We start from the raw sequence: 72089 nt of genomic DNA on the forward strand, positions 1-72089 counted from the left end.
CAACAGAGACCCACCTACCTCATCCTAAAATGACAGGTGTATTTGCTATGGCAGAAATATTAAGCTACCTATGTTTAATACTCTGAGCAATGTTAATGACAGAAATTAGGCACAATCATCTTTTTAAACTGATTCAAGCCAAACAAACACTGAAGCTGCCATATGTTTTGTTACAGTTACAAGACTACATACAAAGACCTACTTTTATAGAAGTTCACGTTAGTATAAAGGTACATAGAGCCGGTCTTGTCAGAAACCAACATGAACAGCAGCTGAAGGCAGGGAGGGGTCGGTTTCGGAGACAGGACGCTTCCTCCCATGAGGCCAGGACTCCGTGCGGGCACGAAATTTGGATGCTTCATTGCTGCCACCTTGACTTTGCCCCACAAATTTTAATGCCAAATTCTGATTTATCATCTCTATTCAAGCCTTCAAGCTATGTGAATGTTCTGCGCACAGAAAACCTCTTATCACCACTGACTTGGCGGACAGTGTGGCTCCCGTGCCGTCAAAGCCCAAGGGAGGGAGGGACTCAGGGGGCTCAGGGCAAGTGAGAACAGAATGCTAGCAAAGCAGGCACGTCAAGAACAGAGCTTCTCCAGCAAAGTCTCCCTTCAAATGGACTGCTAGGCCGAGAAAGACAATTCTCCTAACTCCCTTTTTCAATGAGTATTTCAGGAATGTCAAATTAAGTTTGCTTTTTATGGAGAGAGCTTTTCTTTCTTTGGAAAAACATAATACTGAGTTTTAATATCAGAAACTTTAGAGATCATGGATATCAAACCCATTACTTAAAAACAAAGTAGTATTAAAAAGTAGCTAACACTTACAGTTGTGTTCTGTTGTAAGAACTTTCTAATGAAGTTTAAGCTAAGAAATACCAGCGGGGGAGTGGAGATTCGGGGGGGTGGGGGGACGGGACGGAGGTGGCCACCAATCTACCTGATGTAAACTGCTAGACACTTACAGGAGAGACTCAAGAACTCTTCATGTAGCTTACTTCTGGGAAACAACAGTTCTCAGAAGACATCCTTTTAGAATCTAGAGTCTCTTTTCAGATGTGTGTATTAATTAGACTTAGCCATTTACTGTGAAATTCCTGAAAGTTTCCCTCCAGGTATCTTCTGGTTAAACCAGTATTTTTCTTATAATCAAATTACAGTTGTTGGGTGTTTTTTTTCCCCCCAAATCAACGAACTTTTTCTTTTTTGAAAGGATAACATTAAAACGTACTATTTTTCAAGTCACTAAAGATGGTTTGGATTAGAAAGTAATTGGAAAGGGGATTCTACTTATCTAATTTCGTATTCTGCTGTGGCATCTGACACCTGGCATCTGGTATTTTAGGAATGAAAGGAACTATAAAAAAAAAAGAGAGAGAGAAAAATGGGACTATGTACAGATTAAGCCAGTCTTATTAGATGTTTCTGAAAAGAAACAACTTTTATTCTGAATCAGTGATAAGCTACATATTCATCTGCCACTATTTCAAGTCACAGTTATACTGGTATCTCTCCTTTGAAGCGCTGAATGGTTTTTTCTAAATACTTTGCAAACGTCATTTGAAAGCAAGTAATAATTCTAAAGATAAAGCATCAGAAACAAATTCTGTCCGCCCAAGCTGACTTTAATGTTTAGATCACAACATTTTAGAGAGGTTCCATTTAATTTTTCCCTATTTTTACTTCCTCTTGGCAGTTTTTCAAAACTCTGTGAAAACTTAAACTATGACAAGAAAAGCATTCAAAACATAATACAAATATATACAAGAATACAAGAAAAGTTTAAAACAAAAAACACCATATTACAATATCTCCAAATACGATGTGTTCATGATACGGCCAAAAACTACAGGGTTACAGGTCCTCAACACTCCCACTATCCTACGCAGATCTACATTCATACCTTTTCACATATGTATATTTTTGTTTTGTTTTGGCTTTTTGGTGCCTAAAGTAACTGAGCATCAAGAAAATAACTAATATGACATGAAAAACATGGTACCTATGATTTTTTTACATCCTAAACACATCTTAATTGGTGCAACATTACTCTTAATAATAGCCAAACAACAACAGACAAGCAATACAAATGAAAAGATGTACTATATATAATACAGTATTTTTAGAATCACAAATAATTTCCACACTGACATTAAAAACCTGCAAATTAAATCTTAACTCACCTCATTATAAAGTTAAATTCTCATCTATCTCATAGTAAGAATGCTATTACTAGCAGCATTCTAAATGATTTCATTTTCTAATGTAGAAAGGTTATCATAGAAAAAATAAGGTGCTTTTTTAATAAGCTGCCAACAGACACTGACAGTGGCTGACACACATACCCAGTGCAAACTATCCAAGAAAATAATCCTAATTTGGAAATGAGATATATCATTAAACAGCTAGACTAAAAGTAGAGTGGGATAGAATAATTATCCGTGACTAATATGTCATAAACACAGACAACTCAATGTACATGTAGTCAATGAAATAAAGAATAACTTTCCTTTTTTTTTTTTTTAATTCTACCTTAACTTTTAAAATTGTTCCCAATTCTAAAAGTTTAGTTTCCTAGTTTCCACAGCTAACTAGAAGACTCTGGATATTCTGATGGTAAGCTACTAGAGATTAATGATCCATTGGTGCTACCCTTGCTGTGTTTTCTTCTTTACTATGAAACCATAACCCTCTATTGCTATTTTGTTTCATGCAGGACCAACCAAACTTAATTTTTTTTCTAAGAAAAAATAAATATATATAGAAGACACTGTCAGGCATATATTCACAAGGTCTCAATTTCTTAAAACATAAGTATGGGTATATTTATTTCTCTCAAATGCATACAAGACAATAATTACACAGCAACAAATCTTTTGTTCAACAATGATTTGATTCATAAGTATTTGAATGAAATTTACATAATTTCACATCCATACCCTTGCATGTTTAAATACTGTAAGTAAAAAAGCCCCCCAAATAACCAATTCTTGTATTTCCTATTTATCCCTCTATACATCCAAACTTTAAAAAGTTACAAACTGAACATTATACAGAACATACAAATCATGTTTAAAAACTTGAGGTTTTAAAATCACTGTTCCCCCAAGATGATTCAAAAAAGTCCTCATGCTGACAAGTGCAGTCCTAGGTGGTAAAGTAACTTGGAGGAAGGGAAGAAAGAAGAGACAGACACCAGTTTGCTGTCTTAATATTTTACTAATCCTGTTAGTTAAAAATGGTGATGTCATGAGAAATAACAGTTTAGGTTTAATATGAGGAATGGAGTCTGCCTCACAGTCTGAGACATGCATTTCAAGTATTTTCCTATTTGATCTGAGCTCCCTGCAGCAAACTGATGCTGAAAGAGAATAATTATTTTCTTCCATACATTCGCTCAATGTCCGCCTGGTAATGTGTTTTAAGCTCTTTGCGTTTCAGCTTGAAGGCATCTGTCACCAGACCAGTTTCAGGGGTCCACGGTTCAGGGCTCAAACGAATTTTTACTGGAATTTCAAACTTTTCCAGACTTGCTGAGATGGTGAAAAGAAATGTAAATGCAAAGTCATGAAAAATATACAATTAAAATTCTTGGCAAATAATTTAACTTCCTCAGTCTTTGAGCACTCATCAAAATGCAAAGCCAACAGCTCATAAATCTCACTTCTAAACAATCTATCCCTCAGAAATACGAGAAGTAAGAAACAGATTATGTATGAGAATTACAAAAGCAAAAAACTGCTGAGAAAATCTACATGTCCATCAATAGAAGGAGCTGGATAAATTATGATACAGGCATAAAACGTACACAATTCAGTCACTAAAAATGAGTTATATCTATCTGGTATGGGTATATAAAGATACCTGCGATATATTGTTAGGTTTAAAAGAAGTTTTGCTTTTGTTTTGTTTTTTAACACTAGATAAACTTATATGCAACTAGATGTGTACGACAAGGATACACACCAAAAGAAACCGCATACTTCTAGGGGGCTAGGATCCAGGATTAAGGAAAAGGCAATGTCATTTTTTACCTTACACCTATTTGTTTTCTTTGAATTTATTTTAAAAAATCACTTTAGAAACTAAGAAATAATAAAGTTTAAACAGAATCTTGTCACTGAGCCACGATATTCGCCATGAGCTCTGAGGAAGAACGTCTGCTCACTACTGTGCTTCTCCCACAGTGCTTGATACCAAGTAGGTCCTCAACAGTGGAAAACTGAAAGGGGGCGGGGGGAGGGGAAGACAGGGAAAAGAGATGTAGTTTTGAAGAAACACCTTTCCTTAAAAAGACTGATTTACTTTTCCAGCATTCATTTAACAAATATTTACCAGGAAAAAAATACTGTATAAAAGCGCTTTACTAAACATTCTTTTAAAATACAAAAATGAATAGTTTCTGCTCTCAACTGGTATACTATCGGGAAACAGGTAAACACCTAGCCATAATAATGTATATACCTCAAAAGAATTTAATTAAAAGGTATAAGTGGGAGCCGGAGGAAGATGGCGGAAGAGTAAGACGCGGAGATCACCTTCCTCCCCACAGATACATCAGAAATTCATCTACACGTGGAACAACTCCAACAGAACACCTACTGAACGCTGACAGAAGACCTCAGACCCCCCAAAAGGCAAGAAACTCCCCACATACCTGGGTAGGTCAAAAGAAAAAAAGAATAAACAGAGACAATAGGATATGGACGGGACCTGCACCAGTGGGAGGGAGCCGTGAAGGAGGGAAGGTTTCTACACACTACAAGCCCCTTCGAGGGCGGAGACTGCAGGTGGCGGAGGGGGAAAGCTTCGGAGTAGCGGAGGAGAGCACAGCAACAGGGGTGTGGAGGGCAAAGCAGAGAGACTTTGGCACAGAGGATCGGTGCCCTCAGGCACACACCAGCCCGAGAGACTTGTCTGCTCGGCCGCCAGAGCGGGCGGGGCTGGGAGCTGAGGCTCGGGTATCGGCTTTCAGTCGGAGCGCAGGGAGAGGTCTGGGGCTGGCGGCAGGAAGAGACCCTGAAGGGGTTAGTGCTAGCCCGGAGGGAGTCCGGGGAAAGGGTCTGGAGCTACCGGAGAGGCAAGAGACTTTTTTCCCTTTTGTTGCCTGGTGCGTGAGGAGAGGGCATTCCCCTCCCTCCCCTCTGCCTGAGTGAGCCAGAGCCCCCGAATCAGCGGCTCCTTTAAACCCGTCCTGTCTGAGCGAAGAACGGACGCCCTCCGGCGACCTACGCGCAGAGGCGGGGCCAGGTCCAAGGCTGAGACCCGGGAGCTGTGAGTGCAGAGACAGGGAAATCTCTCTGTGCAGCCTCCGAGGCAGCGGATTAAAGCTCCACGGTCCATTTGATGTGCCCTGCGTCTGTGGAGTGCATGAATGGACAGCGAATCATCCCAAATTGAGGAAGTGGACCTTGAGGACAAGATTTAAGACTTTCCCCCCTTTTTTTTCCTCTTTTTACAACGAATTATCTCAAATTAAGGAGGTGGACTTAGCAAGATTTCAGACTTTTCGCCCTTTTCCTCTTTTTACAACGAATTATCCCAAATCGAGGAGGTGGACTTGGAGAGCAAGATTTTTGATTTTTCCCCCTGCTCTCTTTTTGTGAATGTGTATGTGTAATCTTCTGTGTAAGATTCTCTCTGTATAGCTTTGCTTCCACCATATGTCCCAGGGTTCTTTCGGTCCGTGTTTTTTTTCAATAATTACTTTTTAATTTTAATAACGCTACTATATTTCATACTTTATTCTATTTTACTTTACCTGCTCTTTCTTTTTTTCCTCCCTTCCCTTCCTCCCTCCCTCCCTCCGCTCCTCCTTTCCTTCTTTTTCTTTCCTCCATCCCTCCCTCCCTCCCACCCTTCTTCTTTCCACTTTCTTTTTTCCTTCCTCCCTCCCTCCCTCCCGTCTTTCTTTCTTTCTTTCCTTCCTCCCTCCCTCCCTCTCTTCTTCCATTCACTCTTCCTTTTGCTTTCATTCCTCCCTCCCTCCCTCCTTTCTTTCCTTTCTTTCCATCCTTCCTCCCTCCCTCCTTTCTTTCTTTCTTCCTTCCTTCCTTACTTCCCTTCTTCCTTTCGTTCAATCTCTCTTTCTTTCTTCTACTAATTATTTCTTTCTACTTTTTCTCACTGTTATTCTGAGCCGGGTGGATGAAAGGCTCTTGGTGCTGCAGCCAGGAGTTAGTGCTGTGCCTCTGAAGTGGGAGAGCCAACTTCGGGACACGGGTCCACAAGAGACCTCCCAGCTCCACATAATATCAAGCAGCGAAAATCTCCCAGGGATCTCCATCTCAACACCAGCACCCAGCTTCAGTCAACGACCAGCAAGCTACAGTGCTGGTCACCCTATGCCAAGCAACTAGCAAGGCAGGAACACAACCCCACCCATTAGCAGAGAGGATACCTAAAAACATAATAAGGCCACAGGCACCCCAAAACACACCACCAGACGTGGACCTGCCCACCAGAAAGACAAGATCGAGCTTCAACCACCAGAACACAGGCATTAGTCCCCCCCACCAGGAAGCCTACACAACCTACTGAAACAACCTTAGCCACGGGGGACAGACACCAAAAACAACGGGAACTACGAATCTGCAGCCTGCAAAAAGGAGACCCCAAACACAGTAACATAAGCAAAATGAGAAAGCAGAAAAACACACAGCAGGTGAAGGAGCAAGATAAAAACCTACCAGACCTAACAAATGAAGAGGTAATAGGCAGTCTACCTGAAAAAGAATTCAGAATAATGATAGTAAAGCTGATCCAAGATTCTATTTCCCAGATCCAAAATCTTGGAAATAGAATAGACAATATGCAAGAAACAGTTAACAAGGACCTAGAAGAACTAAAGATGAATCAAGCATCGATTAAAAACACAATAAATGAAATGAAAAATACTCTAGATGGGATCAATAGCAGAATAACTGAGGCAGAAGAACGGATAAGTGAGGTGGAAGATAAAATAGTGGAAATAACTGATGCAGAGAAAAATAAAGAAAAAAGAATGAAAAGAACAGAGGACAGTCTCAGAGACCTCTGGGACAACATTAAACGCACCAACATTCGAATTATAGGGGTTCCAGAAGAAGAAGAGAAAAAGAAAGGGACTGAGAAAATATTTGAAGAGATTATAGTTGAAAACTTCCCTAATATGGGAAAGGAAATAGTTAATCAAGTCCAGGAGGCACAGAGAGTCCCATACAGAATAAATCCAAGAAGAAATACGCCAAGACACATATTAATCAAACTGTCAAAAATTAAACACAAAGAAATCATATTAAAAGCAGCAAGGGAAAAACAACAAATAACACACAAGGGAATCCCCATCAGGTTAACAGCTGATCTCTCAGCAGAAACTCTACAAGCCAGAAGGGAGTGGCAGGACATAATTAAAGTGATGAAGGAGAGAAACCTGCAACCAAGATTACTCTACCCAGCAAGGATCTCATTCAGATTTGATGGAGAAATTAAAACCTTTACAGACAAGCAAAAGCTGAGAGAGTTCAGCACCACCAAACCAGCTTTACAACAAATGCTAAAGGAACTTCTCTAGGCAAGAAACACAACAGAAGGACTATACCTACAATAACGAACCCAAAGCCATTAAGGAAATGGGAATAGGAACATACATATCAATAATTACCTTAAATGTAAATGGACTAAATGCTCCCACCAAAAGACACAGAGTGGCTGAATGGATACAAAAACAAGACCCATATATATGCTGTCTACAAGAGACCCACTTCAGACCTACAGACACATACAGACTGAAAGTGAGGGGATGGAAAAAGATATTCCATGCAAATGGAAATCAAAAGAAAGCTGGAGTAGCAATTCTTATATCAGACAAAATAGACTTTAAAATAAAGACTATTAGAAGAGACAAAGAAGGACACTACATAACGATAAAGGGATCGATCCAAGAAGAAGATATAACAATTGTAAATATTTATGCACCCAACATAGGAGCACCTCAATACATAAGGCAAATACTAACAGCCATAAAAGGGGAAATCAACAGTAACACAATCATAGTAGGGGACTTTAACACCCCACTTTCACCAATGGACAGATCATCCAAAATGAAAATAAATAAGGAAACACAAGCTTTAAATGATACCTTAAACAAGATGGACTTAATTGATATTTATAGGACATTCCACCCAAAAACAACAGAATACACATTTTTCTCAAGTGCTCATGGAACATTCTCCAGGATAGATCATATCTTGGGTCACAAATCAAGCCTTGGTAAATTTAAGAAAATTGAAATTGTATCAAGTATCTTTTCTGACCACAATGCTATGAGACTAGACATCAATTACAGGAAAAGATCTGTAAAAAATACAAACACATGGAGGCTAAACAATACACTACTCAATAATGAAGTGATCACTGAAGAAATCAAAGAGGAAATTAAGAAATACTTAGAAACAAATGACAATGGAGACACGACGACCCAAAACCTATGGGACGCAGCAAAAGCAGTTCTAAGGGGGAAGTTTATAGCAATACAATCCCACCTTAAGAAACAGGAAACATTTCGAGTAAACAACCTGACCCTGCACCTAAAGCAATTAGAGAAAGAAGAACAAAAAACCCCCAAAGTTAGCAGAAGGAAAGAAATCATAAAGATCAGATCAGAAATAAATGAAAAAGAAATGAAGGAAACGATAGCAAAGATCAACCAAACTAAAAGCTGGTTCTTTGAGAAGATAAACAAAATTGACAAACCATTAGCCAGACTCATCAAGAAAAGAAGGGAGAAGACTCAAATCAGTAGAATTAGAAATGAAAAAGGAGAAGTAACAACTGACACTGCAGAAATACAAAAGATCATGAGAGATTACTATAAGCAACTCTATGCCAATAAAATGGACAACCTGGAAGAAATGGACAAATTCTTAGAAATGCACAACCTACCAAGACTGACTCAGGAAGAAATAGAAAATATGAATAGACCAATCACAAGCACTGAAATTGAAACTGTGATTAAAAATCTTCCATCAAACAAAAGCCCAGGACCAGATGGCTTCACAGGCGAATTCTATCAAACATTTAGAGAAGAGCTAACACCCATCCTTCTCAAACTCTTCCAAACAATATCAGAGGAAGGAACACTCCCAAACTCATTCTACGAGGCCACCATCACCTTGATACCAAAACCAGGCAAGGATGTCACAAAGAAAGAAAACTACAGGCCAATATCACTGATGAACATAGATGCAAAAATCCTCAACAAAATACTAGCAAACAGAATCCAACAGCACATTAAAAGGATCATACACCATGATCAAGTGGGGTTTATTCCAGGAATGCAAGGATTCTTCAATATACGCAAATCAATCAATGTGATACACCATATTAACAAGTTGAAGGAGAAAAACCATATGATCATCTCAATAGATGCAGAGAAAGCTTTCGACAAAATTCAACACCCATTTATGATAAAAACCCTGCAGAAAGTAGGCATAGAGGGAACTTTCCTCAACATAATAAAGGCCATATATGACAAACCCACAGCCAACATTGTCCTCAACGGTGAAAAACTGAAACCATTTCCACTAAGATCAGGAACAAGACAAGGCTGCCCACTCTCACCACTCTTATTCAACCTAGTTTTGGAAGTTTTAGCCACAGCAATCAGAGAAGAAAAGGAAATAAAAGGAATCCAAATTGGAAAAGAAGAAGTAAAGCTGTCACTGTTTGCAGATGACATGATACTATACATAGAGAATCCTAAAGATGCTACCGAAAAACTACTAGAGCTAATCAATGAATTTGGTAAAGTAGCAGGATACAAAATTAATGCACAGAAATCTCTGGCATTCCTGTACACTAATGATGAAAAATCTGAAAATGAAATCAAGGAAACACTCCCATTTACCATTGCAACAAAAAGAATAAAATATCTAGGAATAAACCTACCTAAGGAGACAAAAGACCTGTATGCAGAAAATTATAAGACACTGATGAAAGAAATTAAAGATGATATAAATAGATGGAGAGATATACCATGCTCCTGGATTGGAAGAATCAATATTGTGAAAATGACTCTACTACCCAAAGCAATCTGCAGATTCAATGCAATCCGTATCAAACTACCGCTGGCATTTTTCACAGAACTAGAACAAAAAATTTCAAAATTTGTTTGGAAAAACAAAAGACCCCGAATAGCCAAAGCAATCTTGAGAACGAAAAACGGAGCTGGAGGAATCAGGCTGCCTGACTTCAGACTATACTACAAAGCTACAGTAATTAAGACAGTGTGGTACTGGCATAAAAACAGAAAGATAGATCAGTGGATCAGGATAGAAAGCCCAGAGATAAACCCACGCACATATGGCCAACTTATCTTTGATAAAGGAGGCAGGAATGTACAGTGGAGAAAGGACAGCCTCTTCAATAAGTGGTGCTGGGAAAACTGGACAGGGACATGTAAAAGTATGAGATTAGATCATTCCCTAACACCATACACAAAAATAAGCTCAAAATGGATTAAAGACCTAAATGTAAGGCCAGAAACTATCAAACTCTTAGAGGAAAACATAGGTAGAACACTCTATGACATAAATCACAGCAAGATCCTTTTGGACCCACCTCCTAGAGAAATGGAAATAAAAACAAAGATAAACAAATGGGACCTAATGAAACTTCAAAGCTTTTGCACAGCAAAGGAAACCATAAACAAGACCAAAAGACAACCCTCAGAATGGGAGAAAATATTTGCAAATGAAGCAACTGACAAAGGATTAATCTCCAAAATTTATAAACAGCTCATGCAGCTCAATAGCAAAAAAACAAACAACCCAATCCAAAAATGGGCAGAAGACTTAAATAGGCATTTCTCCAAAGAAGATATACAGACTGCCAACAAACACATGAAAGAATGCTCAACATCATTAATCATTAGAGAAATGCAAATCAAAACTACAATGAGATATCATCTCACACCAGTCAGAATGGCCATCATCAAGAAATCTAGAAACAATAAATGCTGGAGAGGGTGTGGAGAAAAGGGAACACTCTTGCACTGCTGGTGGGAATGTGAATTGGTACAGCCACTATGGAGAACAGTATGGAGGTTGCTTAAAAAACTAAAAATAGAACTACCATATGACCCAGCAATCCCACTACTAGGCATATACCCTGAGAAAACCATAATTCAAAAAGAGACATGTACCAAAATGTTCATTGCAGCTCTATTCACAATAGCCCAGAGCTGGAAACAACCTAAGTGTCCATCATCGGATGAATGGATAAAGAAGATGTGGCACATATATACAATGGAATATTACTCAGCCATAAAAAGAAACGAAACTGAGCTATTTGTAATGAGGTGGATAGACCTAGAGTCTGTCATACAGAGTGAAGTAAGTCAGAAAGAGAAAGACAAATACCGTATGCTAACACATATATATGGAATTTAAAAAAAAAAAATGTCATGAAGAACCTAGGGGTAAAACGGGAATAAAGACACAGACCTACTTGAGAATGGACTTGAGGATATGGGGAAGGGGAAGGGTAAGCTGTGACAAAGGGAAAGAGAGGCATGGACATATATACACTACCAAACGTAAGGTAGATAGATAGTGGGAAGCAGCCGCAGAGCACAGGGAGATCAGCTCGGTGCTTTGTGACCGCCTGGAGGGGTGGGATGGGGAGGGTGGGAGGGAGGGAGATGCATGAGGGAGGGGATGTGGGAACAGATGTATATGTATGACTGATTCACTTTGTTATAAAGCAGAAACTAATAAAAAAAAAAAAGAAAAAAAAAAAAAAAAGAACCTGCCTGCCAATGCAGGGGACACGGGTTCGAGCCCTGGTCCGGGAAGATCCCATATGCCGTGGAGCAACTAAGCCTGTGTGCCACAGCTACTGAGCCTGTGCTCTAGCCCACAAGCCACAACTACTGAGCCTGTGTGCCACAACTACTGAAGCCCAAGCTCTGCAACAAGAGAAGCCACCACAATGAGAAGCCCACACACCACAACAAAGAGTAGCCCCGCTCACTGCACACAGCAACAAAGAACCAAAGCAGCCAAAAATAAATAAATTAAATAAATAAATTTAAAAAAAAGAACCTGCCTGCCAATGCAGGGGACACGGGTTCGAGCCCTGGTCCAGGAAGATCCCACATGCCCCAGAGCAATGAAGCCCGAGTGCCACAGCTACTGATCCTGTGCTCTAGAGCCCATGAGCCACAACTACTGAGCCCACGTGCTGCAACTACTGAAGCCCACGCGCCTAGAGCCTGTGGTCCGCAACAAGAAGCCACCGCAATGAGAAGCCTGCACACCGCAACGAAGAGTAGCCCCCGCTCACCACAACTAGAGAAAGCCCGCGCGCAGCAACGAAGACCCAACGCAGCCAAAAATAAATAACTTAATTAATTAATTTAATTTAATTTTAAAATGGTGAAAATGGTAAATTTTGTGTTATGTGTATTTTACCGCAAAAGAAAAATAGCTTTGAATTCATAGGATGAGTGTGAGGATGTGGTGAGATAATCTATGTGGAGTTTAGAATATTGCCTGGCACTGCTGCAGTGCTGATTGTACACAAGCTATCAGTATCATAGCCCTTTCCCTGTTTGATTCTGGGGTTCTGACCCCTGGCTGTCTCCCTGACCATGGCCTCCCTGATAGGAAATCTGTTAAGAGTCACAGGCTTAACATGGATGGACCTGAGATTATCATACTAAGTGGAGTAAACCAGACAAAGAAAGACAAATATCATATGATATCACTTATACGTGGAATCTAAAAAAAAATGATACAAATGAATTTATTTACAAAACAGAAACAGACTCACAGACTTAGAAAGCAAACTTACGGTTACCAAAGGGGAAACATTGGGGGGAGGGATAAATTGGGAGTTTGATATTAACATATACACACACGAGTATATATAAAATAGATAACCAACAAGGACCTACTGTATGGCACAGGGAACTCTGCTCAATATTTTGTAATAACTTAAATGGGAAAAGAATTTGAAAAAGAATGAATATATATGTATATGTATAAATGAATCACTTTGCTATACACCTGAAACTAACAACATTGTTAATCAATTATACTCTGATATAAAATAAAAAAAATTTTTTAAAAAGAAAAAGAAAAAAAAAAAATAGAAGGTATAAGTGCCTTGGGAACAAAAATTATATATTAACTCTAACCTGTAAAAAGAAACAAAAATAACAAAGTTTTATTCTTCAAAGATGAAAAATATGTCAGGAGTGGTTTCTAAGAGGAAAAACCACTATGAGAAAAAGCAGTAAGGCAGGGACGACAGTTCTTAAGGGACAGGAGTCTGACACTACGGAGATGTGGGGAGACTCACAGGCAAGCACTGGAAGCCCACGTTCAGCTGTTAAGTGCTCAGTCGGCACCGCACTCTACGACCTGACTCAACATGACGTTAGTTAGGTACAGTGATATCATCTAGACCAGGTTTTAGAAAAATGAACACAGCTACAACCAAATGACCAGGTGAAGAAATGGGGACTCTAAGTATAATTATGAGTATTTCTTCCCTATTTTGTTGTGAATATGCTTGTATATATGTTAAGCAAATATTTTTGTTTTCTTCCCTCCTATTCTCTTATCACAATATATTAATAAGTTCACTTTATATCACAGTATTTAAGTTACAGGATATCAAAGGAGAAGAGTAAAAAACATCAGTCAAGGGGTCTGCATCCACTTCTGGGGAAAAGGTTAATGTATCTTCAGTTGCACGCAGAACAGGTGTATAATGTTAGGTGATAGTCTGACTTCGTTACTGTCTTTACTTGGAAATTAACTATGGTGTAAGGAAATGTATCTGGGTGCCAAGCTGACAATGGGTGGGCTATGATAGTTTTAGGCATCATTTGGGCTAGGCTAGAGTTCCCAGTTATTCAATTAAACACTATCTAGGTGTTGCTTTGAAAGTGGTTTTGTAGATACGACTAAGTCAGTTGAAAGGCCTTGAGAGCAGAGCTGAGGCACCCCAAACAAGAAGCAATTCTGCCTGTGGACAGGGGCTTTGGCTCGTACCTAGGAGTTCCAGTCCACCTTTTTTTTTTTTTTTTTAACAGTCTGCCCTACATATTTCCAAGTTTGTCTAGCCAGCCCCCAATAATCATGTAAACCAATTCCCTACAATAAGTTTCTTAATATATTTAACTTACTGATTCTGTTTCTCTGGTGTAAACCTAATATAGATTTTGCTTAAAAATGAAGTTGGATCCCTTCTTTACATCATATATAAAAATTAACCCAAAATGGATTAAGGACCCAAATATAAGGGCTAAAACTATAATACTCTTAGAAGAAAACAAAGCGCTACTTCTTTGTAACTTGGATTAGGCAACGGTTTCTCAGATGTGACATCAAAAGCACAAGCAACAAAAGCAAAAAATAAACTGTATCTTATAAAAATTAAAACTGTTGGGCTTCCCTGGTGGCGCAGTGGTTGAGAGTCCGCCTGCCGATGCAGAGCACACAGGTTCGTGCCCCGGTTCGGGAAGATCCCACATGCCGCGAAGCGGCTAGGCCCGTGAGCCATGCCGCTGAGCCTGCGCGTCCGGAGCCTGTGCTCCGCAACGGGAGAGGCCACAACAGTGAGAGGCCCGCGTACCGCAAAAAAAAAAAAAAAAAAAATTAAAACTGTTGTGCTTCAAAGGATACCATCAAGAAAAGTAAAAACACAACCCACAGGATGGGAGAAGATACATCTGATAATGGATTTGCATCTAGAATATATAAAGACTCATACAACTCAATAATAAAAAGACAACCTCACTTAAAAAACGGGCAAAGAATCAGAACAGCCATTTCTCCAGAGAAGACATACAATGGCCACTAAGTACATGAATATATGCTCAACATCATAAACCACCATCTGAAATACAAATCAGAGCCACAATGAGAGGCCACTTCACACCAACCAGGATGGCTAAAATTGGAAGGATGAACAATAATGATTGCTGGGAAGGATGTGGGGAAACTGGAACCCTCATACAACATTCATGGGAATGTAAAATGGTGCCACCATTTTTAAAAATAGTCTGGAAAATATTTAGAAAAATATGTTCTGGAAAATAGCCTGGTAGTTCCTCAGAAGGTTCAACATAAAGTTAGCAGAGGCCCAGCAATTCTCCTCCTAGTTATCTACACAACAGAAATAAATAAGTATACCCACACAAAAGCTTGCGTACAAATGGTCACAGCAACATTATTCATTAACAGCCAAAAGTGGAAACCACCCAGGTGTCAACTGATGAATGGATAACCAAATATCACTTGGCAATAAAAGGGAACGAAGTATTGATACATGCTATGACAAGAAAACATGGATGAACACTACATGCTAAGTGAAAGAAACCAGTCACAAAACCCTAAATATTATATGGTATTACTTATACAAAATCTTCAGAACAGGAAAATCTATAGAAACAGGAAGATCAGTGGTCCCCAAGGACTAGGAGGTCTGAGGTGCGGTGGGGAGTGGCTGCTAACAGACACGCTATTTCTTTCTGAGGCGATGACAATGCTCTCAAACTGATTGTGGTAACTGTACAACTCTGTGAATACACTAAAAACTATGTAATTGTATATACTAAATGGGCAAGTTGTTTGGTATGTCAATTATAATATATCTCAGAGCTGTTAACATATATATAAAATTTAAAAATAAAGCAAGAAGGCATATAAATTTTAAATTATGCTTAATTATTGTTTCAGTATTCTACCTTACTTAGAAATTATGTAGGTTTCTAATTTCATATCCATTAAATAACTCAATTTAGCATCAGACCAAGGATTTCAAATTACCTAGAAAAGTTGGAAACTATTTTCAAGCTGACATACTACAAAACACAATTACTGTTGAAATAAAGGGTCAAAATGATTTCGTCTGGTTAAATGCAATTTACATTTTTCATAATCTTGAATAACATATCTAAGGAGAATAAAAATGCATACTCGTATTACCCATGACACTGATGACTCAGAAGGTGCAGCTGTTTTTATGAAACCAACAACATTAAACAAAGTCTCTCTGCACTCACCCCTCAACACACACACACACACACACACAAGGGGTGGAGGACACATGAGTTCAACCGACTACCAGCACACGAACAGGGTAGCAAAGAGTCCTGGACGGTTCACTGCGGGCTGGGGTGTCCAGGAAGCTAAGCAGGGCCTTGGAAACAGCTGAGAAGAGTGGAGAAAGGGCCAACCCAGAAAACAGAAGCTGCCGAGAAGAGGACATTCTGAGACATGTCCATCAGTGGTGGGCGTGGATGATTTGTGTGTCCCTAAAGGGGCTTCAGTGGGGGACTGACAAGTACGTTTTTCTCCCTACTAATGGTGAGAAAATATGATTGGTTTCTGAGCAGGAAATGTAACTAAGCCCTTGCAGCAAAAACAGGATAAGCAAGCTTAAGTAGCCTCTTCCCATCTCAGTTCTCGGAATCAGCTGAACACTCTCTCACCTGAAACAGCAGCTTCAGAGAGCACTTTGAGCACCTCATTCTCCATTTCGCAGCTGTTACACAGCTCCTCCCAGGTCCCTCGAAGTCCCCTCTTTCGTGCTAGTTCCGTTAGCTCCTTTTGATTCGGCACAACAAATCCAATGACGTAAGAATGATAACTGAAATAAAGGGCAACTTGGTTAAGGCACCACACGGCGTACACCGTGTTAACGGCGGTTAACTGGCTACGCTGACATTTAGCGATCAGGTCTTCACCATCCCAAGCGACACGCATGAGGACGTATCTGGTACCGCCACGTTTGTTGTCTGATTCATAACGCGCTGTGGTGCCCTGGCAGAATTCACTGCTAAAGAAACCTGAACCTGACATTTCATGATAAATTTCAACTATGTATACAACTGCTATGAATTATGCTTTTAAAAAAGAAAATTACAAAATCAGACAATTCATCCATAAAAAATCAGTAATTCACATCAACAGATTAAACAAAACTGAAAGCTAATGTACATATGAAACTGTTTCTAAAAAACTTTGGCAACAAATCAAAGTAATGTGATTATACATATTTTTTCCTTTGTTATCATGGGAATTTGTGTTCTAGGGAAACTCTGAGTATGCCCGCTGAAGGCAGCAACCTGAAGAAATGGCAGCAGCATCAGGAGAAGGTCAGTTCTGGTTAATATCACATATGAAAATCCAGACCTGTAGCATCACTAAAGAAAACACTTCATGACTAACAAAGGGCAGAATCATTTATAAACCAATGTAGTAAATCTTTAAAGTGGGCTGTACCTCAAAGCCTCTTTCTAAATTGGTTCTCCTAACACCAGATTTTATCTTTTCATAATAAGCATTACGTCAACTTCTGTAGTAAGGGTCCCAGGCTGGCCACAAAATATCCGGTCATTAACTCTGGAGAATGATTGCCACATGCAATACTGTTATGAAAAAATGTAATCAGAGTGCCAATCTGAAATTCCAACACATTTCCCAAGAGTGCATTTCTGGGATTTTAACTTTAAACTCTCCTTCCCAGCTGCCTCTATATCATCATGGGCTCGAGATGCTATGTATGAAGCCACAGCTTAACACGGCTTAAGGGGGAATGGAAGCCCACACATGGCTAGGGTCCCAGGCAGGCTCAAACTGACAGGGGGTAGTAAGAACAGAGCAGGGCACTGCTCTCTGACCCCACCCCCAACTTCCTTCTTTACTCGCCTCTCTTCTGGACTGCTTGTGGGAAGCTTCCCTGTGCAGAGTGACAGGTAGCAAGGCAGCAGGAAGGAGGATTTTATTTCCTTCCCCTCCTGTCACACAGAACACTGCACTGAGATGTAAAACAGAAAACAGGGACAGAGGAAGGTAAGGAGAGGAGCATCACAAGGGAAGAATCAGCTAACGGCTGTAATGAGAACAGGCCGTTCCCAGAGACAATGGATAAGAAGGAAGAGTTCTTGGTATAATTTTACAAAGAAGGCCGGCATAGAAAGGAAATGCCAACAGCACACCAAATGTTTTAAGTAAAAAAAAAGTAGCATAAATTCTACTTTCTTACCTGTTTGCATATGCACAAATGTTATCTATTAGTGAGAGATTCTTCAAAGCTGCCTCTACTTTCCCAAGAGAAACATATTCTCCTGCCTGTAGTTTTACAAGGTCCTTTTTACGATCTGCGCAAAAACAAGGCCGGGAGGGGGGCACATTGGAAGACAATATTATTATACCTTCAATGCACAGAAATATTTGCCATTCCCTAAGTAAGTTGCTATCAATTAAGTTCACTATAGTAGTTATGCTAAAATTAAAAACACATATAAAATTAGGCCCTTACTTTGGTACTACTAAATATGTTCTTTTAAAGAATTAGCTTCTGATTAAGGGACCCCATCATCAGGGCTTCAGGCATGTTCTGCTGAACAGATTCTGTTCCTGGTATACATTAATACCAGAAAGGTCAAGAATATACTCAATGCCATCTGAAAGCTCACGTTCTATCTGAAGAGAAGCAGGACGAAAAAATGTATCACTTTAATACGATACGGTAGTACTAGGTGTTAGGACTCTCCAACCTGCTGATTTTCAAAGAATTCCCGCAAGGGGGGCCTGAGCTGAGTCTTGAGGGAAGACTGAGCAGTGGCCAAGTGGAAGAACACTGGCAAAGGAGAGAGGCATGCCAGCTTGAATTACTGCAGCATATAGGAGGAGGGAAGGTTTTCAGCAGGAAAGCAGCCAGTGAGATGGGGGTTTAGTAATCACGTGGTGGCAGCGAGAGGGTGCATTCAGCAGGGGTAAGCATAGCAACAGAAAGGAATTTCTTGCAATAGGGTGACAGAAGGTGCAGGCCTGACCTACGATCACAGAAAAAGGGACAGACAGAAAAGAATGATCTCGAGGCATATCTTATAAGGTAAAGCAGTGGGATATGGATTAGATATGGGGAGCTGACTGAAGAGGTTCTCATCTCCTGCCAGTGTCTAGATGGCACGACTGGGATAGAAGTGCCATTAACTGAGAGAAAGAACCTAAGAGGAGAAGCAGGGAAGGTATTTTTCACCCACAGGTCCTAGTACTGAGCTGCCAGGCCTTCCTTAGCTCTCACAGGCAAGGGAAGGACAAGGTTCTGACAGGAAAAGAGCCCTAGTAACCTCTAGATAGCAAAGAATTCACAAGAATGAATATTCCCTATTAAGAACTGGACTCTTTAAGGATTATCTAGTAGTACTTAAAAATACCACTGCTGTTGAACAGACCTTGAGACCTCATAATATGTCAAGCCTTATAAATTCCACACAGTCCCTATTGTACATTTTTATATTCCAGGGATAATGCAGAGACCATACCAACACTACATAAAGATGAATTCTTACACTATTAAACAGCTTCTCTAAATATATAGTCTCTCTTTTGAAAAGCTATTTTGGAAACATCCACTTAAAGAAAAAAAGTATTACTTCGCTTACCAATAATCTTCAAACAACCATCAGGGTCAAACTCTCCAATATCTCCAGTACAGAGCCACCTCTGTCCATTTTCATCTTCAAAAAAATCAGCTTTTGTTTTTGCTTCATTTTTGTAGTATCCCATTGTCACATTTTGGCCACCAATAATAATTTCACCCCTAGGATGTGGCTTATCAGTATTAAAGTATCCACCTAACAAACATAGAATAATTTAGAGTTAATTCAACATTTTTATCCCTGCGTGCATCGTGTGAATATTTGAAACTATTAGTTTCTAAATAGGGACATCTGATTTTGATCCAATCAGGGTTTCCTAAAGGAAATAAGGCAGGCACTACGAACAAAATTCATCAACATAAAACTAGTCGCAAATTTTCAGCTGCTTAACCCTAAGCACTTCTGCTTTCAAACTACTATTCCGAGGAAAAAATTAAACTCAAAAATCCAACATCTACTGTATAAAATAATTACATATGGACGACACTGGTCAATTCCTTTAAGGATTCTGTAGAGATTCTTAAATATCATACTAGTAACTGATAAAAGTGTTAAATCGTGCATTTTGAGAATAAATCTCTGTATAAAATCAAATTACTATATATTTAGAAGATTTATTCCTTACAGATAATTTCAGAATGGTTCCATGTTTAAGCTTATTAAACATTTTCACTAGTTCTGCTAAAAGATAGCTGAAAAATGACACCCAAGCCTTAGAATCTCTTTGCATAAAAGAAAAGTGCACCCAAACAAATCACAGATAATATGTACATGTTAATAGGGTCATATAAAATTTTTAAGAAGTGACTAGTATTTAAATGGCATGAGCAATAGATTTTCATGTAATTATAGTAAAAATTTCCTTCTGATAATTTTGGGTTGAAGCCCTCGGAGAAGAGAAAGCAAAAAGAAAAAACAGGTAAAAATCTTCAGTTTCATAGAATGAATTATATGATATTGTTTCTACAAAATATGTTCATTTGTAATTTATGGGCATTATTTATTTAGCACATTTCTAAAGTTTTTCCCATAATTCTTATTTGCATTTATGTAACAAAATAAGCAAATAAGAACAATTACAATTCTTTGAAATCATCTTTGAAATAAGCAAAATAAATGCATTCATATAGCTCTAGATAAAATATTTCTATTATAAAGGACAAAAGTGAGCACTTGTGGGTGATTTTACACTCTAAAGTAAGGAAGGAAATGAAGCACAATTCTAAAGTTTAATATTATATAATAAATTAATGCTCTGTGGTTAAAAGAGGTTATTACCTTCCTCCCAGTTCTTTAATTTGATTTCACAGCAAACTAATGGTGCTCCCACTCTGCCAGTATTGTAGTCCCACACTAAAATGCAAATTAAAAAAAGCATTTGATTATAGTAGTTAATAAATTGCTTCATTTTTTTAAACTACAAAAAACCAGTGATTTATCCCAAACCTTAGATATCCCCAGAGAACCCTTAAATGCAGAAGTAGCACATTGGTGAAGCAAGCTGTGTAGCCCACACTGAAGTGTTTTGGGTATTTTTTTTAATCCGGATTGGTTATAGACATTTAAAAATCAAGACATTTTACAAAAGAGTATGGAATCTCCAAGAACCATGGGCCCACATTTCCAGCACAGCAACAACTGTAGCCCCTATCAGACGGTGCAGGCCTGCTCCAGTTTCCCCAGATCCCTTACCATCACATTTTCTTACACCAGGGCCCACTTCACTCATTTAAGTAGCTGCCTGGTTCATGAGTTTGTCTTCTCTATCTTAAAGGATAAAGGAACACAATGGTTTACACCTATTCCACTTTCTTACTAGACCTAACAGCTCTGCAGTACAAACAACCTCTCCAATCTTCTCCCATGTACCACTATTTCAAACTGAGATCTCTGAAGCTTCCCTCACATCAGCTTATATATCACACCCTATTTTTTCATAAATTCATATAATAAGAGTTCAGAGATCACGCTGGAGGTTAAGACTGTTAACTTTCAAGGATCTGGGAAAGAACCCACCACTATTACGAACTACTACTGCATTATGTTTCCTCTTTAAAGAGCATTCAAATATCAGAAATGAAAGGTTGATATTTAATACTTTACAGACTTATTTACACCATAAACCGTAACTGATTAATCACACATCCAATGGAAACCTTAAAAATGGAAGAAATTAAGGCTCTTCAGGAACCGTATATGCATGTTTTTAAGACTGCTTGTCTATTTTGTGCAAAACAAGACTTAGAAGCAGCTTCCAAAAATATATAAAATATAGAGAACATAACTGAAAACTGGAAAATACAGAAGTAATGCAGGATAAACCTGGCATAAGAATGGTGCACAAAAGCGCTTAAGGTAAATAGGGGAAAATGAAAAGTTAAGAGGTTTAGTGTCTATCAGTATCTAGAAAATACAAAGGAGGAGCATAGTTTTATCTAGGGCTGGAGAACAAAGTAACCTTCTTCCATAAAAGGGCATGTGAGGCACTAGGGGAGTCATCTGGGAACCACTCAGGTAATGGACTGAGCCCCCTCAACCCCGTCACCATGGTAAACTCTGGAAATTAGATTCTCTAGACCGGAATCTAGTTTCTCGTTGCACTTAACACAGACCACCCACCCCAATAAACATTTCTGAATTTGAGCCTTAATAAACATACCTAAACAACTAGAAAATACACATTAATTTTTCTATATAAAAAGAAATTTAAAAACTGATATAAGATGATAAATGTACACAATACAGCCAGTGCTTGTGACAAAAACTTCTTTTCTATAAAGCTAAGTAGTTTTTACTACTACATATCATAGTTTTAATTTGAAAACTCCTCTAGATGAATTATTGACAATTAGATACACCTAGTACATTCTAAAAACATATCAATAATCACACTACTTGGGATTTACACAAATATTTTAACTGCTCTTCTATATATCTGCAAAAAACAACCCATACTAAAAAGTGCCTGGAGTTGCACCCCAGCCTCTGTTGGACAGACCACTCTGAAGACAACACTAACCTTCTGTAATTGTTCCAGCCCCACAAGATTCAGTGAGTCCATATCCCTGACCGACAGGACAGCAAAAACAGATGTTCATGAATCTCTGTGTGGTTGCAGAAAGCGGAGCACCTCCACACAAGAGAAGCCGAATATTTCCACCTAGCAAGCCTCGAACTTTCCGGAAAATAAAGCTTAAAAAAAAAGAAAAATCAATCAGATAATCACAGAATTTTAAAGCTGAATGGGATTTTCCAAATCATTTAGACTAATCTTCCAATTCTGATACACAGGCACACCGTGAAGATATTTAGAGTTCAGTTCCAGAGCACCACAATAGAGTGAATATTGCAATAAAGCAAGTCACATGAATTTTTTGGTCTCCCGGTGCATACAAAAATTATGTTTATACTATACTATAGTCTATTAAGTGTACAATAGCATTACGTCTAAAAAGCAATGTACGTACCTTAATTAAAAAACACATTATGTTAACAAATGCTAACCATCTGACAATAGAGTTGCCACAAACCTTCCACTTGTAAAAACACAGTATCTGTGAAACGCAATAAAGCAAAGTACAATAAAACGAGGTACACCTATATGAGATGTTGAGATTAAGTATCTTATCCAAGGCCACAAAGCCAATTTAAGAGACTCTCTTGACCCATTACTTAAATCTAAATGTTTATTCAACCAAGTTTATTCAACCAAGAACATGTGATTTTCTCTTGAGAACTTCAAGTAATATTTAAATTCAAAATTGTCAGGTTTAATTTTATATAGTTGCTTATGGCCAGAGCAATTAGTTTTATGTCATTATATAATACATATTATATTAATACTGAATAATCCTATTGTATCTTCATAAAATTTAGTATGAAAAGTAAATTATTTTTTTTGCTTTCGCTTACTTCATTAGAAATGTATACAGCAATTTAACTCTTTAAAATTTCACTAATTCAAGTTGAAGTATCTGGTAAATTAAAAAAAGAAAACAATTCAAACATCTAATTGATATGTTTCTGAAAATACACTAATTAAAAAGATTGCTTACCACCTAGATGAAAAAGGGGGAAGCGTTTTGTTTTGTATTTTAATAACTGAAAAAAGACTGAGGCAATCATTAAAAAAAAAAATATATATATATATATATATATATGTAAATAGGCTTTACAAAGCAATTCTGCATCTCACTGGAGATATAAGTAAAAGGCAGGAAAAAAATTATTAAGTTTTAAATAATGTGAAACATATATGAAAACTACATTAACGTTCCCATAAAAAATAATTTGAATGTCATACTTTTATTTTCTAAACTATTTTATAGTTAAATCTACTTATTCTATTAGTGCCATGGCGGTGGGGGGGGATGACAGGTGTGTGGTAAAACTCATTTAACACTTTAAACACAAAACATTTAATCATATTTGGTTGCCATTTTATATCCATATTGAAATAAATATAAGAGCAAAGACAAACTACTTCTCAAAATAATTAAAATCATGTAAGTGTCCACAGAAGACATAAGCACACATTTAACACAGTAAAATTTTTAGTGAAATTTTTTTTCAAATAACATTGCAATCTTTTTAATTGCTCATATTCTTATGCAAGATGGATTTTTTTTAGAGTCCCTTTGACTTTTTAAGATAATTTTTCTTATAACTATCTCAATTAATTGGGCTATTAATGTGAATAAAATGATCAAGTTATCAAGGAGAGGGAGAGCCTTTACTTACCTATCACACAGCGGAGTACCATGTCCTTTTGAAATCTGTTCCATTTTGTAATTATAGGCGAGAATAAACAGAGTGCGTTGAAAATTACTCATTTCATTCACTTTATTCATGACATTTTTGTAGATCCGATCCATGATTTCCTAGATGTATAAAAATGAGTTAACAGTCAATAATGCTATCAGCTACCTTATTTAAAATCTTAACATCAGATTACTATTTCCATCAATAGAGGCATTTTAAAAGATACATTCTGTCAAGAATAAACTTTTAAAATAGAGCCACAATTTGTTTAAAAATGAGATTTCTGTAATTTTTAATAGATGCTCATGAGTAGTAAAAAAAGGGGGGGCAGGGAGATATTAAAAACCTTAGGGCAGTAATATGCCATTATTGATTCTTTATACTGTTTTGCTCTTATTTATTCTGAACTAAAAACTAAACTCACTAAATAAATGAACAACTATATAAAATTAAGAGAATTTTAAAAACCATTCTATCTTATAAAGATATAAAGTACTACATTCTTTGCTCACAAAAAGACCATGGGGTTATTTTGGGTGCTTGTTTGATTTTTTTTTTTTTTTTTTTTTTTTTGCGGTACGCGGGCCTCTCACTGCTGTGGCCTCTCCCACCGCGGAGCACAGGCTCCGGACGCGCAGGCTCAGCGGCCATGGCGCACAGGCCCAGCCGCTCCGCGGCACGTGGGATCCTCCCGGACCAGGGCACAAACCCGCGCCCCCTGCATCAGCAGGCAGACCCCCAACCACTGCGCCACCAGGGAAGCCCTGTATGTTTGATTTTTAATGCTGCATCCATGAAAAATTTCCTTGTCTGCACTGTGTTTTGCTTACTATGCCTATTCCTATGACATATACTTTAATAACTTGAAATAGTTTCTCTCTACAATTTTAAATTATATTTAATATTTATGTGAACCAAAACTTTAAAGAAAGATAGTACTAAGGAAACTACATACCTAATAAAACTCCAAAATTACTGGTCATTTATATTTGACTTTGGAATAACTAAGTAATTATGCTTGAATGTGAACACTCAGTATCCAATTATAATTCCCAACACTTTCAAAATCAGAGAGCCTCGTAAAATTTACATTAAGGGAGCAGAAAATCATTGCTATCCCATTTCTACTGATCTTATCCCCAGGCCCCTCCCTATGCCTGGTATTAAGTTAAGATGCACAGAGCTGCTAGGGTAATTCAAAGTTGCACCAACTTCTCTGTCCCTTTTTTTTGGTGTCTAGGCCAGACTTTCCCCAAGGACTCGGGAGATATGATTTGCTTAGAAGGAGGTGATCTCAAACCTTTTCTCCTATCTCCTGCTGGGCTTCAGGTTTCTACCAATAGCAAACAGCTATCACAAAAATGATTTGGGCAAGAAGCTATTTAGGGAAAGGCACTGATAATATCATATCGAAGCTGAAACTAAGGTGATTGCTTAATAAGCAAGAAAAAAAAAGATAAAACAAGATCAAATAAATACTGTAGAGCCCAAGATAACATAGATAATGAATAAGGAATAAATCCTACATAAACTACCTTGTCAACAATATCTTTTCCACTAGCATTTACTTTCTGTAGATGCTTTTTTAGCAGGCGATATTGATTAATGGTCAATTCTTACCGGGACAGCTGCCATCAGTGTTGGTTTCAATATGGATGTATCTCCTTTGCTTCCTTTTTTTATTTTTGAAGACTACAGAGAGAAAAAGTTATCTATATAAAGTGATCCTTATTTTAAAAATTCAATGAAACTCTTAAAAAACACATTACAAATTCATCATTTTAATTCACTTATATTCTAAATAGCACTTAAAAGGCAAGTTCCTTTAGAATGATTAACTGTCAGCCTTACAATATACTGTCATACTGAATGAAAATTGTGTTAAAGGTAATTATGATTTTTTAGTATCTCAAATCACAGAATTTAATTTACCTGATCTGCTAAAGTCTGTGGTGAAGAGTAGCCAATGCAGCATCCATGAGAAAGACAAACAAGCTCAGCACTTAATTCTAAAACATGGGCCAGAGGCAAATATCCGATGTAAATATCTTTCTCCCTAAAAGAAAAGGGAGATACAGGAAGCAACAGTCAGGTGCTGTTTCTGTGAAAACGGGAGCGAGCTTTACCCTCAGGGCTCAATCTGGGCTCTTTGTGTGTGCGTGCGTGTGCGTGTGTGTGTGAAGAGTGAGAGTCAGACAGAGACAGACACTGAGGGTGTCAGGGAAAAGAACTATAGTACAGCTCAACCTAAAGCTGAGGAGGCAGACACTCTAAGGAAGTGGCTCCTGTTTCCAGGTCCTCCTGGAAGGCACTCACTAACTGTGAGTGCTGCAGAAGCAAAGCGCCAGGAGAGAGGAAATATGGGCTTGGAGGGGGGGAAAAGAAAATGAGGGTTCTTTTGAAGGACAGAAGAAATTCCCCCAAGGAGGAAATGGTCTTTAAAGCTAATGGGCTATCAAACAGGAGAGTTCAAATAGGATCCACAACCGTCTGCCAGGAATCTCAGGATGAGATTCATGTTCTGAGAGTTAAATTATACCTTGTGTAATAAAATGTATATGTATACATATCCATATATTTCAAGAACTGCTCCCATTCCCAGAAGGAATTAGTTGCTCTTACTTTTTTTTCTGAAAGTTATGCACACACAAGAAAAATTTCTCTCTCCATCCCCAAGTTCAATTCCACAGTAACATGTGTGTGTATAATTTCTGTGCATCCAACCACTGCACTACATCAGTCATCACAATATTGATTCCATCTCTGGGAACGCTAGCTTTACCACCCCTAAAATTCACTCCCGTCTGGTTTCCTCCATTGGTCTCTTTCCCATCCCAGTATACCCACTCTCCCCCAAAACTACTGGAATGTGTCTTAAAAAGAAAAATCAGAGACTGAATACAGAAGCTCAATAAGCATCTATTGGATATATTATTTGTTCACTTGAAGTATAATATTTAGGTATAAAAATGACTATGAAGATAACAACACCAACTGATTAAAATAATTTAAGACATTTAAGTCAGTTAAAGTTTGCACTTTTAAAGTAACAAGTAAATATTAACAATGATGTCTATCCACTATACTTTAAAACCCCCAACTAGGGCTTCCCTGGTGGCGCAGTGGTTGAGAGTCCGCCTGCCAATGCAGGGGACACGGGTTCGTGCCCTGGTCCGGGAGGATCCCACATGCCGCAGAGTGGCTGGGCCCGTGAGCCATGGCCGCTGAGCCTGCGCGTCCGGAGCCTGTGCTCCGCAACAGGAGAGGCCACAACAGTGAGAGGCCCGTGTACCGCGAAAAAAAAAAACAAAAACCCCAATATAACTATTTTGTAATTTTAATGTCCTTTTCTTGAAGAAATACCTACTGTAAACAGACTCTGAAGGACTAATTTAACCGTATAATAATAAATGACACAAACATTAATGTAACAACAGACATAAATACTGGACTACCCCAAATGTATTTACTATGACATACCCCAGTTCTGGAATCCTTTCCGCCATCCCAGTTATACCAGCAATAAGGTTACTATGGGAAATCATGACCCCCTTTGGAAGTCCTGTGGATCCACTTGTGTACATGATTACTGCAATATCTGAGGGCACTGGTTTGCTATGAGGTTTGTTTTCTGTATTGGAGAAGAAAAGACACACATACTTCTGAGAAATTTAGCTGTATCACCAACTTTTTCATAATCATCTATTTGTCTAACTGAGTTAACAACTATTAATTGGGTTCATACAAGCTCAACAAAACAGATCAAGTCCCTGCACATAAGAGACATATGCTATTGGGAGAGACATAAACAAATCTATAATGTTGTAAGAGCTATGAAGAAAAATAAAGCAGGGCAAGGTGAGAAGATGTTAGGAAAAGTGGCAGGAAATGAAGGGTGAAGTAGCCGCCAGCACCATATCATGCAGTCTCAGAGGCCATACGAAGGACTTTGGATTTCACTCTGGGTGGAAAGCAATGTTACTTTGAACAGAGGCTTGTCATCACCTGTGACAAGGATCACTTTAGCTACTGTGTGGCTACCTAACTCAAAAAGGAAAGAAAGGAGGTATAGGGAGACAAAAGGCCATTCCAGCAACTCAACTAAGAAATAAGGGTGGTTAGACAAGGGTACCTAGACATTTGCTACAAAATGTTCTCTGCTTCAGAGTGGTGAAGTTAACATGGCTATACTCGGAATCCTGGATTAAAAGACACTGTCCCTCATTTGCGCAAGCCTAAGAACAGCAGCCAACATCCTACAGAGGTGACATAGTAAGAAAGACTAAGAGAAGTAGGTCATGGATAGCACTGGTGATCTGCCTGAATTAATCTTGGAACTACCCTAAATGTGGTCTTCTTAAATAAATGAGGAAAACATTTTAAACACGTTCCCAAGTGAACTCTTCCTCTCCTACCTGTCAAGATGTATTTCTTGACAATTGTTATTATTCAAGTTCTTGCTTCCTAATCCGCCATTCACTCCTTCATCCCATGGCACCATTCTCCTCTGCCACCAGCACTTAGAAGCTGCTCTCTCTGAAGTGACACTGGCTAAGTCCAATGGTGCTTTTGCAATCCCCGCATCACCGGACTCCTCCAGTGCACCTGGTCCTGCTGAAGACTCCTGCCTCACTGAGGGGCTCCTTTCACTTGGCTCCCATGAACCACATGCTGCGTGTCTTCTTCCTTCTTCTCTGACCAATTCTTGGTGGCCTTTGGAGGTACCATTCTCTGTGGGTGACCTCACCTACTCCCACAGCTTTAATTAAAATCTGTTTCTAGCTTCTAAATCTCTTAACTCCAAATTAAACGCCAGCGTACTAGACTTGTATAGGCCACTCCCCACTACAAAGCTACATTTGAGTGTCCCACCAGCACATAAATTCAACATGTCCAAAATTAACCTCAGCATAACCCCATTCCCAAGCTGAGTGAATGTTTACATCTAATTCATCATTATGTTTCCAACTATAAAGGAAGTACAGTCCCACCATCCTAACAGCTTTTGTGATATCCTTAAACATCAATGTATTCTCTAACATCTTCTGACACTTATTTGAGAGTGGGAATTTCCAGTTACCATGCCTGGGTGTGCTAGTTGGAGGACAGAAAGGTGTCCCCTCTGGAAACAACACAGTTGGAGCAGAAAGTAAAAGGAGGGATGCAGGTTTAGACATTTTACATATCTGTTAATACTGACAGATAATTCACATAGGGCAAGTTTAATGGCATTATTTGTTATTTGGTTTAAACACTAACTTTAAACCAAAGAGAAAAAGGGAAACGGGAAAACTGTATAATGTAAAAAGTATTTTAAATTAACTTCAAATAAATACTACTTTTAGAACATTTTAATAAATTAATGTTCATGTTTTCCTTAACCTTTTTTTTTAAAGGGTAGATGACAGTATACCTAGGGTGACCTTTCTTCCCAAAGTGATGGCCTAGGAAACTAGTTTGCCACTTGATCTAACTTTAGAATCAAATATCCGGAGCACTTCTGGAGAACACGGTCACTGCAGAACATACATGGGGAACTAGGAAACCGCCACATACCCACGCTGGCCTTGGCTCCCAGAGCCTGCACTGCTGCCATGGTGTGCACGATGACGCCCTTGGGGAACTCAGACCAGGTCGGTGGTTTACCGTCCACAGTGATGATGTGCCGCAGGCATGGGACTAGAGAAACTATATCCTGGAAAAACACAAGCATTCGTTGTATTCTTCATTACTCTTCATTAAATAGCTTGGCAAATAGTCCAGGACACAAGAAAAGCAGTTTACCATATTCAGCAAATTGTTAATTTCTTGCCTCAAAAAAGTAAGGGTGGGGTGTAGTGGTATGAATACCCCTTTTTTTCAGATGGAGAACTACTGGTCTGAAATATAAGTTACAGTTTTATTACATTAGATTTACTGTGTGTACCCTTGTTCTTTGGTAAAATCTTAATCAATAAAGTCAGTTCCTTACAAAAATGGCCAACAAAAATGGGCATGTAAACACACACTGGCTGAACTACAGGGTAGCCAAACATTCCTCATGCTTCTAAGAGGCAAATAAAGATACAGGGGGAGAGGAAGGGAATTCTCTTATAAACTTGTATTTAAAAAAAAAAAAATCAGATATTATTGTTTTCACAGAGTTGTCTGGAGACGAAAGAAACCCTTCTCCTGTAGTTTTGTAAAGTCTTTTTCTTCCCTTTAAAAAATTCTGAAACTTGTAATGACTCAAATGCTTCAGAACCAAGTGAATTACTAGTTTAAAAATAACCCTTAAAAATTACAAATTTATTGAAAATAGACTAGAAAACAGATGAGCACAATGAAGTTGTAATCCTTTCACCTTTGACATGGACACACTGACAATTAATTTGTAGCTCTCTGCGCTGCTTATACACAAATATATATGAAATCCACTTTTTCTTTTCTAAAGGAGAAGAATAAAGTATGATAGTCCCACAAAGTTTACAGATACATTAAGGATTTTAAAGATCATAAAAGAACTAAGTATCAAGAATGAGCTCATGACACTGACAATTCTAAAGTATGGGACAGTTATTAGAAAACTAGTTCTCACCTTCAGCTTTGTTTGTAAGAGTTCTTTACTAGTAATGATGTTGGTCACCTCTGTTTCATTTAATCCATGAACAACTGCTGGACCCCCTAGAGTAGCATACAACGTAACAACTACAGGGAAAAGAAGGGCAAGTCAAACATTTGGACATTTCATGGAAATACTAAAAGGAATTAAATAAAGCCTCTGACCATGGATGGAGCATACTAAACCCTAAACTGTTAGATCCACAGTTTGTGATCTAATCATGCTGTTTTTCTAAATTATTTTAATATATTAACTAACATTATGCCTGCTCACCCTTCTGTAACTTCCCCCCAAAATTGCAATATTTTAAAATTTAAAATTTTTTTATTTTATTTTGTTTTACCTATAGATGCTATTCTGAGACTGTCGCGTTCAAAGGAATTACATTTGACTTCTAAAATGTCACAGTCTTAGTTGTTAACTACTTGATACTAAAATATGAAAAATATACCAATAAGATAACACACTGAATGTCATATTTAAGATATTACTTGTTAAGAATATAGCATGAACAAGTGGTAATACTGCTTATACTAAAGTAGAAAAATCTAAAGAAAGACATTCTTAGAAATGTCAAAATTAAATAATAATGATGAGGAGGAAGAGAATTTTTATTTGCTTTCTCCCTAACTCAAAAAAGTTAGACTTAAAGTCACTGTAAGAGATGATTAAAGCTTCTTAAAAGAAACATACTGTAAACCCAAACCTGTGACAACAAAAAGATATGCCAGTTTAAAAACACACACACAAAAAAACAGCGGAGGCATTTACAGCAAGAAATCTGACAAAAGTATCTTTTCTGTTTCATCTGAAGGATAAGCAATGTCCATATTTTGCATCATATTTGGCACCAAGACCTCTGAACTAAGCCTCCAGGACTACCTCACAGACTGAAGCATCACAACTTCCACAGGTTGTGTTACAGTTACAACATAAAAATTATCATTTAACGGAGCAGCTAGGTTTGAGTATTGGAAGTGTTTTAGAGGCCAGCTGTTACTGACAGAAGTAGCATAACAAGATGACACTAACTTCAAAAGAAAATTCTGAGAGGGGGTAGCAGAGCAATGACCCACAGGTATAGATCTAGCTCCCCAGACCCAGAAAGTCCCCTCTAAACAGGTTCAAGTCCCCTTACTACATTGTGTGATTTGTTCCACAACTGGTTCCTTTTCCAAAATAGATCAATAATTCTAAGTGGTAACAAAGAGTTATCCACTGATCGGACACAAGGTAAAAATTAACATCAGAATTTTAATCTCTTGGGAGTAAATATTTATAATAAAAAGTGAGTATCATCTCTCCCACAACAACATTAGGTCCACACTTTGAGAAGATAAGAAAGTCCACGTACGCTGAAAATTATACATGAAGCAGGCCTGTGCAGCGATCATCCATTCAGCCCTGGTTTCACAGAAGATGGCAATGTTGGTCTTTGGTTTCTGACCCAATATCTGTAAGCCATTTCCGAAATTAAAAGCTCTAACGAAGACATCTTCAAAGGACAGCCAATTATAGTTCCCAAGAATAACCTGATAAAACAGAAAGCATACAAATAGTTTTCAAATTAACCAAGATATTAATTTCTAGAAAGAAGCCAGGGTATGTTCCAAATTTTGACAAACCAGAAAGCTGTGTTGGTATATAAACTATTTTGTTCTAACGAAAAGCTGGAAAGTGAGTTTCAAGTGAAAAGTCGATTTTGAAAATTAGCTATTTTGTGATGTCTTCTATGACAACTCAAATCTTTTGCTAAATCTTTAACTGTAATTTGGGGGTGGGGGGTTGTTTTTCTTTTAAAATATTATTCAAGGTTTGACAGGATCTTAAATGTCAACTTTCTGGCCAAAGGCACATATATTAAGAATTCATTTATAGACTTTATTTACTTAAACAATGTAGATGTTAGTTTATAATTTAGCCTAGTGTCAAGTACTACTGATGCCAACATTTTACTTTCCCTCTGCTTATGAATTCCTGGATTTCAATATCAGACACTTATAACATGATTCACAAACAGAAACTGACAGAGCCAAGCTAACAGAAATGCTTATGGCCATTCTAGTTGGAACTGCTGTAACTAACTCTGAATAAGCAAAGTAAACAAGTCTCTATTTATACGACCAGGTGGGGAGTTGTTATACTATTTTCCGGAGTCCCTCTGTTGAATGCTCGCTGGCGTGGCAGGGCTTTCGACTTTTATTTGTGCAGGTGACATCAAGGCTCACATTAGTAACAACCCCCTCTTAACTACCTTTAAGAATTTTCTCCAACTTAGATCAGGCCGTAAATCCCCAATTATATACAGATTAGACAGAAAGCTGTGCTTGCTGCAAAAATATATAGACAGTTCCCAAACATGGCTGCGTCACTAACATACGTCTCTCATGACTTAAAACCATCTAACCATATTCATTTTCAAAAATGCTTATAATATTTAAGAGATTTCTAGAAACAGAGGTTGGATGAAGATACAAATGGAAAAAGTTAAATACTGCCCTCTAGTGCCCTATTCCAAACTGGACTTGAGAAGTAAATTTTCATTTTGCTGGATAAAGCAGCTGAAATTAAAATGCTTATTTAACTTTAGTGGGTCCCAAACCCCTCACCCTGCTCTGCACCCCCTTGAAATGCTCAGCACGCAGAGCTCCAATGGCTTCAAAAGGAGCTCTGTGGCAGTGAGAAGGCAGACGAGAATCTGGCCGAAACGTGTAGGAACTGGATTTACCATTATTAAGAATTTCACACTCCAAAGATAGGCATGAGCTACCTCCTAGATTCTGGAATCTAAATGAGTTTTGTAAATTTCAGAGAATATATGTGTTCTGAAAAAGCATTAGCTATATAACCCAAACATGTAAACCCAAATAAATGATCGTGCAAATAAATCAAGTCATGAGTTTAATTCAAGTGTAACCTAAATCCGAATTTAATTCTTTAAACCACTGAATTTTCTAGGAGTGATCTTTCCCATAAAGATTACATGTAAGGGACCCTACCTACCCCAGAATTTTATCTGACTTGTGCTAGAAAAGGTTTCAAATCCTAACTTTGTCCCTATGGTTAGCCCAACCTGAGATTAAACTCATGTTACCTATTCCCTGCCTATACTGTAGAACACTGCTGAAGAACACCAACCAGGTGTTTTAAATCCAGGATCACAGATCTCACCACCCAGCAATCCTATTATGCTTCCCTGGTACATTCATTTTGTCACCCTCTGAAATGGCTATCTGAAACCTTCTCTCTACTCAAATATCCTCTACCCTTTCTCTCCCTTCTCCACTTCCATGTGACAATACTATCTCACACTCCACTGAGAAATCAGAAATTAAACAGAAACTCCCTTACCTTCCTACCACCAAGGTTAATAACCTACATACACCTGTACCCATACCCTCTGCAGTCCCTCACGGTATCACAGTGGCTGAACTGTCCCTGACAAAAGCTCGACTCACTAGGACTTTAATTTGAAGAGCTTCCCAAGTTTCCATCTCTAGTCCTGACCACCCGTACTTGGATATCCAACCTGCTTTTTCACTTGACTATGCAACTAAGCTGTCTAACAGGTACCCCCCCACCGAATGCAACCACTTCCCTCCACCTGCACCCTGTCACCCTAGTCCGTCTCTCCCCTGAACTAAGGAGTGCTGACTGGCCAACTTCCATTCTTATTCCCCTTTAGCCCCTTCTCCCTACAGTGGTGAGCTTTTGAAAAACATAAATCAGCTTACTCCTCTGCAAGTATTTTCCCTTTCCAGTAGGAATGGAGTTGGAAAACCTTACCCTGGCCTACAAAGCCTTAAGGGTCCTAGACTTTACCAGGGTCTCTGTGCCATCTCAAAACCTCTGCCCTGACTCACTTTCTATAAATACAACTTTGTCTTTTCTGTCCTTCGAACAGGCAGCACAGGACCCAAGATGAGGCAAAACAGGTGCTCAGGGCACGAAATTTAAGGAGGCGCTCGGTCTCAGGGTCTGAATGCCGTCATGAACTTTGCCTCCCCAGCTGGGCTCATTCCTGTTTTAGAGCCACTGCACAATCCTGTCCCACTTCAAAGAAGGCTCATTACCGGCCTTCAGGCCTCCACTTAGCCGTCACTTACTCAGAGAGGCTATCACTGATCTCTAATCAGCCTTCTTTCTTCATGACAGTTATTAAATGTGTTACCTTATTATTTATTCTCTTCCTCCCATACAAATACAAGATCCAGGAAAGAGTAATCTGTGTGTCTTGTTCCTTATTGTCTCCTCGTGCCTAGGACGGTACTAGCATATAGCAGGCACTCAGCGATCATTCGCTAAATGTGTGGAACGGACCGGTGTAATGAAACAACTTCAATTCACTCGGGGCCTCGGGGTCTTCAACCTCTCCTCCAGCAGCCTCATTTGTTTAAAAGATGGCTTTTTTTTAAAGGTCCACATCCACCCGATCATTTAACTCCCTTGGCTTCTTTTGTTCTCATCACCATTCAATCGCATACAGCCTTTGCCACCACCTCTTAAATATTCTTACCTGTGACCCATGAGACATAAATATGTTTGACTGTATTAAGAGTCAGGAAAACGCACGCCTAGGGTGGCTACGTGAACGCTCACCATGGAGCCTAAGCGGTTTCCCCATTTGTAAACCTAGTTGGGGGCTAAAAGATCTCTACAGTCGCTTTCCTCTCTCACATTTAATTGCCTGTATTTTCATTCTACGACAGGTGTGACATACACATATGTAAGTATCAATGTTGTCGCTCAGACTATCACTGCCTGGGACATAGGAACTTAATAATTTACCTTTGTTCAGGAACCTATGAAATTAGATACCTTGATTATGCTGATGAGGAAGGCCTCTTACCGCAAAAGAAAACTATAAAAATAAAACGGGGCTTCCCTGGTGGTGCAGTGGTTGAGAGTCCGCCTGCCGATGCAGGGGACACGGGTTCGTGCCCCGGTCCGGGAAGATCCCACATGCCGCGGAGCAGCTGGGCCCGTGAGCCATGGCCGCTGAGCCTGCGCATCCAGAGCCTGTGCTCCGCAACGGGAGAGGCCACAACAGTGAGAGGCCCGCGTACCGCAAAAAAAATTAAAATAAAAAAATAAAATGGAGATAAGATACGGAACATTCCATAAAACAAAATCACACAATACTTAACCAGTCAGGGCCCTGAAGAGTAAGATATTCTATAAAGGTTAAGTTTTCAGGTAGCTGAGTTTAACCTCTATCAGCACTAAAACTTTTACTTTAACCATTCAGAACAGAGATATCTCAAAAGAATATACTTTCCTACCATCGACAAAGCACATCTGGCTTCATTTAACTTTTCCCTCTGCAAATGAAGATCTTTACAAACAAATTATTGTGAGGGAGCCAGAGAGTGAAAATATTCAAGAGATCTGGACAGTTGGTAATAACCATGACGACGGTGAGGGCAGCTAACCTTTACTAGTGTTTACTACGTGCTAGGTATGCTGTAAGTAACTCTCACAATAACTCTTAAGATAATTACTATTATTATCCCTATTTTACAGATGAGAATACTGAGGCATAGACACAATAAACATAACTTGCTCAATCCCACAGCTATTAAGTGACGGACTAGGATATGAACCCAGGCAGATTCATTCCAGAATCTAAGTACTAAATCACAACGCGCCAACTGCACTATAGAAAGGAGTTGAGATGTTGCTGGGCAAGTGAGTAAGGTGGCCTGATTAACAGCTGTAAAATATCATTTCAACTGCTGTGTTTGAGTGGATTATAGTAGAGGCAAGAGTGGAAGCAGAAGACTTGATTTTTTCTTTTTTTTTTTAAAGGGAGGGAGGTGGAGGGAGCTGTAAGGAGGAAATAAAAAAAAAATCAGACTCCTGGTTTTTGACTTGAGCCATCTGGTACACAGCAGTGCCTTTAACAAACAGGGGGATGACAGGGAGAGGAGCAAGTATGGAAAGGAAAACCAAGCGTGCCGGCTGGGGACAGTTTTAATATAATAACCAACCACAAATTCTGGCCAAGAGATGGGCCATTATTTTTTATACAAATTATGTAAATATCCTAAGAAGTCAAAAAATAAATGTCATACACATATGCAAATAGGATAAAAAAAATGACTCAAGAAAGAAATAACACAAAAGTAGGCAATGAGGAAGAGGAAAAGAAAGCTAAATCAACTCCTAAGAACAGAAATGAGTATTTCTAGTATCTTTTTGCATCAATTTAGAAGGAATGTCAGTCATAGTGAAACTTCTCTTTCTAAGCACTATGACTGCATAATTCCTCCTAGTTTCTTCTCTCTAAGGTGTGTAAAATATATTAGAAAAAAACGTAGAGTATCTCCGGAAGTTGGATCACTAAATGTTTGACCTGGTCTTGTGTCTTCTGTTTCACTGCAAAGTTATTTTTATTCTTTGCAACTTTGTTCTATTTCAGGTACATGTATTTTTAAAACGTTCTGGAAGCTGATCATTTCATTGTTAATTCATTTCAAAAGACATCAGTACAAGCACTTGCTGCTGCTGCTGGGAAGGCTGGAATCAGGAGCTACTGACACGTTCCACACGCTTCACTCTGCCAGTTTTATAAAACCATATGAGACTTAAAATGACAGCACGATATAGTCCTGGAAAAGCTGGCCAAGCCTCAGGAACACAGCCGCCTCTGTTTCTTCGCCGTTTGTTCTTCTGTTTGTGCCCCTCGGGAAACTTGTCTTGGTGAAGCTGATGGCCGCACTATCCTGGGCATAATTACAGCGGAACCATCGCATCTTCACTTACCTTCCCTTGGAAGCTCAAAACAGACTTCTGGGATAAGACGGAAACAAAGCTTCAGAGTTCATTCATTTGAAATAAAGCTTTGAGCATCTTTGTTTCAACCATGCCAGATACACTCTAGAGTTAATCCCCAAAGCTCAGTCCCCCAAAACAGGGAGAAAACTTTTAGATATTGCTAATCACTAGCTTTATTTTCCAATATAAGATTATCTTCAAATATGGAAACTATTATATGAAGATATACTCCATCAAGATTACGTATGTGTTCCACTCTTAGTAAGCACTCTGAGCAGAGGCCACACTGCCTAAGCAACTCCACTTTTACATCTAAGGGCAGCTTGTGAAAGGTCCCCTTTTCACTATCCTTCCATAGCAGCAGCTGCTGCTGCAATACAATTGGTGTTAAATAAGAAACCAAGGGCGGGGCAGCCTAGTTTAATACACAGTGGAGATACTCCCTTATCCAGTCTACAGACCACTGCTACAGTTGCAATGCAGACCAACAGAAACTGAAGTCTTGGCTAACCAGTGGTATAGCACACCTTCTCAAGTAAGGCTAACAGAAAATATTTGCTTTGTTTATGATACACAAAACCTACTTTCCCAATGAGTCTAATTTCAAACAAGAAAAAATGTGTTTTCTACATCAGGGTTTATATTAAAGGCTTCTGAAAAAAGTTTGATGAATCACAAATGCAAAGTTAATGGCAAATGTCAATGGTAGGCACACCTTCTGACAGTGATGTAGTATAGACAGGGTGCTAACTGAAAATGGTTTCTCTCGCCTTCTAACTTTTCTACTAGAGTTCAAATATTTCTTTGTTGAATAAACAATGAATATAAAGGCACCACGGTCAAGACAGGGAGGAAAGAGCCACATTCTTTCTTTCTCTCTCTCTCTCTCTCTCTCTCTCTCTCTCTCTCTCTCTCTCTCACACACACACACACACACACACACACACACACACACATATGCACGGGGCATAAGAACTTTGCTTGTGTCGGGACTTCCCTGGTCGTGCAGTGGTTAAGACTCTGTGCTCCCAATGCAGGGTGCCCAGGTTTGATCCCTGGTCAGGGAACTAGATTCCACAGGCATGGCGCAACTAAGAGTTCACATGCCACAACTAAGGAGGCAGTGAGCCAGAGCTACGGAGCCCATGTGCCGCAACTAAGACCCAGCACAACCTAATTAATTAATTTTTTTTTAAAAAGAGGAAGAAGAACTTTGCTTGTGTCCACTGCATTATCTGGCCACATTTTTTTTTTTTTTTTGCACGGGCCTCTCACCGTCGCGGCCTCTCCCGCTGCGGAGCACAGGCTCCAGACGCGTAAGCTTAGCAGCCATGGCACAGGGGCCCAGCCGCTCCGCGGCATGTGGGATCTTTCCGGACCAGGGCACGAACCCGCATCCCCTGCATTGGCAGGCGGATTCCCAACCACTGTGCCACCAGGGAAGCCCTATCTGGCCACATTTAAGGAACAACTATGATAGCTCTAGAATTTTATTTTGTCCTAATTATACTGATACCTGAATTAAGAAAGAATTTCATATTCACCATATTTTTCTCCTTTTTATATACTTGGGAACCAGTCTGCTGCTATGAGTACTGGATGACTGAAAGTGCTAGCTCCATAAAATGCATAGTGTGTGTATCCTGCACACACTATCCTGCAGTGTGTGCAGGATACTAGAGGAAAAATAAGCTTCCTGCTAAAACTGGATTTCTGTTATATATGCTTTCATTAAAAGTAAGAGAACCCAATCTTTGAATTCAAATAGCAGTAGGAATTGTCAAAGGACAAAAATGAATGTTTATTTTAGATACAAAAAGCACAGAAAAGAAGGCAGAGGAGTGGAAAACTTTAGCACTTAAAAAATGTAGTGTTTTCAGTACCTTTTATAACTACCAGATCTCGCAAAGACAGAATCAAGGATGGTACACCATAAAAAGTAGCAACTAAATATGACAAAAATCAGACACCATTATGCTAAAGTGTTTTGCAAATTATAATCTATAGGCTAGAGAAGAGTAATCAAACATGCTTAACTACATGACTTCAATTTCTCGAAATGTGCTATTAACTAACCCCAGCTAGATCTTAATTTAGCAAAAAAAAAGAAAAAAAAATCATTTAAGTGAGGCAAAACTAAGTCACCAAAAGAAATAGGGAAAATGCCTTAAAAGTAGAGTGACCACAGGATTTATCCAAATCCCTCTGGCGACTGTAGGGGGCACTATTAATGCCAGAACAACAAGTGTAAGTCAGGAGGGTTCCAGGCACAACAGGATAAAACATCACTCCATTTGAAGGTTAGGAACACATACAGATCCTGTTGTGTAGAGTTAAAATAATGTTTTTTAATTTCTAGGCGTTACTGATATTAACTTGCGCACCATCTCCTTTACGTTTAGAAGATGATGACTGGAATTTGTGTGGTAAGTGGCAAAATTAATGGACCATTAAGTTAAACAACATCATTCTCACTCCCCTCCCCACATTCTGCAGTAACAGGAGTAAATCTGAGCATTTCATTCCATAGCTGTGCTTATTTGGACTCTCCTCCAAGATCTGAGAGTTCCTTCATGATTAACAGAAAAAAGACAGCTGGAGTCAGGATGTAGTTGGAAAAAAGAGGGTAAGGGAAAAACAACTTTGCCTACACAGGTATTAAACCTATAACCTAACCAAATTATCAACTAACTACAGATCACCTTACTGCCTCTAAAAACACTTTATCTTCAATTTTCACCTACCAGAACTTCAAGAACCGTTTATAAGAAACTCACATACCCAAGTTCATAAACAGCATTTTCATGACATTTCTATACTTATTACCCTTCACAGGGCTGCACTACTCCATGATATAAGTCTTTAGAATCATTCATACAATTTTACCCAGTGAATTCCCAAGATGATAAAAGCTACAGCATTTACACTAGACACCACAAACTGTTCCACACACATAGTTGTAGAATGTACACACACAAACACACACACTCTCACTCTCTCTCACTCCCTTTATCTATTAATCCTCTCAACAACTCTGAGCTGGGATTATTTAAGGAGTATGGAGCTAGACACCCTGGGTTCCGGTCCCAGCTTCACACCACCTGCTAGCTATAATGCCCTTGGGTAAGTTACCTAACCTATCTGTGCCTCAGTGCCATCATCTGTAAAGGAGGGATATCCCGATCACACTAACCCGTAGGGCGATTGTAAGTCTTAAATAAGTTGATATGTGTGAAGCTCTTAAAACAGCCTGGCTCATAAGAAATGCTAATAAATGTCAGCAATGATCATTACCTCCACGTTAAAGAAACTGAGGCAAATTTGTTATATAGCTTTTCAAAAGTCACACACAGCTAGTAAGTGGCAAAGCCGAGATTCGAACCCATAGTCTGTATCTGGAGTCCAGGCTCTTAAGCACTGTTACACTGCCTCTAAGGAGGTCTTATCCTCTGTTTCAAATCAATAATGGCAAGTTCTGTATCTGTGAAAAGAAATTCTTAGAAAACCAAAGCACTTGCCACAAACCAAAGAAACAACTCATTAAGTATCCAATGGAACCTACATTATAATCAGAAAAAGGTCACACCCCAAAACCCAGAGCAATCTCGAGCTCACAGGTGCTTCTGGAACTACCAGGGAATAGAGTTTCAAACCCCAAACTGCCCTAGACATTCTATTCCAAGTCCTGGTAGCCATTCAGGCTCAGAAGTGCCCCACATCAGTGAGTGATCTCAATGTCTTCGTGAAAATTCGGAACAAATCCATGCCGGGGGTACAGAAGGAGGAAAAAGCGCAGTCTAGTCCCCTTCTGCCCCGTTTCTCCTGCCACATCAGCAAATTCCAATAGAAGCAGGCCGTGCTGGTCCCCTGCCACCATTTCTAAGCGCACATTTTATTCAGAGCGAATTCAAAGGTAATAAAAAACCACATTACCTTTTTAAAAATTTTTCCGTTTGGTTGCACTTCATCTTCCTCATTTAAAATTTCACGTGTCCCCAAGAGTCTTTTGTCCTTGAATTTGTTTTTTGCGTGCATAAAAACTTTATCTAGTGTATCACATCCAGGGTATAATACTGAGGCCAAACCATCCAAGCTGTTAACAGACCTGTATGCAGACTCAGGTTTTGAATTTACAGGCTTTGCTTTAATTTGGTTTGATTTTTCTTGTCTTGACTCAGACAAAAAATAATATGGAATATATGTTAAAATAGTATAAAGTGATATTATAAAATGTATGAAATATAAAAGAATGGGGTTGATGGTATGTTTTAGCTTCATAGTAGATGGCTTTGAAGATACGTGGTTATTCATAGTGCTCAAAAAGTAGAATTAACAGATTTCCGTAAGAATCTAGAAGGAAAAGAAAGAAAGTTATTAGTCAAAAAATCATTCTTAAATAACTTTAAAGAAAAAGTCTTCATATCAGACGGGCACATGATTTTTTTCCCAATAAACCGCAGCTAGTATACTGGCCGCCAGCAATCTCCTGTCCACTCCTGATATTTATAGGATACACATTTATGCCATATCTATTAACAATGGGATTTCTACAGAAAAGTTTCCACATCATTCTGTAAACAGGTGGCTTTTCCAACTTAACCCCCAGTAACCACAAATACTTCCCAGGGGTGAAGAGGAAGCAAGCCAGAAGACCTACAAGAGAATGGAGACCAACAATGCACCCATTTCCTGTTCTTCAGTGTCTCATTACATTAGAGATGGCAAACACTTGGCACATATGCCACATTCTCCTCTCTCCCGACCCCTGCAGCCACTGCTGAATCATCACTGCTTTCTTTCCCAGGGAGCTCCCTTCTCCCACTCTAGGCAGCAACAAGCAATTGGAGTTAGCAAACAATACGAAATTCACTTCCCACAGTGATTCTAGATATTTTTCAATTTAGGCAGGTTAAAGTGTAAAGCAAGAAGACAACAGATTTTGGACATTTTATATGTTGCATTTATCAGATTTATTGAGAATCTACTATGTGTCAGACAGTGTTCTAAGTACAGGGACTATAACAGTGAAGGAAACAATCTAAGTCTCTCTTCCCATGGAACCTATACATTCTTTGGGAGAGGTAGACAAATATCACCAGATGGTGAGAAATCCTAAGAGGGAAAAATGAACCCAATAAGGGAAATACTAGGTGACCAGGCAAGGCTAAAGAGGTGCTCTAGTATGTGGGTGGTCCATGAGAGCCTCCCTGGCCAGTGATATTTGAGCTGAGACTTAAAGGAAGAGGGAGAGTGGGGAAGAAGAACACGAGGCAGAGGACACAGCCTTTGTTCGGGAGGTAGGTGATAATATCATTTTTGAAGAAACAAAACTGAAGCTAACTATTAACTGATTACTCCACCCAGCTCTAAATCCAGGATGATTTCTAGCATTCTTCATCTCCATGTCGTAGAAATTCTATTCTAGGAAAGTGTGGCCGAGAGATCTGAGGAATCCCTTCTTTCACCCAGTCTCCACTCAGGGCAGAAGCTCTACTGCAGACGCAGCAGACCAAGACTACTAGGCACCGTGATTCGTACGGTGGATGCAGGGAGAGAAGCTCCAGAGACCAGTGGCTACAGCCAAGCCCAGGACACTACTCACGGAGCAGAGGACAAGCTGCTGCCCTGCCCCTGGCTCTGGAGCAACGGCACAGAGGTTCTCCCCAGGCCAGAGAAGCAGGCTGTAAGAACACAGAACCACTCAGCAATCCCTAAGAGGACTGACCTTAGTTGGAACGGAGAACAGAGAAGTTCAAGCCTAATGGCACTATGGAAAACAATGGAGACTTTAGTGGTGAGCAACTAAGATGAGGCTGGTAGTTGCACAACAGGAACAAGCAAAAGAACAGATCCAGAGAAGTTCAATGGAATCGTGGAGAGAGACAGCTAGGAAGAGCCCTCCTGGAGTCAGCGCAGCTCAAAGACTGGCCTCCAACACAACCCCGACGAAGACCATCTAATTTAACTGGATCACCCTGTGGGGCAACTTATAGCCCAGGGCACTGTGCAGAACAATAAAGCAATCAACTAGCTATCAGTGGAGAATATTTGCTGGGTGTGGTGCCAAGAGGCAGATCAGGGAGGCAGACGGTCCCTACAAGAACCACCGCGCTGTCACCCCCTGAAGAAGGTACTTCAGAGTAACTGTGCGTGTTCCCAAGGCTGTGCCCTTGAAGGAGCCCCATTGGAGGATGCACACTGCAGAAAAAGTAAACTTCACCAAAACTGGTCAGCCAAGTCAGCAAACAAGCAAGCAAACAACACAACAAGAAAGTACGGAAAAGGGGAAGGCGGAATCAGTATTCAGAACTGCTACAAAAATAACTAAAATGTCCAGTCTACCACAAAAAATTATGAGGCATGCAAACCAACAGGAAAGTATGACCCCCACACAGGGAGAAAAGCAGGCAACAGAAATCCTCCTTGAGAGGATCCAAGTGTCAGACTTAGCAGACAGCGCATCAAAGCAGCTATTATAAATATATTCAGAGAACTAAAGGAAACCATTCTTAAAAAATTAAAAGTCGGGCTTCCCTGGTGGCGCAGTGGTTTAGAGTCCGCCTGACGATGCAGGGGACGCGGGTTCGTGCCCCGGTCCAGGAAGATCCCACATGCCGCGGAGTGGCTGGGCCCGTGAGCCATGGCCGCCGAGCCTGCGTGTCCGGAGCCTGTGCTCTGCAGCGGGAGAGGCCACAACAGGGAGAGGCCCGCGTACCGCAAAAAAAAAAAAGTCAAACTCTGCAACTTTACAAGAAAAGGGACACCTCCGAATTTGCTCATGCACAGCTGGAGAGAAGCCAGGACTCCCAACTGACCTCTGGGCTCTGTTCACCATTCCAAGCTCTTTTCTTCAACAACGTATTGTGTAGTACCCTGAAGAATGAGTCCAAAGAATCTAGATTTCTGCCAGAAAGGGCATGGGGAGCCACTGAAGGTTTCTGTACAGAAAAGTGGCACAACGAAAACAATGGCCCTAATACTTTCAGGACATCAGAACTGCAAAGAATAGATGCACCTTAATAACCCAGGAGAATGATGTTATCTCACTAAGTACTCTGAAATTTAATTCCGCATGTTTGTATTTTGAATTTAAAAATAACTGTGATTTAAGGGCTTCCCTGGTGGCGCAGTCGTTGAGAGTCCGCCTGCCGATGCAGGGGACATGGGTTCGTGCCCTGGTCCGGGAAGATCCCACATGCCGCGGAGCGGCTGGGCCCGTGAGCCATGGCCGCTGAGCCTGCGCGTCTGGAGCCTGTGCTCCGCAACGGGAGAGGCCACAATAGTGAGAGGCCCGCGTACTGCAAAAAAAATAAATAAATAAAATAAAATAAAAATAAAAATAACTGTGATTTAAAAAACTATCTCTATCCACAGATGATATGACTGTAATACAGAAAATCCAAAGGAACCCACTGAAAAACTAATGGAACAAAGAGTTCAGCAAAGGTTGCAGGATATAAGATGAATATACAAAAATAAATTGTATTTCTATACACTAGCAATGAATAATGGGAAAATGAAGAAAACAATTATATTTACAACACTTTCAAAAATACTTAGGATTAGATATAACAAGAAGTGCAAACTTTGTACTATGAAAACCACAGAAAACTGTTTAAAGATATTAAAGACCTAAATAGAAAACATCCTGTTTATGGATTTTAAAACTTAATATTGTTAAAATAGCAACATTCCCCAAACTGATGTACAGATTCAACACGATGCTTATCAAAATCTCTGCTGACTTTTATAGAGAATTTTGTAAGCTGATCCTAAAATTCACACGGAAATTCAAAGTAGCCAGAACAGCCAAAACTTTTGAAAAAGAACCAAGTTGAAGTGCTCACACATCTCAGTTTCAAAGCTTAATACAAAGCAATATTAATCAAGACAGTGTGGTACTAGAAAAAGTACATATATATAGATCAATAGAATAAAATTGAGAGTCCAGAAATAAACTTTTCCATTATGGACAACTGATTTTCAACAAGATGGCAAAAAAAAACTCAATAGGGAAAGAAGAGTCTTTTCAACAAGATGGCAAAAAAACTCAACAGGGAAAGCACAGTCTTTTCAAGAAATGGTGCTGGAACATCTGGACGTCTACATATAAAACAACGAAGACGAACCCCTTTCTTATACCATACAAAAAATTAACTTAAAATGGATCACAGGCCTAAATATAAGAACTAAAACTATGAAACTTTAATAAGTACTGATCATTGAGTATAAAGTGTTTCAAGAAGAGTACAGTAAAAGGTAGAGGCTAGTTCTGGCTTTTTCTGAGACATCCTCTTGAACCAAACAACAATTTATTATGATCTTAAAAGTCTGGGGATAGGGAGGGCAGAGGAATGGAGATTTTGAATAGATGATACCACACAGCTTGAACAAGCACCAAAATCAGCAGGTGTTCAGGAAATAATCAGCCACCCAGTAGAGCAGGGTAGGGATGAGGAGATGAGAGATGAGGGCAAGGTATTAAAGGCCCCAAATTTTAAAGGTCAAATTGTTGTGGCCTTTGATGCTGAGGAAGAAACTTAGTTTGCATTCAAATGTACATAAACACACAGTATTAGAAAATAACTTTATGCAGAGGATAACCTGAAGGCAGCAGAAACTGGAGGGAAGGAAATTACATAAGAGATAACAAGTAATCATTTACTCCTAGGTCACAAGGCTATGGTGGGTGTGACAAGGAGCGAGCAGCTAGGATTCCTGGCTGCTACCTGCCCAGAGGGTGGCAAGGGTAGCAGCTGTTCCTCCAGCCTTTCCAACAACTGAAATCTTTCTGCTTAACATAGTGAGGGTGGTACTGTATCTGAATCGTCAACAGAATAAAAGTTGCAAATTAGAGCAGAGGCAGTGAAAGGAGGGAAAACAGCTGGGGTGCCTTCAACTGAGACAGAAATACAAACAGTGAAGAGGTTGGTCAGTGGCTGGATGATTGGTGGAAAGGAGATGAATACAAGTCTTGAAAATAATGGGTCTAAGATGTCTGTGAGTCATCCAAATACACAAACTGTGAAAGTTAAGAGGGGTCAGAGCTGCCCAAAAAGAACACACAGGAAACCTCCAAGATAAGTTCAAGGACAGAAAACTTTGGAGGGAAACTAATGCCAGGACTGAGAGGAGGAAAATCCCACGGAAAAGGCCAATAAAGTAGGAGAACTTGGAAAGGGCAGTGTCATGAAAGTCAAGGGAGGGGAGAGACAATGGTGTCAAGCGTAGCCTAGAGGTACCAGTCACATGCAATTAAGACATTTAACTTTTCTAAAATGTTTCAGATAAACTAGGTAAAGTAACAAAAGTTTGGTCAATTGCATCTTATTTGCTCAATGGCTACAGAAAATGTAGACTAGTGTCAACTGAAACAAATGCACATCCAAAAAGTCGAGTGTTTATGTTTTATTCCACAGACATACTGAGGACTTAAGCCCAAGAGACAGGCTCTCAGATAGCTCTGAAAGACTGTTCCAAAGAGGTAAGGAAGGAGCCAGGATATATAGGAGTTCTGCAAAAACAAATCAGGTAGTTGAATATCAAAAGATTTCTGCTAATTAAAGAAAAAAACAAACATCAAGTTAATGAATTTAGTGCTTTTCTATATATAGGAAGATGCAAGAGTCTGGGCTCACTGAAATCGTTCCTTTGATATGTACCTTAACTGTGTAGGGCCAGTATTCTGTTCTTCTCTATCCTGAATGGGCTCATGGCTTGACGGCCACAACATCCTTTGTTTACTGATGTGGCAGGCAACATTCTTCATCCACACTAGGAAACCAGTCACAGCTATTTTATTATGTTGCCACATCTTAGAATATGAGTATCACCTTTCAGAAAGTAAACTTGAACCATTAAATGTATTAATCTTTTCCTTCACAGCTTCTAGGTTTCCAATTTAGTTTAAGAAGGCCTCATCCAACCCCAGGGTTAAACTAATGGTATCCTATATTTTTTCTAGTATTTGCAAAATCTTTATATTTTGATCTTTAATCAACATGGAATTTATTTTTCTCTACTGTGTAAGGGAAAAAGCTAACTTTTCCTTTCAGGTGAACTGTCTGAACCATTTATGAAATAAACCATCCTTTTCTCAATTAACCAGAATGTCATCTTCCATAATAAGTTATCATTCACACTTAGATTCGTTTCTGGACACTGTTCTGTTTCTTGGATCCATCTGTCTACTGCTTTGCTAATACCACACTACACCAAAGATAGATCTACAACAATGCTTTTTCAACTGTGATCCATGGACCAATCAGATCAGAATTACCTTAGAGTATATTTTAAATACAGATTCCTCAGACATACCTTTCCCTTCCTTTCCTTCCCAATACCTATAAGCTGAAAACTACTGGCAGACTCAGTTTTAAACAGCAATCATGTGATTTTAATGTGCACTTATGTTTGAGAACTACTGCTTTAAATAGCTGGTAAGACCCTCACTAGCCATATTTTTCAAAATTTTCTCATAAATTCTTACAGATTAATTCCACATAAATTTTAAAGATTTAACATTTCTTTATGGTAACACAATTTAAAAAATCAGAGACTTCCCTGGTGGCGCAGTGGTTAAGAATCCACCTGCCAATGCAGGGGACATGGGTTCGATCCCTAGTCTGGGAAGATCCCACATGCCGAGGAGCAACTAAGCCCGTGCACCACAACTACTGAGCCCACGTGCTGCAACTACTGAAGCCTGCGTGCCTAGAGCCCGTACTCTGCAACAAGAGAAGCCACTGCAATGAGAAGCCCATGCACAACAACGAAGAGCAGCCCCCGCTCGCTGCAACTAGAGAAAGCCCGATGCAGCAACGAAGACGCAACGCGGCCAAAAAATAATAAAAAGTAAATTAAATTAAAAAATCAAAAAGGAGCAAATATCATATATATCACTTATATGTGGAATCTAAAAAAATGATACAAATGAACTTATTTACTAAACAAAAATAGACTCACAGACATAGAAAACAAACTATGGTTACCAAAGGGGAAAGGGTGGGAGAGGATAAATTAGGAATTTGGGATTAACAGATACATACTACTATTGATACGTATGAAATAGATAAACAAGGACCTACTGTATTGCACAAGGAACTATATTCAATATCCTGTAATAACCTATAATGGAAAAGAATCTGAAAAAGAATATATATGAATGAATCATTATGCTCTTCACCTGAAACACTGTAAATCAACTATACTTCAATTAAAAAAAGGAAAACAAGATTTAGAAAAAAAAAATGCCGTGACAGAATATAGAAAGAACTCCTATAAATTAAAAAAAAAAGAATTCAAGCAACAAAAAGGAAAACTGGGCAAAGAATATGTACAGAGAAGCCAAAAGAGAAAATGCAGATGGCTAATACATACAGACAATATATTCTCCTGAACTTGTAATCAAGATTAAAATGAAATCATACTAATTTGCATCCAATAGTTTCACAAATATGTAAGACTACCATATATCCAGAGTGCACTGAAGTATTCCAGCAGTACAGTATTAATATTTAAAACACACACACAAAAAAAAACACCCTTTGCAATCCCACATTCAAACTCTAGTCTACTGAAAAGCAAATGCTTATTAAACATACAAACAAAGATTCAATCATTCATTTGCCAAATAAATATTGAACCCAGACTCCATACCCAGACCTCTTCCAGAGGATGAAGTCACAGTCATGAACAAAACATGGGAAGCAAGCAGACCACGCACAAGTAACTAAATATCGAGAGGTAACAGGAGCTACCGAGACAAATAAAGCAGGTTAAAGGGAATGAATCTGGGGGAGGAGAGGGCTGTTGCATTAGAAAGCAGTTAAGAAGAGGCATCTCAGATGTTAGGAGCGGATATCTGGGAAATGAGCACTCTAGCTGAACCCAGGGAGAGAGAGGGACAGTGAAAGGAGACAAGGTCGGAGAGGATACTGTGAGAAAGGGGCCGGATCCTGAAGGGCCTGTCGCTGTGAGAACAGTACTGACGTGGGAGACCGCAGCTGCTGCAGGAGCTCTGACAGGGATCGGATGGGGAGATGACACTGGCTTAGACCAGGAGGAGGACGGAGGCGGCAGTGAGAAATGACCTGACTCTATTTTGAAGGTACAGCCCTGTATACAGCGAGAGAGAGAAAGAGGGGTCAAAAGTGACTCTCAGGGTTTTGGCTTGAGACGTTGAAAACTACTGAACTGCCATTTACTGAGATGGGGAAGGCTGCAGGAGGAGATTCTGAAGAAGAGCAGTTCCGTTTTGTGAAAGGTTAACTTTGGGAATTCTCAGCCTATTTGTGGTATTTCAGGCATGAGACTGGCTGAGATGGCCTAGGGAGTGAGAAGAGGTACAAACAGCAGATCCTGGGGCATGTCAATGTTTAGAGGGCTCGGGGACGAGAGGGGCCAGCAAACAGAGCATGAGAGGAGGGGTCGGTGTTGACAGAGGAGAAGCAGGAGGGTGGAGTCAAGGAGGACCTATGCGCTTTACACGTGTCGTCAACACAGATAAATGGAAGCCACGCCTCCAATGAGCTGAGACTTCACACCCATTAGGATAGCCGTTACCAAAAGAGAAAAAAACAAAACGGAAAATAAAAAGCATTGGCTGGGAGATGGAGGTGGAGAAACTGCGACCCTTATCCACTGCTGGTGGGAATGTAAAATGGTACAGCTGCTACTGAAGACAGATTGGCAGTCCCTTAAAAAAATTAAACACAGAATTACCATATGATCCAGCAAGTCCACTTTTGGGTATATTTCCCAAAGAACTGAAAGCATGGGCTCAAACAGATATCTGCGCACCAAAGTTCATAGCAGCGTTATTCATAACAGCCAAAAGACAGAAACAACCCAAATATCCACGACGCATACATGTATAAACAAAATGTGGAAGCCACACAATGGAGTATTATTCAACCTTAAAAAGCGAATGAAGTTCTGAGATATGCTACATGTATGAACCCTGAAAACATTACACTAAGTGAAATAAGGCAGACACAAAAAGACAAATATTTGATTCCACTTACATGAGATACCTAAAATAGGCAAATTCATAAGAGACAAAGTAGAATGGTGGTTGCCAGGGGCTGAGGGGGCAGGGGAATGGAAAATTATGTTTAATGGGCAGAGAGGTTGGAATGATGGGAAAGTTCTGGGGAACAGTTGATGGTGATGGGTGCAGAACAATGTGAATATACTTAATGCCTACTATACACTCAAAGATGATTACAATGGTACATTTTGTTATGTATATTTTACTACAATTTTTTAAAAATAAAAAAAATTTTTTAAAAAGATGAGGACTGGGAATCAGACACTGGATTTAACAACGTGAAGGTCACTACTGACCTTGAAAAGAACTGTGGTTCAAGATCAAAGCCCAACTGGAGAGAGTTCAAGAAAGAACAGGAAGAGAGCTCTAGGAAGAGGAGTAGAGAAATAAGTAATAGGACAGGACAAAGCAGTTCCTTTTGTTTCAAAAATAAGAGGTAACAGGAATTCCCTGGAGGTCCAGTGGTTAGGACTTGGAGCTTTCACTGCAGGGCCCGGGTTCGATCTCTGGTCAGGGAACTAAGATCCCACAAGCCACACGTGGCGGTCAAAAAAATAAAAATAAATAAAAATAAGAGATAGTATAGCTTGTCTGCATAGTGATAGCTATGACCCAAAAGAGGAAAGGAAAGGATTACACTCATTCCTCAGAAACCTCAGAGGACCGTTTCCATGACCCCGTGGGATGCTCCAGTCCTCTACATAAAATGGCACTGTAGAGTCAGCTCTCTGTACCCATGGATACGGAACCCAAAGATACCAAGAGTCAACTGTGTGCAGAAGAGAGTCACATCCTTGGATAGGAGAGGGTGAGCATGGTACCCAAGTGGAAGAAGTTGGCCTTAGAGAGGAACAGGGAGGCAGATGCATGTGAGTGGGTAGAAATGCTAACAGGAGCTGGTGGAAGAGCCTCTTCTGGGTGCTTCTATGTTATCAGAGTAACAGGAAGAAAAAAATCACTGGCTGAGAGGGAGGAAAAAAGGAAAGTATTAAAAAATTAAGGAGAAAGATTTGGGGGAGAATGGATACATGTATATGTATGGCTGAGTTGCTTTGCTGTGCACCTGAAACTATCACAACACTGTTAATCAGCTATACTCGGATATAAAATAAAAAGTTTAAAAAAATTAAGTATAAAGTAGTCATTTAGGAAAGCAGGAGGGCGCATGGAGCAGGGGACAGAGCAGGATCACCTGGCAGCTCGAAAGGCCCACCTGAGGTCAGCCGCCGTGGATGTGAAGGGAGACCAATCAAGCTGGCTGTGTGCTTCCCAGCCAAGGTCGGCGGACAGAGCATAAATATGGATCAGGGAGAGCTAGATTAACCAAGGATGGGATTTCATCAGGCAAGCTCCAGAACAAAACGGGGGTAAAGAAGGGAAAGATAAGTAAACTAAGTCTGTTCCCAAGGCAGTCAATATAATGATAAGGCAATTTTAACTTGAGAAAGGAAGGCCACAAGGAGGGGAAGCATTTATGAGGAGACAGATCAGTGGAATTAGTCACAGAATTGTTGGAAGTGAGGTGCTAAAAGGGTGTAAGTTGGAACCACAGGAGGTAATGGTCTGTGCAGAATGTTTGAAGTTGAGATTGCTGAGGCCGTATGCTTATCCATCACGGGGAGGTCTAGATTATAGTAACGGAGAAAGGGGAAGCACAGGCAGACTGGAATATGAGATCATTTAAGGACAGGAGGTTAAGGAAATGAAAGGCTGTGGTATTGGAAAGAATGAAAACGCTAAGAATCATGACAGGATAGCAGTAGAGTCATAGGAAGCCTGACGTTCTAATATTTAAGGAATAAGGGGATAGATGACTGTAACAAAAAGGAATTATGTATGGTAAGTAGTACAGTCTGAAGGCAAAGCTTGGAGAATGTGGTAGTACTGTTTCAAAGGCAAAAAAACTGTTAATCAGATTAGGCCCAAGATGGAGTCGCTCATGCTAAGCCCCACGTCAGCAAAGCAAAACTTAGCTAAGTTTCTATGCTCAGCTCTCCCAGAAAAGGCAGGCGTAGGTCAACCAATCAGTCTGGCCTGCTCAGCACAAGTTACCTGACCCAGCTCCAATACCACCCTTTGCACCATGTAAAGGAAAATAAGCCTGCTTTAACCCATCAGCAAATGCCCAGTATAACTTCCTTTTTCCTGCTCATTGTGATCTACAAAAACCTCTTGCTTTGTACAGCTCTTTGGAGCTCCTTTCTGTCTGCTACACTGGATGTTGCCTAATCCTTGAATTGCTGAATAAATCCTACTAGATCAGAAAATTGTGGAAAATTTTAACAATTAAAATCAGAAAATCTAAAATCAAAGAATGGCTAAAGAACTTATACAGCCATTACAAACAATTATGGACGATTATGTGTGGACAATTATGCAGCCATCACAAACAAGTTATATGTATCTGCAATTAACCTGGAGGGACTTCCACATATCTTGTTAATTCTAAAAAAATTTAAATGCAGCTATAATTGGTCAAAGTACATTAATCTTTGAAGACCATAATAACTTCCACCTTTACAATGCTCTCAGAACTGCTAATTAAAATAACAAGATGAGTCAAGTTTAACACTAAAAGAAAATGACCCATCATTATTTACACAATGCTAGATTAGCCAACACTAAATCTTTAAATGTGAAACTGTGTGATTACAACTAGCTAGGTTCAAACACCTGAAATATGTTTTTAAAACGTTTTATGTAAATGGTCAATTGTATTACATCAAAATAAGTTTTTCAGATCTTATATAATTTTATTTAGCTTTTGTTTAAAATCATAATGATGAAGTTTAAGAAAAATCTCCCCAAGTGTGGCCTCTATCATTTGAGAAGAAGAACACAGGAGACTTGGAGAGAGTGGAGGACGAGGAAGGAGGGCAGACAGGATTGTGGGTAACTGTCAGAACACTGAAGACAGAAGTTGGGGTTATGAAAATGACTGTGCATAAAGTAATGGAGATTAATGCCCACCTACAAAACCACCTTCAAATAATATGCTTCAGGAGTATATGAAATTCTGATGTTAAGATAAAATTTTATGTTTTAAATTGTTACCAAGGGGTATTAGTAATATCATAGTCATACAACCTATATTAAGTTCCCACTTTTCTTTAAATGCTGCCCCCCACCCAAAAAAAAAGCTATAAATTCTCATATGAGCAGCTTCCAGAGACAACATGTTTTAGTAACAGGGGAAAAAATGTAAATGCCTGAATTTATGGGGTGGGGGGTCGGGGTATAGGCTGCCAAAGGGATCAAGTTCATACTATCATATTCCATGGTTCTACCTGCTTACATCTGGTTCATCTACAAGAAGGTCATAGGCTCAGGAGAGATGCAACATAGCAGTATCTCAACCCATCAACCGCCACAAGTTGGAAGACTGAACAATGGAAATGGGAGTCACTCTGAATCTAAGACATCTGCAGTATCTACAGGAGGGAAGAGGTCAATTAACACCATTATATTCCCTCTGCCAACAGAGTCTTTTACGCTTCCACACTCACCCCCACCAAGAAAAGCCACCTGAAAGTTCAACTTCCAGAGCAGGGGAAGAACCCTTAAACTTGGAAATTCTCCTACAAATTCACTGGGGGCAGAGGAAGTGACCCAAAAAGAGAGAGGAGGTGACCAAAAAATGCTCCAGAGGGGGCATCCTGATGCCCACAGACAATTTATTTCTTGCTTAACCTTACCCACCACCCAGTCCTATTTCCTCCTCTATATTTTCCTTGTAGCCTACACACCCAAACATGCATCAATACTATATAACTACTCACATCTGGAAAAAAATACAGCTTAGCATTTTCTAATGAGGTATAAGTGGATTGCACAGCGATGAACATCAAGAAATCTGTATTTGCTGGCGTAAAGCGTAACTAGAATTTTTCACCAGGCTTGCAATAAATGGGAAGCAATTCTGAGTACCAAGCAAGCAAGTACTATGTAGGGAGCTTCCTATCATCTCATTTGTCACAAAAACCCAATTTCAAACAGATCGTGCCCAAAGACACATCAAACAGATGAGGTGAAATTTTAATCAACATGTTTGACTCCAAAGTCAACCCGAATTTTTTAATTCCCCACACCCACTAAACTCTTTAAAAAAGGGGGGTGGGAAAAAAAGATAAAAAGCCCTTCACTACTTACAGATTCTCCCTTCCACAATAGTCACAGTCACATACATTCTACAGAAACCAAGAGTCCTGATAAATTATCCAAATTACTTATTTTGAAATAAGAAACTGGGGTAAAGAAGGGCAGAAAGAAAGACTTCCTTCCCAAAACTAGGCTTTACTGAATCGTCACAGAAAACGCAGCCAGCAATTATGATTTGCTATCAGGAAAGAATTTTAGAGGCGGGACCCTGGCTCTGATGAGCATGTTTGCTTCTCTGCCTCCCAATGCTAAGATCCTAATATGAAAACTACACAGCTGCTTCAGGAGAATGGTTTTAAAACATTCACTGACTGTATGCACTGCTGCAAAAAACAAACAAAAAAACACCCAGACCCTAACTGTAGGAAAGTTTTTTTAAATTCTTACAAATATCAACATATAAGCTAATTTACTATGTTGACTCAGTACTGCATTGGCTCTCACTCTTCCTTTACTGAAAAAGATTTTTCCTTTATAAAACTTCAAATATTAATACAATCTTTCACAAATTTAAAAATCTGAACTCTGACCTCACAGCTATTACTATTCTATGAATGAAATTAGACTGTACAGCTGAAAATTGAGCCCACTGATCCATGTAAGTACTTCCTTAATACAACAAATTAAAAAGCTCAACAAATTCTGGGCCAGAGAGTCTATTAAAGACATTTTTAGAGGGATGAGTCACATTACCATCTGGATTAAATGAACTTTCAATTCACAACTAGGAAATGTGATGAGGAAATAATAGTTTGGTCTTTTCAAGAAAACTATGAGGCTTATATTTATTCTAACCTCAAAAAATAAGATTTTGACCCAAAAGACATATATTGGAAGGGAGAGAGGAAGAAAGGGAAGGAAAGAAAGAGAAAGGGGGAGAAAGGGAGGAAGAAAAGAGGGAGGAAAATTCAAGTCTTTGTCATAAATATAAATTAAAAACTGAAAAGTAGTAAAAAAAAAAAAAAATTCCTATTTAAAATTGTGTCAAAAAAAAAATACCTAGGAATAAATTAACCAGTCTCCCAAGGCAAATGAAATAAAAGCAAAAATAAACAAATGGAATCTAGTTAAATGCTTTCACACAGCAAAGGAAACCATAAATAAAAAGATAAACTACAGAATGGGAGAAGATATTTGCAATGATGAGACTGACAAGGTGTTGATATCCAAAATATACAAACAGCTATATAAACAGCTCATAAAGCTCAATATCAAAAAAAACCCAAACAACCCAATCAAAAAATGGGCAGAAGACATTTCTCCAAAGAAGACATACAGCTGGCCAACAGGCACATGAAAAGATGCTCAACACCACCAATTAGTAGAGAAATGCAAATCAAAACTACAATGAGGTATCACCTCACACCTGTCAGAATGGCTACCATCAAAGAGTCCACAAATAACAAATGCTGGAGAGCGTGTGATATATTCCTACACTGTCAGTGGGAATATATCAATAATTTGGTGCAGCCACTATGGAAAACAGTATGGAGGTTCCTTAGAAAACTAAAAATAGAGCTGCCATATGATCCAGCAATTCCACTTCTGGGCATATATCTGGAAAAGATGAAAACTCTAATTCAAAAAGATACATGCACCCCAATGTTCACAGCAACACTATTTACAATAGCCAAAACACAGAAGCAACCTAAATGTCCACTGACAGAAGAATGGGTAAAGAATATGTCATATATAAATATACACATACACACACACACACACACACACACACACACACACACACACACAATAGAATACTACTCAGCCATAAAAAAGAATGAAATATTGCCATTTGCAGAAACATGGATGGATCTAGAGAATATCATACTAAGTGGAGTAAGTCAAACAGAGAAAGACAAATATCATAGGTATCACTTATAGGTGGAATCTTAAAAAAAAAAAAAAAAAAGACACAAATGAGCTTATTTACGAAACAGAAATAGACCTGCAGACACAGAAAACAAATTTAGGGTTACCAAAGGGGAAACGGGAGAAGGGATAAATTAGGCATTTGGGATTAACATATACACATTACCATATATAAAATAGATAACCAACAAGGACCTACTGTATAGTACAGGAAACTATACTCAATATTTTGTAATAACCTATAAAGGAAAAGAATCTGGAAAAGTATATATATATATTCTTTACATGTATAACTGAGTATATATATTCTTTATACATACATAACTGAATTCTTATATATATATTCTTTAGATATATATACAAAAACTGAATCACTGTGCTGTACACCTGAAACTAACACAACATTGTAAACCAACTATACTTCAAAAAAAAAAATGTTCAGCTTTCTCAAAGGGTAAAAATAATAATAATACAAATGGATCTATACAAAACAGAAACAGATTCACAGGTGTAGAAAACAAACTTATGGTTACCAAAGGGGAAGTGGGGGGAGAGAACATTAGGAGTATGGGATTAAAAGCTACAAAGTACTATACATAAAATAGATAACCAACAAGGATTTACTGTATAGCACAGAGAACTACATTCAATATCTTATAAGAACCTATAACAGAAAGTAATCTGAAAATATAGATATATGTTTGAAAACTTTTATTCCATTTTCCTTTTCTAAATAAAGTCCAAGCCAGGTGTTCTTTCAAAAAACAAAAAATGCTGGGTTCCAGCATAAAATTAAACAAGAAACAAAGAAATTGGGCAAGGAAATTTATACCTTTTTCTGCTTGTTACAGAACAAGGATTTTAAACAAATGCATGCACAAGAATACACAAATACACACCTACACCAGTCTCAGCTCTGCAACCAATTACTATGAGTCCTTGTCCAAGTCATTAAATCCTAATTTGCTTACCATTAATGTTGATGGAATTCAACTAGATCTATTTCAAGGCTATATTCTATTGATGTAAAGAACTCCCAGACTGATTTAGAAGTACTGACAACCATCAAACACTGGAGATTTAAATGTCCTGAGGAACCCATTTCTGTCTTCTTTATAAGGTACATCCCTCTCCTTTTGGGGGTGAAGGGAAAAGGGGTAGGAAAAGAGTTCCCTGATTAAAAACACACACACACAAACACACAAAGAAAAAACACTCAACGAGAAGACGTCTAAAAATCCATTTCAAAAATTCTAGGGCTTCCCTGGTGGCGCAGTGGTTGAGAGTCCGCCTGCCGATGCAGGGGATGCGGGTTCGTGCCCCGGTCTGGGAGGATCCCACGTGCCGCGGAGCGGCTGGGCCCGTGAGCCATGGCCGCTGGGCCTGCGCGTCCGGAGCCTGTGCTCTGCAGCGGGAGTGGCCACAACAGTGAGAGGCCCGCGTACTGCAAAAAAAAAAAAAAAAAAAAAAAAAATTCTAACATTTTCGGGACTTCCCTGGTGGTCCAGTGGTTGAGACTTTGCCTTCCAATGCGAGGGGTGCAGTTTCGATCCCTGGTCGGGGAGCTAGGATCGCACATGCCTCCCAGCCAAAAAACCAAAACATAAAAACAGAAGCAATATTATAACAAATTCAATAAAGACTTTAAAAATGGTCCACTTCAAAAAAAAATTCTAACATTTTCTAATCAGACTGCTTCCATGGTGAGAAAAAGAAGAGTTGCAAGAAAGGGGTAGGGAAAGCCTTTACTTCCTTTTCATTTTGAATCACGTCTTAACAACAACAAAAGTACTTTTTAACATATATATAGTCTAAAGATGATATGGGTGATCTGGGAGATTGTGCAGGTGTTGGACAGACTGATCCAACAAAGAGGAGAGGGGCTCAGATCTGGGTTAAGTTTCCCACCATGTAAAGGAGAACTGCTCAAACCAACACACACACACACACACACACACACACACACACACACACACACACACGCCTTAATGCATTGGCAAAATGTGGTTTCATACATTCATCCTGACCTCTCACATCTATGTCCACTTGGCTAAAAGAACGAGTCAAGTACCCCAGAAAAGGAAACTGCCAGATGATACTCCCTTACATAGATAAATGTGTAAACCTGAGGTCCACACAAAAAAAGCAGCAAAGTGGTCTTTTTACCCATTAGAATGTCCCTTCACTCTTCCTTAGGGTTGCCAGATTTAACAAATAAAAATATAAGATGCCCAGCTAAAGCTGAATTTCAGTTAAACAACAAATTTCAGTGTACATATGTCCGTGCAATATCTGGGACATACAGTAAACCATTATTCAACATTTATCTGAAATTCAGCTTTAACTAAGTGCCTGGTATTTTATATGGCAATCCTACTCCCATCCCAATCCACCACAAAGTGGGAAAATTAGGATGACCAACCACTCTGGTTTGCCTGGGACTTCAGGGTTTCCTGGGACACAGGACTTTTCAGTACTAAAACCAGGGAAGTTCCAGGCAAACCAGAATGAGCTAGTCATCCTAAAATTAATCATTTCACCAAGTAAGCAAACCAATTATAGCCTGGGCTCCACCACTAGTTAAGTCTGATCTTTTATTAATGAAATAACTTTTCTGTACCCTATTTCCCCATATGTACAAAATGTAAAGTGCGGTAGATATAAGGGACTCTGGAAAAATGCAAAGGCATGTAAATGGTAATTATTAGCATAGCTGGTTTGGGTACAAAGTTCTTTTTCATGTGGAGCTTCAAAGCAGACAGGTACTTGTTTCACTTATATACTTTTTACATGACCTACCGAAGGTCCTATTCCTTGCAACACTGGTTTGGTTGCACACAGAAACTGTTCAACAGACCTGCTCCTTTCAGAACTAAGGCTACGCTCTGGGTTTGATGCTGGCCCCCCACGTTCTCGCTGTATAACGTGAGAAAAGTCAATTAACACCCCCAAGCTTCAGGTTCACTGTAAAACTGGGGTGATAACAAATACCTCACGAAACTCCCTTGAGGAAAAAACAAGAGAAGTAGGTGAAAGCATTCTACATAAATCACAAAATACAATGTATGTTTTAGTAGCACTTTAAATTTGTTTATACAAAACTATGGATACCAATATCAATATTTTTACCTTGATAATTTCTTATACCCTTCTGATTCTGAAGGTACTGAAGTCAATTCAGCTGTACTCTGGCTCCACAGCCTAAGCTCTCAGTAAAAGACTGGTTTTTTTGTTTTTTGGGTTTTTTTGGCTGCGTTGGGTCTTCGTTGCTGCACGTGGGCTTTCTGTAGTTGTGGCAAGCAGGGGCTACTCTTTGTCGCGGTGCGCGGGCTTCTCATTGCGGTGGCTTCTCTTTGTTGCGGAGCACGGGCTCTAGGCACGCAGGCTTCAGTAGTCGTGGCACACGGGCTCAGTAGTTGTGGCTCGTGGGCTCTAGAGTGCAGGCTCAGTAGTTGTGGTGCACGGGCTTAGTTGCTTCGCGGCATGTGGGATCTTCCCAGACCAGGGCTCGAACCCGCGTCCCCTGCATTGGCAGGCGGATTCTTAACCACTGAGCCACCAGGAAAGTCCCAACACACTGGGTTTGACACTTCGCTCTGCTACTTACCAAATGTCACCTTAGGTAAATTACCTTTCTAAGCTTTAGTTCCCTCATCTGTAAAATGTGGACAATAATATCTGTATCACATAAACAGTTAATACATGTAAAGAATATAACAACTGCCTCATAATAAGCACTCAAATCTCAGCTGCTATTATTAGTGATTAAATAAAGATTCAAAGGTAAGAAGAAGCTGAAACCATATATACATCCATGAAGTCCCTTATAAAATAGTAAGCAAAAATAATGACGCTTAACACATCTTGTATTTGGAATTGGTACTAGTCCATTGAGCCTCCTTAGCTAGCCAGTCTGTTTTGGGAATTTCTCTCCATGAGCTTTAGTTAGATGATTACAAATGTATGTTTAGGAAAATACATATACTAATATTTTTTTCTCATGTCTAGGACTCCATGCAAAAATTTAAATGTCCTTGGATTTTACAACACAGAACTATTGAATCCCACTCCCTGGATCCCACTCCAGTCCCAAAGGTAGAGAATACATGTGGAACACAACTCAGGACCAACTCTGTTTAACCAATTCAACTTACACAGCCCCCTACACCTAAAGAATATGATCCTCAACAAGCTTCCCTAACTCTCAGGGGTTTAGGTCCACCCTTAACAACCTCATACCTGGACCCGGCAACACACAGGGAAGTACTAAGAGGTGGCTCTGGAGTCCATTCATCTATCTCATTATCGTGTGGTCGATCACCAAACAGTTCCCGCCCAGAAAACCACATATACACAAGCCCCAGGTTCAGGGTTCTGAATCATTTTGCCTCAACTTCCTCATCTATGGGAAAGCCTACCTGTACTCTGCTTTCTACTTACCTTCCCAAGACATATACCCTCCTCTTATTATATCCAAAAGAAGTGATAATGAAATTCTCTATACAAAAGTACAGCTTTTTACATTAGAATTTTGTTCAAGGTTGATTCATTGAAGGGGAATGGGGAGAATGGCATGTTAGTCGCTATTACATTACCCAAATGGTAGGGCAGAGAAACCAAACCTAGGACCCTTACTTAGTAGCACTGTTTTGACATAACAATACTTACCAGTAAGTACTAACCAGCCAAGAACTGAATTCCTTGACTATATTAAAACGAATATTAAATAGGACTACTTTCCCCTTAAGGACTATTCCTTATTTATTCCAGTGATCTCATACAAAATGGCTAATGAGGGGCCAACTATATAAACATTTCAGGAGAACATGAACTATTAAATTATATAATGACATCAGCTTGGCTGGTTGGTACTTGAGGGTCTTTATAATTCCAACTCAATCCAGCAAAGTGCTATATATAGTATTACATGAACCCATACCTAGGATAGTAAACAGATGGCCTAATGCTTTTTTGCGGGGGGGAGCCCACAATGTGCAGCTTGTGGGATCTTAGTTCCCTGACCAGGGATCGACTCTGAGCCCTCCGCAGTGAAAGCGCAGAGTCCTAACCACTGGACCACCAAGGAATTCCCCAGATGGCCTAATTTTTAAGTGAAAGTTGATTTAGCTGTATTAACAATTTCCCTTTTGAACTTACCTATTTTCTTCCCTAGAGTAAAATTCAAAATAAAATTAAAGAAAATTCAAAGGCTTAATAGTTCCAAACATATGAAATATGTCAGCAAACTAAATGTGCTTATAATGAGCAAAGTATGCACGTTTGAGAAAAGAAAGCGCTTCAGGTAAGTTTAGCCTTTAGGAATATGAAGAGATTCAAGTGTCTAATTTAAGATTTTCAGGATAATTTAATCTAAGATAATTTTAAAATGCTTCTAGTAAAAAAGAAAAAAAATAATAAAATGCTAGAATAATTTTGCAATCTAAATTCTACTGAAAACTATCCAGTCTGACTCTATACCTGTTCTTTCAATTTCAAGGATTTATAAATTGTTCAGTAAGATTCTTTAGATATTTCCTTTTTCACCTCCTTACCCCAAAAGCCCTTCTTATCTAAATTTTGGCATATCAGTTAAAAACAAACTTAAGAAAAAGCAAATAACATATATAATTAGACATTATAAGTACACTGTAGAAATATACAGAACTGGATGAATGACCTGTATCACAACATTACATCAACTTCATCATTTATACTATGTGAATGATAGCTAAGAATAAGGTTTAAACATTCAACTACTTCCTTTAGTCATGTCTTTTATTTGTATTTTATTCATGATTTTTTCCTTGTTTAATTTACATAAGATATTTTCTTCTTTCCATAAATCCTCAATTATTTTACCATTAATAAAGCTTTATCTAAACAGGTTTCAAAATCAAAGCTACTAAGATAAAGCATTGTCTTCCCACTCCTCTCCACCACTCTCCGATGTGCTCGGTTTTCTGGCCTCTGCAGCTTTTCCATCAATGTTCAAAAACTAGATTGTGTTTTAAAAACAGAAGGTGTTAAAAAAAGGGATCCACCTTCAATACCTATGAGCAGTATTTGGCCTGACTCTAAGAAACCTTTTCATGTTACGCCAAGGGAGTGGCAAAACCGCTGCTGTCCCCATCTCCTTGCAAACTTATAATCTGCATCATTTTCACCAAAACACAAATGAAAATACTCTGAATGATTTCTCTCTATTGCACGACTACACGCAAAAGTAACACTTTCTGCTACCAGCTGAATGTGGACTACTGGATCAAGTGAGTGATGAAATCCTGAAGGCCATCAAAACTTGTCTACTCTATAAAATATTTAAGTATGAATCACTAGAATCATGGATAGAATTTCCCTTTTTTTAATCAGTATAACTGAACATCAAGAAAAAGAGTAATCAACTTGCTGTGAATCTGTAACATAGATTTAAAACACTACTGAATAGCAATGATAATGAATCTAAATTTATTCACATACAATTCTACTTGTTAATGTTCTCTTTTAAATTCTACATGTCATTTTGCGGGGGGGGACTACCAATAAGTAGCATTAAAATAAAACCCAAATCAAAATCTGCTTCTCCAAATTTCTTAAGGAGCTTTAAATGCTTCAATCTAACAACTACACAAAGGATATGCACACAAGTGAATCAGGTCAATTTTTACATCATATCTTAAGTCACAAAACTCCTGAATATGAGTAGTTCCCAAATGTGAAGAGGTGGAGTTCTAAGTTTTATAATTCAAGACACTGCGTTTCTCAAGTAGTCCATGAAATTCTATTTACGTCATAATATAGTTAACCTACATAAAATGATGAATTTCCTTTCCTCTTTTTGGATACCTGATCAAGTCTAGGCAAAATTATGAGAGACAAAGTTACCTCTGTCACTTTGCCACAGCACTTTTTTCTCCATGCAGTTTCCCTCCCCCACCCCAAACAGATGGACTAAACTTCCAAAACCACTTCTTTCTCTACCCCAATCTAGCTGACCCTCAATAAAGGCAACACTAATTGCAGTCATTTATATAAATGCTTTACTCTTTAATACCTGTCGTTCAGTACACAGTAAATTAACTTTGCAATTTTAATTTCAATGTAAATCCAAACTATGTTGATCTATTCTTAGCTAGAAATTTGAAGTTTGGGGTTTCCATAGAATTTCCCTTTTATGTTCACTAAAAGAAATTTGTAGAGAAACTACAGTGTTGCAATATATGTATTCACTTCAAAGCATTCTTCATTTACCCAAGTATATCGCTCAAGAAGATGTAGGCAAAGAAATGTCTAAAGTAAAATGAAGGCACACCAATGGGCAAGGTATTTGCCTTTCTCCATCATACCTGCTTCATTAAAAGATGGTAATCTTGGATATGCATGTAAAAAGTCTAGAAGGACACACTCCAAATTGGTAAGGGGTAACCTCTAGCAAAAGAAACGGGGGACAGGGAAGTTTCCTTTTACTTACACACTCTTATACTGTTTACAGTTTTTAGTAATAAACATTATTCATGTAATTTCTTAAAATCAGTAGAAAATGTAAAATCAGTAAACTCAACAGTTGTGTGCAAAGATTCTGAAATGATCTTCTGAAATAGAAGATAAATGTCAACAATCATGATTCTAATAGATAAAACGCTTACTGCTCTTATATGTTCAAAGCACTTAAACAACATAGACTCTTCCTTATAATGGTTCTAACCAACTTTTCCTTCACTTCTCAGAATGCTAAAAACTTCCTGGACACCTGATCCTTAAATTCTTGCCCCAAAATTTCACAAACTATAATTCACTTCAGAAGTCATAGTAAGTAAAGAATAAAACTATGCTATATTTTACCCCATGACAACTAATTAACAGGAAGATCTTGCTACAGGTTAACAAAAACTCCACTGCTGGACACGTGCGGGTACAGTGGGCGCAGGTGCAGGCATATGACGTCTATAGTCCATATGAAGCCGGGTCTTCGGGCACTTGAGGATCCACGGAAAGCCAGTTTTTGAATGCCTACAATGCAATGACATTCATTTCACTTTCTAAACCTGATAACCAGGTGATAGAGATATGCTTGCTCTTCAGGGCACAGTTCATCCGCGTGGCTGACAGAGTCTTGGTGCTCCAGCCGGGTGCCAAGCCTGAGCCTCTGAGGTGGGAGGGCCGAGTTTAGACACTGGTCCACCAGAGACCTCCCAGCTCCATGTAATATCAACTGGTGAAAGCTCTGCCAGAGATCTCCATCTCAATGCTAAGACCCAGCTCCACTCAATGACCAGCAAGCTACACTTCTGGACACTCCATGCCACACAACTAGCAAGACAGGAACACAGCCCCATCCATTAGCACAGAGGCTGCCTAAAATCATAGTAAGTTCATAGACACCACAAAACACACCACCAGACATGGTCCTGCCCAACAGAAAGACAAGATCCAGCCTCATCGACCAGAACACCGACACCAGTATCCTCCACCAGGAAGCCTACACAACCCACTGAACCAACCTTACCCAATGGGAACAGACACCAAAAACAACGGGAACTACGAGCTTGCAGCCTGCAAAACGGAGACCCCAAGCGAGGAAAGTTAAGCAAAATGAGAAGACAGAGAAATACACAGCAGATGAAGGAGCAAGGTAAAAACCCACCAGACCAAACAAATGAAGAGAAAATAGGCAGTCTACCAGAAAAAGAATTCAGAGTAATGAGAGTAACAATGATCCAAAATCTTGGAAATAGAATGGAGAAAATACAAGAAATGTTTAACAAGGACCTAAAAGAACTAAAGAGCAAACAAACAATGATGAACAACACAATAAATGAAATTAAAACTTCTCTAGAAGGAATCAATAGCCGAATAACTGACACAGAAGAATGGATAAGTGACCTGGAAGATAAAATACTGGAAATAACTACTGCAGAGCAGAATAAAGAAAAAAGAATGAAAAGAATTGAGGACAGTCTACAAGGCCTCTGGGACAACATTAAACGCACCAACATTCGAATTATAGGGGTCCCAGAAGAAGAAAAAAGAAAGGGACTGAGAAAATATTTGAAGAGATTATACTTGACAACTTCCCTAATATGGGAAAGGAAATAGTTAATCAAGTCCAGGAGGCACAGAGAGTCCCATATAGGATAAATCCAAGGAGAAACATGCCAAGACCATATTAATCAAACTATCAAAAATTAAATACCAAGAAAAAATATTAAAAGCAGCAAGGGAAAAGCAACAAATAACATACAAGGGAATCCCCATAAGGTTAACAGCTGCTCTTTCAGCAGAAAATTTGTAAGCCAGAAGAGAACGGCGGGACATATGTAAACTGATGAAAGAGAAAAACCTACAAGCAAGATCACTCTACCACGCAAGAATCTCATCAAGATTCGACAGAGAAATTAAAACCTTTACAGACAAGCAAAAGCTAAGGGGATTCAGCACCACCAAACCAGCTTTACAACAAATGCTAAAGGAACTTCTCTAGGCAGGAAACACAAGAGAAGGAAAAGACCTACAATAACAAACCCAAAACAATTAAGAAAATGGTAAGAGGAACATACATATCGATAATTACCTTAAATGTAAATGGATTAAATGCTCCAACCAAAAGACATAGACTGACTGAATGGATACAAAAACAAGATCCATATATATACTGTCTACAAGAGACCCACTTCAGACTTAGGGACACATACAGACTGAAAGTGAGGGGATGGAAAAAGATATTCCATGCAAATGGAAATCAAAAGAAAGCTGGAGTAGCAATTCTCATATCAGATAAAATAGACTTTAAAATAAAGACTATTACAGGAGACAAATAAGGACACTACATAGTGATCAAGGGATCAATCCAAGAAGAAGATATAACAATTGTAAATATTTATGCACCCAACATAGGAGCACCTCAATACATAAGGCAAATGCTAATAGCCATAAAAGGGGAAATCGACAGTAATACAATTACAGTAGGGGACTTTAACACCCCACTTTCACCAATGGACAGACCATCCAAAATGAAAATAAATAAGGAAACACAAGCTTTAAATGACACATAAAACAAGATGGACTTAATTGATATTTATAGGACATTCCACCCAAAAACAACAGAATAGTTTCTTCTCAAGTGCTCATGGAACATTCTCCAGGACAGATTATATCTTGGGTCACAAATCAAGCATTGGTAAATTTAAGAAAACTGAAATCGTATCAAGTATCTTTTCCAACCACAATGCTATGAGACTAGACATCAATTACAGGAAAAAAATCTGTAAAAAAAAAAAAAAAAAAAAAAACACACACACAAGGAGGCTAAACAATACACTAAATAACCAAGAGATCACTGAAGAAATCAAAGAGAAAATCAAAAAATACCTATAAATAGATGACTATGAAAACACAACAAACCAAAACCTATGGGATGCAACAAAAGCAGTTCTAAGAACGAAGTTTATAGCAATACAATCCTACCTCAAGAAACAAGAAACATCTCAAATAAACAACCTAACCTTACAGCTAAAGCAATCAGAGAAAGAAGAACAAAAAAACCCCAATGTTAGCACAAGGAAAGAAATCATAAAGATCAGATCAGAAATAAATGAAAAAGAAATGAAGAAAATGATAGCAAAGATCAATAAAACTAAAAGCTGGTTCTTTTGAGAAAATAAACAAAATTGATAAACCGTTAGCCAGACTCATCAAGAAAAAAAGGCAGAAGACTCAAATCAACAAAATTAGAAATGAAAAAGGAGAAGTAACAACTGACACTGCAGAAATACAAAAGATCATGAGAGATTACTACAAGCAACTACATGCCAATAAAATGGACAACCTGGAAGAAATGGACAAATTCTTAGAAAAGCACAACCTTCCCAGACTGAACCAGGAAGAAATAGAAAATATAAGCAGACCAAACAAGCACTGAAACTGAGACTGTGATTAAAAATCTTCCAACAAACAAAAGCCCAGGACCAGATGACTTCTAGGTGAATTCAATCAAACATTCAGAGAAGAGCTAACATCCATCCTTCTCAAACTCTTCCAAAATGTAACAGAGGGAAGAACACCTCCAAACTCATTCTACGAGGCCACCATCACCCTGATACCAAAACCAGACAAATGTCACAAAAAAAGAAAACTACAGACCAATATCACTGATGAACAAAGATGCAAAAATCCTCAACAAAATACTAGCACACAGAATCCAACAGCACATTAAAAGGATCATACACCATGATCAAGAGGGGTTTATCCCAGGAATGCAAGGATTCTTCAATATATGCAAATCAATCAGTGTGATAAACCATATTAACAAACTGAAGGAGAAAACCCATATGATCATCTCAGTAGATGCAGAAAAAGCTTTTAACAAAATTCAACACCCATTTATGATAACTCTCCAGAAAGTAGGCAAAGAGAGAACTTACCTCAACATAATAAAGGCCATATATGACAAACCCACAGCCAACATTGTTCTCAATGGTGAAAAACTGAAACCATTTCCACTAAGATCAGGAACAAGACAAGGTTGCCCACTCTCACCACTATTATTCAACATAGTTTTGGAAGTTTTAGCCACAGCAATCAGAGAAGTAAAAGAAATAAGAGGAATCCAAATCAGAAAAGAAGAAGTAAAGCTGTCACTGTTTGCAGATGACATGATACTACACATAGAGAATCCCAAAGATGCTACCAGAAAACTACTAGAGCTAATCAATGAATTTGGTAAAGTAGCAGGGTACAAAATTAATGCACAGAAATCTCTTGCATTCCTATACACTAATGATGAAAAATCTGAAACAGAAATTAAGGAAACACTCCCATTTACCACTGCAACAAAAAGAATAAAATACCTAGGAATAAACCTACCTAAGGAGACAAAAGACCTATATGTAGAACACTATAAGACGCTGATGAAAGAAATTAAAGATGATACAAACAGGTGGAGAGATATACCATATTCTTGGACTGGAAGAATCAACATTGTGAAAATGACTATACTACCCAAAGCAATCTACAGATTCAATGCAATCCCTATCAAACTACCACTGGCATTTTTCACAGAACTAGAACAAAAAATTTCACAATTTGTATGGAAACACAAAAGACCCCAAATAGCCAAAGCAATCTTGAGAAAGAAAAACAGAGCTGGAAGAATCGGGCTCCCTGGCTTCAGACTATACTACAAAGCTACAGTAATCAAGACAGTGTGGTACTGGCACAAAAACAGAAATACAGATCAATGGAACAGGACAGAAAGCCCAGAGATAAACCCAGGCACATATGGTCACCTTATCTTTGATAAAGAAGGCAAGAATACACAGTGGAGAAAAGACAGCCTCTTCAATAAGTAGTGCTGGGAAAACTGGACAGCTACATGTAAAAGAATAAAATTAGAACACTCCCTAACTCTATACACAAAAATAAACTCAAAATGATTAAAGACCTAAATGTAAGGCCAGACACTATAAAACTCTTAGAGGAAAACATAGGCAGAACACTCTACAACATAAATCACAGCAAGATCCTTTTTGATCTACCTCCTAGAGAAATGGAAAGAAAAACAAAAATAAACAAATGGGACCTAATGAAACTTCAAAGCTTTTGCACAGCAAAGGAAACCAGAAACAAGATGAAAAGACAACCCTCAGAATGGGAGAAAATATTTGCAAATGAAGCAGCTGACAAAGGATTAATCTCCAAAATTTACAAGCAGCTCATGCAGCTCAATATCAAAACAACAAACAACCCAATCCAAAAATGGGCAGAAGATCTAAACAGACATTTCTCCAAAGAAGATATACAGATTGCCGAATGCAGAATGCTCAACATCACTAATCATTAGAGAAATGCAAATCAAAACTACAACGAGGTATCACCTCACACCAGTCAGAATGGCCATCATCAAAATGTCTACAAACAATAAATGCTGGAGAGGGTGTGGAGAAAAGGGAACCCTCTTGCACTGTTGGTGGGAATGTAAATTGATACAGCCACTATGGAGAACAGTATGGAAGTTCCTTAAAAAACTAAAAATAGAACTACCATACGACCCAGCGATCCCACTACTGGGCATGTACCCTAAGAAAACCGTAATTCAAAAAGAGTCATGCACCACAATGTTCACTGCAGCTCTATTTACAACAGCCAGGACATAAAAGCAACCTAAGTGTCCATCGACAGATGAATGGATAAAGAAGATGCGGCACATATATACAATGGAATATTACTCAGCCATGAAAAGAAACGAAACTGAGTTATCTGTAGTGAGGTGGATGGACCTAGAGACTAGAGTGGCATGGACATATATACACTACCAAACGTAAAACAGACAGCTAGTGCGAAGCAGCCACATAGCACAGGGAGATCAGCTAGGTGCTTTGTGTCCAACTAGAGGGGTTGGATAGGGAGGGTGGGAGGGAGATGCAAGAGGGAGAAGATATAGTGATATTGTTTATGTACAGCTGATTCACTTTCTTATACAGCAGAAACTAACACACCATTGTAAAGCAGTTATACTCCAATAAAGATGTTAAAAAACAAACAAAAAACAACAACAAAAAATCCATTGCTGTTTTACTGGCCTTCAACCTACAATTTCTGTTAAAATGTCCAGTTAGAAATTTTAAATAAAACACAAATTTCAAAGGACCATCACGTGTTAACATGGTGCTACCAGTCTAATTAGTGCTAAACCTTGCCAAATAAAGAGGATACTGAGGTTCAAGCTTTTGCAGAGACGCTTAATGAATTTCAAATTGAGGAAAGGAACGTTAAATATCAATAATATTGCTGAATAACATGGCTCAATTTTCCAACGGGCTTATATGGAATTAAAATTAGTATAAAAGCTATTTTCTCATAACTTTCATAATTCTACAATCACAAAATGGAGAGAAAATAATTTTCTTTGGCAGTTTACCCACACTTGGTTTTAACTTAATACATTTTACACCTAATAATAGAAACTTTGTAGTTAAATAAAATTAAACATTTTACCAGTTGACAATGGTAGGAGATACTAGTGCCTTTCAAATATGTGCCTTTGTTTCAATACCTGTCAAAACAAACACATGAAGGCAAGCATTACTACTCCTCATGTGGTTAATCATAGAACCAAATATCAACCTTTTCCTGGAGATATCTCTATTTCCAAACGTCACGGGAAAATTTCTGTTGAGTTTTTCTGGAAACATCATCTATTATACTAGCAAATGACATTTTATCATGTAAACTTTTACCAAAAAAGCATGTTATATATACCACTACACACCTATTAGCATAACCAAAATCCAAAATACTAACATCACTAAATGCTACAAGAATGCAGAGCAACAGGAACTCTCATTCACTGCTGGTGGGAATGCAGAATGGTACAGCCACTTTGGATGATAGTTTGGCAGTTTCTTACAAAACTAAACATACTCTTTACCGTATGATCTGGCAGTTGATCTCCTTGGTATTTACTCAAATGAGTTGAAAATGTTATGTCTAGACAAAAAAGCTGCACACAACTGTTTATAGCAGCTTTATTTGTAAATGCCAAAATTTGGAAGTAACCAAGATGTCCTTCAGCAAGCGAATGTGTAACTGCTACATCCAGGCAATGGAATGTTATTCAGCACTAAAAAGAAATGAGCCATTAAGCCATGAAAAGATGGAGGAAATTCAAATGCAGATTACTAAGTGAAAGAAGTCAATTTGAAAGTTTACATACTATATGATTCCAACTATATGACATTCTGGATAAGGCAAAGCTACGGAGACAGGATTGGGACTACTGAGACAGCAAAATGTTGCCTAGGGTTAAGGAGAAAGAAGGGATGAACAGGCAGAGCAGAGGATTTTCAGAGCAGTGAAACTACTCTGTACGATACTATAATGGTAGATATACGACATTACATATTTGTCAAAATCCATGGAACGTACAACACCAAGAGCGACCTCTAATGTAAACTGCGGACTGTGCGTGATAACAATGCATCAATGTAGGTTCATCGATTGTAATAAATGTACCACTCCGGTGCAGGACGCTGAAACCGGGGGAGGCTGTGCATATGGGAGGACAGGGGATACATGGGAAATCTCACTACCTTCTTCACAATTTTGTTGTGAACTTGAAACTACCCTTAAAAAATAAAGTCTATCTTTTTAAAAAAGGTATATCCAAAACTTTTATAAAGTATGTTGAGTTTTTTCACTCACTGTTATGATGGTCAAGGAGAATCAGTAAGTTTTATAATAGTATTTCATTGTATATACCATACTTTTGTGTATCATCTCAATGATTTTCTCAATCACTTTCAAAGCAGATAGGTTAGGAATCATTACAGTTACTTAAAAATATATATTAACATCAGCCCAAACTCACAGAGCTAGTAAGTAATGGTTAAGTATTTTGAGTCAAAATTCAGCACACCAGTGCCTCACTATTAA

General features: G+C 38.8%; 1 protein-coding gene across 1 annotated transcript; it reads right to left on the reverse strand.

Moving 5' to 3' along the window:
- Positions 1-1606: 1606 nt before the first annotated feature.
- Positions 1607-41896, reverse strand: ACSL3 (acyl-CoA synthetase long chain family member 3; the record flags this gene model as incomplete). The annotated part of the gene is made up of 14 exons (XM_079709927.1): positions 1607-3535; positions 16489-16646; positions 18045-18159; positions 19450-19641; positions 20725-20799; positions 22466-22638; positions 24187-24326; positions 25828-25899; positions 26140-26263; positions 27688-27838; positions 29764-29902; positions 30785-30894; positions 32163-32340; positions 41519-41896. The coding sequence occupies 14 exons, from the start codon at positions 41894-41896 to the stop codon at positions 3378-3380; spliced, it is 2163 nt and encodes a 720-aa protein (XP_079566053.1). The 3' UTR covers positions 1607-3377.
- Between the last annotated feature and the right edge of the window lie 30193 nt (positions 41897-72089).

This window comes from Hyperoodon ampullatus (assembly GCF_949752795.1).
Source record: "Hyperoodon ampullatus genome assembly, chromosome: 8".
Lineage (NCBI taxonomy): Eukaryota > Metazoa > Chordata > Mammalia > Artiodactyla > Ziphiidae > Hyperoodon > Hyperoodon ampullatus.